This window comes from Equus caballus, chromosome X (assembly GCF_041296265.1).
Source record: "Equus caballus isolate H_3958 breed thoroughbred chromosome X, TB-T2T, whole genome shotgun sequence".
Classification (NCBI taxonomy): Eukaryota; Metazoa; Chordata; class Mammalia; order Perissodactyla; family Equidae; genus Equus; species Equus caballus.
The window spans coordinates 124,379,169-124,436,006 of record NC_091715.1 but is presented as its reverse complement, the minus strand read 5'-3'; the positions used below and the strand labels follow the sequence as shown (position 1 = coordinate 124,436,006).

General features: G+C 41.7%; 1 protein-coding gene and 1 pseudogene across 1 annotated transcript; both read right to left on the bottom strand.

Annotated features, from left to right (window-relative positions):
- Positions 1-221: 221 nt before the first annotated feature.
- UTP14A (UTP14A small subunit processome component) lies at positions 222-18,251 on the bottom strand. Its single transcript, XM_001491734.6, has 15 exons — positions 18,107-18,251; positions 16,964-17,039; positions 16,157-16,227; positions 15,365-15,429; positions 13,430-13,572; positions 12,971-13,126; positions 8,452-8,571; positions 8,263-8,357; positions 7,536-7,659; positions 7,376-7,453; positions 6,526-6,919; positions 3,948-4,354; positions 2,994-3,187; positions 2,768-2,867; positions 222-653 (listed from the first exon to the last, which is right to left on the bottom strand). The coding sequence occupies exons 1-15, from the start codon at positions 18,130-18,132 to the stop codon at positions 381-383; spliced, it is 2,322 nt and encodes a 773-aa protein (XP_001491784.2). The 5' UTR covers positions 18,133-18,251; the 3' UTR covers positions 222-380.
- Positions 18,252-35,954: 17,703 nt separating this feature from the next.
- On the bottom strand, positions 35,955-36,823 carry LOC100630043 (coiled-coil domain-containing protein 169 pseudogene; annotated as a pseudogene).
- Between the last annotated feature and the right edge of the window lie 20,015 nt (positions 36,824-56,838).

Genomic DNA, 56,838 nt, shown 5'->3' with positions numbered 1-56,838 from the left:
ATTGGTTTATGGTGGATCGTGTTTGATGTGATGTATTTATGATCACAGGCTAGGGTAACTTCTCTTTACTTCACTTTCGGACTAACTACATAATCCTTGGTAAGAACACGAGGTTCCCCTGACAAGTGTGGCTGGAGAAATGCAATGGGGAGCGTCCAAAGGTGTCTTGTCTGACTTGAAGAAAATGATTCAACTGGGAGACAACACAGAATACACTCCAGTTAAATAGATAAAAATGCCTTTATTTTTAAAATGTGGCTTAACTACACTCACAGTGTGCTAAGCCCGTTTTGGAGTTGATCTTGTAGCTCGGAGTAAAACCGGGCAAATCGAGAAGTCGGTTCCTAGTTCTGGGCAGTAAGATGTCACTCTCCAGCAACTCAATCTACAGAGTTTTTCTTCAGCTGTTTTTTGTGACGGATGGAGAGCCGTTTTGGATTCCTCTGTACTACAGAGAGATCTGACCTTGAGGAAGAGCGGTAGCCCACATCCTCTGCTTTTATAGGCTTAATGATATGGCCTGGCTTGGTGACGACCTTGGGTGTAGTCAGCTTTTGGAAGGCCCTCTGGGTGTTCCATGTGGATCCTATAGGGGTCTGGATGGTCCTTTCAAACTGCTGATGGTGGGTGAATGGATACGGAAGCACTCGGACCTGGAAGGGAAGGTAGAAATGGTAACTGTCAGGCAGTGTGAGTACACAGGCCACAGTTCTACACGATGGCTGCCGTGAGTGAAGCTGCCAGGCGGTCAAGGCATCCCAATGCCCCCAGCTAACCTCTGGAGTCCCAATCTGCTTGAGGTCATTTGGTCCTAATTTGTATTAGGACCCTCCCTTCCCCCAGGCTTACCCAACAATCTAGGGATTGAAAAACCACCCCAAGACTGCCCCTGGAGCTGTAGGAATACTACCGGGCTGCTGTCCCCACCTGGGTCTTCACATCCAACACGGTGACTGCAAAGCATCGGGGCATTTGTGTATCCCTGTGGATCTTATGGCCCTCCTACCCTCTTCAGGCTCCCAACCCCTTCCTTTCCTCTCCTTGATACATGCGATTAATATTTTCAGGAACCCGAAGGTTTACTCCTGAATCCCGAACTCAACCAGGCTGTTACCGCTCAGTTAGCTTCATCTTCTTTCGGTATCACAGAATGTCAGAGCTGGAAGGTCCTAGATAATGGCAAAAGTCATCTCCCTTGGCCCCAAATTTGGCTTAGACAGGGGAAGCGATTTACCCAGGTGAATTATGGGCAGTGAGGGAGAACAGGACTCAGGTCGCCTTTCCCGACCTAGTACTCTTCTCTACTCTACCACAGCGCTGCCTTCTGACATTGAAATAATCTTAAACACTTCCCCAAAGGCCAAAGAGGGAAAAATGTAAGCAGACGAGGGGGAAGTTCCGGTCAGCAGTCTTTGGAGATATTCAATGGAACACTCGAGAAGCTGCACCCTGCCGGGTGGTCCCAGTGGTGGTGAAGGACACAGATTCTCTTTGGGTGAAGGGAATGTCTTACTGGGGCTGATAGCTAGATCTGTGCTTGTCACCCCAGGAAAGAGAAAAAGAGAAACTCCTGGACGAAGAATTCTGTCTCGGGAGGCTTGCATTTTTTTTTCTTTTGCCTTCAGCTATTGCGTGCTGAGACCTGCAGTCCATGGCTTATTAAAAAGACGAGGAAAATCAAGGGAGACCCTTGGAAAACTAGTTGTGGGTTTGCAGTGACTATTAAAAACAAACAGATCAGAGTCCTGGAAGGGAGGGTGGCCTTCACTGAGGCCCGCACTCCACCCCTCACCTAGAACCCTGGCCTGGTGAAGCGCCCCTCTGTCCTCTCCCTTAACCCCCGCCTGCCTGCTCATTGCCTGTTTGCTGCTTCACGTCCTCAACTGGGGTGACAGGGGTTGCAATTCCATTTCTGCAGCAATTGGTTCACAAAATAAGATCAACAGAGTATTACTGAAATGTGATTTCCTCACCTCTCTTTTGTACCTGTTAAAATATTCTCCCCTTTTTGTTCAGAGGGAAAAATAATTCATTTCAATGTTCTCCTGGCTGGGGACAGAGCTCAGGGTCACAGACTTTCAGAATTGAAGGGAACATAAAGGTCACTGAGTCGTCTCATTCCTGAGTCCCCTCTTCGCATGCTCATACCCCCAGTGCAACCCATTCTCTCCCTGGACCGGCAGAAAGTTTCTCCTTAAATTGAGCTGTTTTTCCTCCATTTTCTACTTTATGTGACTCTGCTCCGTATGACAGCCTTCAGTATATTCGAAGACTGTGATCATGCTCAAATTTGCTTCTCTCTTGGGTAAATGTCCCTAGCTCATTATCAGATGACACAATTTAAAATCCTTTCACTGCCCTGAACAAGTATCCATTTGTCCATTTTTCTTAAGATGCAGCTCAAAGCTTATAGCCTCTGAACATTACCTTGACTATAAATACAGGCCTGGAGACTAGTAATTCTTAGTTTAGCAACAGCCATTTGCATCCGAGTTATCTGGGGTACTAGTTGAAAATGCAGATTTGGGGGCCTCACCACGGCTGCACAGATTGTCCTGTGAGCCTCAGCGTTCCTCCTGGTCAGTAATTAAAACAGCAGAGTCGATTCGGAATTATTCATCCCAGAGCCGGTCAGTGAAACAAGAACAGATTTGATTCTGTGATCAAGATCACGCATCCTTCTTGACCCCAGAGCACTCGAACCCTCCTCCCAAGCAAGAGAGCCAGGCAGCAAAGAGAGGCAGCCAGAGGGCGCTCTCTCCCTCACCTGATGAGCTGCTGCATGGATGTTTCGCTTCTCATTGATAATCACATTTGGCAAATTCTTGTCTTTTCTTGGAGGACCCTCAGGGATTTTAATAAGAAACCTGGAAAGCAGAACAGCAGGAGGTCTGACTAAGAGCATTAAGGACTGAGTGAAAAGGGCAGGGAGGACGCCTGAGAGCAAGGTGGAGAACCTGGTGCCCTCCTGACAGGCCTTCTCCCGTTCTTACCGGCGTCTCTTCTTGGCACTGGGCATGAGGCCCACACCGCCCCACTCGCCCCAGCCAGGCAGAGTCAGGTCCACGTCCTTTGGCTTACTCGCCTCCACAGCCTCCCTCTTCTCTTTCAAGAAGTCTCTGATGACATCATCCCCGGCAAAAGCTTCCTTTATCATTTGCCTTTGATCTTTCTCCTCTTCATCTTCCTGGGAAGAAACAAGAGCAGAGCTACAGCCTCCCTTGTGAGCTGTGGTTCCAGGCAGGTCCGCTTGAATTTTGGGTTGTGGCATTTTAGCGCCCCCTAGGGGCAAGCACTGAACAATGATGGTCTTGCAATACCAACCGATTGGCGGCCAATCATGCTCCAATTTGCTTTTCTCTAGGGTAACTATCCCTAGCTCATTATCATAGGACACAATTTTAAACTTTCAGTAAGGAAGCTGCAGGGTGGAGGAAGGAATGGCCTCTGTTAGGAGGAGGTGCTCCAAGCAGTCTGGCCAGAATGTGGGCATCCCCCAGCTTACACCCCTGGAAAGACAGGCACCGGGGCTCCTTGCTTGAGTAGTTTCAGTTACTTAATTGGGGGGTCCCGGACCATTTGGGATCCCACTGGGTAGAGAAAAATCCTGGCAACAGCTCAATGATTCCCCTTCGAGTTGTCCTGCCTGGGATCTGGTCAGAGCTTGGGATGACTCGTCTTTCCTCTGAGGGCAGTTTTAGAGTCACCCCAGGGAAGGTTTGGCAGCTCAAGGTTTAGGATGTGGGAGTCTCAGTGGCACTCACATATTTGCATCTAGTAAACTGTCACCAGGACCGGCCTGGCCCCATACTATTCCGGACCTCACGACTACCGAAATATGCCCCCCGCACAGCACGACGTCCCTGATTCTACTCCTTGTGCAAGAAGGACACTTTCTGCCCCAGCTCTGATCCCCCACAATGGCCCACGACCCTGGCTCTGCTCACCCATTCCTCTACTGTCGTGGGAACGGCCAAAGACTTCACAGAAGGCGATTTTGTGCTTAGGAGGTTCTGTAGATCAATCATTTGCTCCTTTTTGGGCTTCTCCTTGGGGGCACCAGGCTGATTGTTTGGCTTCCTCTCCAACCACTGCCCATTTACTGCAGGTCTGGGACGCTCCTTATCTTGAAAGCATCCTTCTCTGCCCAGCTCCTCTAGCTCGTCCAGAGTCCGTGCTCTCTCTGGCCTCTGCAGCAGCATGGGCTCCTCTTCTTCGTCAGCAGCTTCCTCTCTCTGAACTGGCAGAACTGTTCTCGCTGAACTCACTTTTTGCTTCGTGGACCGATGGTTTTCCTTGTTGAGTTTCTGGGAAAGTGCCCTCAATTCGGACAGCACCTCCTGGCTGCTAGAATCTGGGGGAAGAAATGACAGCTGTCAGAAAAGGAGGTTGGCGGGCTGGCTCTGTGGCCTAGAGGTTAAGTTCGGCACATTCTACTTCAGTGGCCTGGGTTCGGTTCCCAGGCACGGACCCACACCACTCATCAGCAGCCATGCTGTGGCAATGACCCACATACAAAAAGGAAGATTAGCACAGATGTTACCTCAGGGCAAATCTTCCTCAGCAGAAAATAAAATAAAGTAATGCTGGTTCAAGACAGAACCCTAGAGAATAAAAAATATTTTTAAAAAAAGGAGGTTGGAAGTTGCCCTGTCAACAAACATTTATGGAGCACTCTCAACAACCAGAAAGCATTTTTTGAGCACCCACTGGGTGCTAAGCACCATGAAAGACATTCCAATGAGGACAAGTGGGTAAAAGAAGATTCCATTCGCTGGGTCTCCTGGAGAGTTCACTAATCATTACCTGTCAAGTAGCAGGCAATGGAGTTTAGTAGTTAAAAGCAGCATGTTGGGAAGCAGATGTCCTGGGTCCTATTCCCAGCTTTTCCAATGACTCACTGTAAAACCAGAACTGTGGCTTGAGTTCCCCATACAGTATACCCTGCTTGGGGAGATGGCCCCAAGTTCCAAGTTTTTAAAAAGCTGTTTTAACAGGTGGCCTCTGAATGCAACTTCATTGTCATTTATTATTTGTAATTTCTAAAAATTGTGATTTACTATTTGTAAAAACCTTAGCCAGTATTGTTTAATCTTAAAGCAGCATTTCCTAACCTGCTGGGGCTCATCAAGTAGCTCACCCGTTCCAGTCACCAGCAGCACCTGAGCAACTACCACTAGTCTCTGAGAGCCCCGAGGGAAACCCGGCATTAACACACTTCTAGACTGTCCTTTGCGTCACCTCTAGTTGCCTCCATTCCCCAGTTCATCCTGCTCTCTAGCTTTGGCTTGGAGCCACTGGAAGAAGCTGCTTAGATCTGGCTTTTGGATACGTGTGTTTATTACTCAAGGGCAAGTTTCCTTGTTCATTTTGTTTGGGGTCCATGACTTCCCACTATTTCAGGACACTATTTCCCTAAAGATTTGAGAACATTCTATTTATTATCCAAGGAAATCCAAATTCACCTTTCATCCCACAACCAACTGCTCTGCATGGTTAGCGAGGTGCCCAGCTTTTGAGGGGACTCAGGAGGACACAGCTGGTGCCCCGTGGTCGTACAGAGACGACCCCACAATCTCGGCCTGCAGTGCTACTTTCCAAACTCCTCCCGGAAGTGACTGCCTGTAACTATCAATCCCAGAACGCTCCAGCTGAAAGCCCGAAGTCAGGGTCCTACAACACATTCTAACTGACAGCTCTTTTAATTTTTTTTTTGCCATGGAAAAACAGATTCTTGCTGTCATCTACATGCATTATTCCTACAGGAAATAAAATCAGACCTGAGAATGTACCCAGCCGGCCAGGTGACTTGTGAATGTAGACAGTTTCCTGAGCAGGCTGTCTAATGCCCTGCGTTGTCCCCAGATCGGGAGTTCTCTGACCACTCTCAAGGGCACTAAACGTTAATATAAAATGTCATCAAGATAACAAGTAGACAATATAACACTCAAATCGAGTCTGAGCACGAGGTAACAATTCTAATTTCCCATGTGCCTTGTGGAGTCATTCATTCCTGTCAAGAAAGTCTCACCCCGTATTGACACGTATCAACCAGCATTACGAGGTGCTAAAAATGCCACTCCTACTTTAGAAACAGAAACTGCAGCAGCAAGTTGAAGATGTTTCATAATGCCTCAAAATCCACCTGGGCCTGTGGTGTGAACGATTTTCAGATTTGCTGTCCCACCTCGTGCCCTTCTCTCTGCTTTGTGGGGACCAGCAATGTTAACTCCTGCCCTCACTTCCAGGATCGTGTAGTTCTGTCTTTCTGAAGACTGGAAGCCCTCAAGAGCAGAAAACACATTGGAACATACATCGTAGAGCCATGCAGATGACCGCTTATGAAATGCCTTTGAAGAAAAATGGTTATTATGAATTTATTTTCTCTCCAGGGCCCCAGGGGCCTCTTGTGAAAGTCCCCAGAGCCTAATCACTCTGCGGCGTGTGTGGGTGGACAGTCTTCCTCTCACAGGCGTCTGTAACACTAGCCCCAGGCAGTTCTGCCTTCCGGCCACCGCAACTCACCTTTTGTTTCTCGTCTGCCCACCGGCTTGGCATCCTGGTTGAGCCCAGGCTTTTTTCTAAGTGATCGCCTTTCCTCCAATTCTTTCAACAACATTTCTTCCTCTGCCACTGGATTTTCTTCTCCCTCACTTTCAGAAGCCTCGTGGGCCACAGGCTCTGGAGGTTGTTCAGGGTCCTTCTGGATGTCGAGCTCTTCCGCTTCACCGGGGCCGTTCCTGAGCATCCAGGGGTTCGGCCCGTCTGCATTCATCCGCACCTCATTCACCGCATCGGGGACAAGCATTTCATCCTCGTCCTCTGCGCCTTCCTCCTCTTCCTCACTCTCGGAGGCCGCCTGGAGTTTCTGCGTCAGTTCTTTGTTCCTGGCCAATTGTTCCTGCAGAGCCTGGCGAGCCTGGAGGAGTCACAGCAGGAGTGCCTTGTCATTAGTGACCGCAATAACACCTTTCCTGGTCCATTTCTGCCTCCTCTCAATTTGACTTCAGTATTTCTTACTGGTGCCTACCATTTAAACTGCACATATACCACTGTGTTAAGAGCTATGAAGTAAAACGGGAGACAAATTCTTTGTCCTCAAGGAATCAACAAGGGACACAAGCTAAAAAGTAGCTCCTCTCCCCTTTAACTGGACTTGCCTTCAATGCTGTTTCCCTTTCATCTCTCCTTTTCCACTTTGTTCCTGGTCATTTTCCTCTCTGCCTTAGAGATTTTCTGATGCCTTTTTAGATTCCTGGTTTTCCATTCATCCTCATGGCTCTTCCCCAACTCTGCTTCTGCTAGCATCCTTATGGACTGCTTTTCCTTTCTTTCCTCCAATTCCATCTCTTCTCTCACCCTGACGATCTCTTACCTCCAGGTCATATTTGGCCATAATTGCCTTTGATTTTGCCCATTTCCCACTGTTTTGGTGCTTAAGGCTCATTCGCTCCTGGAAAGAAAGGGCAGAGTGAGATCCTTCTCGCTTTCCGGGGAAGGCTGGTTCAAGGGGTAGGGGAAAGAGGCAGCCTCACCATCATTCTGGCCTTTTCAATTTTTTCCAGCTCTTCCAATGCTGCAGAAGGACTGACCTTCTGCAGCTTCTCAAACTCTTTTAGGGCTTTCTTGGCCTTTCCTTTCTTCAGAACCTTGTGATACCTAAAGGGTGAGAGGGGTATAAGCGAAGAGAGTGAGCTGGAACACTGATGCAAACATAAACGTGCCCCCGCTCCCCAAGGGGCTTCCCTATGCAGGGGCTGGAACGGACATCACAGAGCTAGCTGACTGCAGGGAGCCAGTGTGGGACCTGAGAGAACTGGCAGGACTCAGTCCCTGCAGCCCCCAGGGGCAGACCTCTGCAGAGCAGAGTGCCCTCTGCATCTATAGCTCAAGGGAACAGGAGAACAAGTTCCAAAGTGGCAAAAAGGCAGCAAGGAAGCCCTACTGGCCCCAGCAGTGGGAGAATTCACAGCTCATCCTGCAGAACCATTCTGTGACACCCTGGGAGGGAAACAAAGAATTGAACAGTCTTCTTTTTAGCAAAATCAACACTGGAAGCCAAAGCTAGAGGAGAGGGCACTACTGAAGCGGGCAAAGCTCTGTGAGGTTGGTGTGAGGGGGAAAAAAGGCTAGCCACTCCTATCTGGGACCTCTTCTACATGGCCCCAGCTGCCACGCCAGAGGTTCTTTCCTAAGGACCTGTGCTGAACCACATCGCTTTCTTCCATGGAACCCAAGGCCGGGCCACAGGGGCCTCCTTACTTTTTGCTCTTGATTTTCTTCTCTCTTCGAGCCCTGGCCTCATAGTAGGACTGCAGGGCCCGGGCCCTCTGCAGCTCTGCTCGGCGCATCTTAGCCTACAATGAGTGACATTCAGTGACTCCTGGGCTTGAGGGCAAGTGCTGGGAGAAACAGCATGCCCGGCTGTATCAGAGGGCCTATCACACTTACCTCTTCCAGGCTCATGGCTCTGAGAGAGGCCTTTTCCACGGGAGTCAGTAAAGGGTCTGTCACTGGCTGCTTGTTCTTATGGAGGAGGTTAAAAATTTCTTGCTCCATGGGAGTTCTTGCCTTAAGGAGATAACAGAACATTCTAAGTCTTAAGCCATGCTCCCACAGTCTCCCTCTTTACAATCCTATGTCCCTCTACTTTATGACACTATAATTGGAATCACTAACTGGATAGGATTGGCTGTTACAATAAGAGAAGGTGTTCTAGTCTTGCTGTCCAGCTGTGTAGATAGTCTGCTTTTATTTTGATTTAAGACAACTTCAGCAAGGGAACTCTGAGCCTACTCTCTAATATTACTGAGGGGATCACTCTGTTCAGATTAACAATATATATGTAAAACAGAATACCATTCTCTTAGGAATCGAAGCAGGATGCCCCTAAGGTAGATGCTGGCAGGACAGAGGGACAGCAGCACCAAATTGTCAGTTTTGATAGTTGCAAAACAAAATGGTCCCTGTATTGTTATGTACACTTGAAGTACAGAACTATTACTGTGCAAATAGGAATCTCAGATTCCTATAAGCCTCCTTCTAATAATGTTTCTAGAGGAAAGGGGAGGTGAGGTCTTAAGCACAAAAGACGCTGCCTTTCAGAATATGACCTTCATGTAATTGGCCTGCTTCCTGACAGTACAAATTTAACTCTAGTCATTTTCTAACTTTGGCTCCAATTCCTCAGTTTCCAGTTAACTGGGCATGCTAGGTAGCGTCTATGCGTATGAAACGAAGGGACTGTGAACCAGTGGCTTCATGTGTCAACAAAAGATCCCATTTGCTGCTTGACTGGTATTGTGAGGATGGCTAAAATAAGCAGGCCGATCATGCCATGGTCCACTTTGGCAAGGCACAAAGATAGCCCTAGGCAACAGAGCCAGTTTCCAATGTTATACGTGGTTTTCTTCAATAGCCATATAGATCATGGTCAGTATGAAACTTACAAATACCTGGACAAATGCATAAACACACATCATCACACGTTACATGGTGCTGTTGATTTAACCATAAGCCTATTCTACTGAATAGTAAAGGTGCGTGTTCTTCCATTTTTAGTATTTGCAGTAGTGGTCAATCACAGGCTACCAAGTTATTTATATTACAATGTTGTAATCCCCCTCCAATTCAATTCAATTTACAAACATTTATTGATTGCAGCTCCACTCCAGGTACTTGTGCAGGGTGCTAGGAATGCACAATTGATTAAGATCATTCCTGTCCTCCTAGAGCTCATAGCCTTTCAGAGGAAAGAGACACATGCACCCCTAACATAGTGGGTTAAATGTCAGTCCATAGGAGTCATCACAAAAGAAGGACCAGTTAATTCTCATTAGGAGGTGGGTTAGGCTTGGGGAAGGAAGAGACTTTCTCAATTAGGCTTTGAGGCATTAAGTACAATTCTGTAAAGAGGGGGAAAAAGCCAAAGAGAGATGAATATAAGCAAAAGACAGATATGCAGAAAGGAGAGGTAGGTAAAGGAACGAAGTGTTGGCCAGTGTAGCTAAAATGCTAGGTGCGTCTGTCTTATTCTCCAAGTGGAGAGCCTTTGGAAGGATGTGAAGCAGGAGAGTGACAATCAGTGTTTTGGAAAGAAAACCCTAGTGATTGTTTAAGAGGCTATTTGTAAAGCGCCAAATGAAAGGTGCAAATGACAATGAGAAGAGGAACTAGGGATCTGAGAGCTATTACCGAGACAGTGTTTACAGGACGAGCCCACTGTCTGGGCTGGGGAGGGGAGCAGCTAAGGGGAGGAGGAGGAATCAGATGGCTGAGGCTTCCAACCTAAGCAACTGGGATAGGGTGTTATGCTGTTGCCTGAGTTACAGAATGAAGGCAGTGGTACAGGGTTTGGGAGCCTGGGGCAGGAAAATGCCAGGCGTACTTTGTAGTGTGTGAAGTTTGAGGTATTCATGGAGACCCAGGTGAGGCTGGCTAGTCACGCGGACTATGGGACTGGAGCTCAGAAGAAGGGGTTGAGAGTGACCGATAGCGTATTTACAGAGCAAGAATAAAAAGGACTAAGAAAAGTCAGATGAAAAAACAAACCCAGGGGTATGACACAGAAGCCAAGCGAGAAGAGTTTTGCACAATGTCATGTGTTAGTAGTGTCACATGGGCTGAAGACTCAGAGGCCTCGGGATCTGGCGATTCGGTGCCCTCTGACCAATGCCCTTTGAGAAGTTTCGGCAGGGTAGCAGAGGAGGAAGGTAAAAGAACAGAGACAACAGTGGAGACCAGCTCTTTCCAAAGCATGTTCCTCATCCGCTAATCAGATTTACTTCAATTTTTAGAAGTTCAAAATTCAATTTATTGGATTTTTAATAAAATCACCTTTAATAAAATCACCCTGGGTTAGAGTAAATCAAAGGGGTTTCTTTACTATCTTTTCATAGCCTTTAAAAGACTAGCATACATTGTGAATTGTCCATCTCCAGTAGGGACATGCAGCATTTTCTAGCAAGGGAACCCTGCCACCCGCCTTGTGAAGGCATATTGAGAAACTACGGTTTTGAGGAGAACACTTTGGGAAGTGCTAGTGTAGGCTGCTAGGTGGTGGGAAAAATTACATCCTTTCCAGCACTCTGCAGTTTACAAACGCTTTCTCACGCATTATCCCATTTAAGGCTTCTTGGCTAGAGTCAAATGGAATTTTGGGAAGCTGGACCAAAACTACAGTGCAGACTTTCTGGATTCTTAATCACCAGAAATACTGGTAGATTACTAGTCCTCGGTACTTTGCAATCTAAGGTGTACGAAGAGAACTGCGAGTTGCTGGCCAGGAAGCAGCCCCTGGCCTAGGCAGTTCCTTATTTCTTTGTGCCATGCTGGCATAATTTCTCAAAAATGAATCTTAGAACGAATGGTACAGTCGATTCAATGTACAGCGTCTGGGCCCCCTTTTGTCTTGGATAGGGAGTTCCTGGAGAGCAGAGGACGTGCCATTCTTACTGCAACCTCCTCCTCCATCATCTCATCTTCAATAACCAACTTGGCACTTTCCTGCGATCTCCAAGCTTACGCTGTCATTTGGGAAAGGCAAGGTGCACAACAGTGTGTAGCAGTGCACTACTACTTTTTTGATTTAAAAAACACGGTAAACATGAATATATTCATAAAACTCAAAAGTTAACAACAACAAAAAACGTATAAAAGTGGTAAGTTACTTTGGGTGAGTACCGGGGTAAAAATGAGCAAATGGAGAACAGGGGTGGGGTCAGACTTTCCACTATGTATCTTCTATACTTTTCATTTGTGAATCCTGCAAAGTGTATTACCTCTTAAAATTTTTTTCCTAAAGTCTCCCTTCCATCCTGCAGCCACACTTTAAACCTGATCTCTTTTTCATGAGGAAAAGGAAGCATCCTAGAAAGAGAATGGCAATGACTTCAACAACAGCATCAGAAACAGAGCTTATCCCCGCAATAAGCAACTACTCGCTCAATTTCTAGCTACGGTGACGGGTCATGTTAGCTTTGATTAGCTTGAATTACCTCAAGTTCCCGGAACATAGGACACTATTATTCCTGGATTTTTAGAAGGCAGAGGAAAAGCAGAAAGAGGGCATCTATCCCTGGTTTGCGCATTGCTGTTTTTGCCTATTTTTCTACTTAAGACAGAACATCCCATTATAGACCAAGGGTGTATTGGAAACGAAAGGCTAGCTGTTCTGAAGCAGCTGTTCACAGACTAAAGTTTCTGAGACTTTAGGGACCAAGAAAGGATTACCAACTGTTAATTTTGCCAAGGGCATAACTACCATTCCACCCCAACGGCATCATTTATTACCACCGTCATTTCCCAAAAGAAAAGCTATTTCAGCACCATTAAAGTGGAAAGAATAACCTCACAATACAAAAGGGCTGGCAACCTTACACCCACCATACTCACAATTATCCTTTTGCTTCAGGTGGATGAAAGGTTTGCCAGGGCTCAGTGTTTGGGAAAGCCAGCTCTAAAACATCTTTTTCATTTTCTGTAGCTCAGAGAGATAATGAATTACTTGCTAAAATTCCAGTCATTCTCAGCAATACGTTATATTCGAATGAGGTATTCCTACAAGGAAGCTTGGGGTTCTGCTGCTCGTATACCAGCAATGCTGCCGAGTTCCTGATTTTCCCCAGATCAGAATGTGGCTTTGAAAGCTTTTTAAAAACTGGGGTGTAAAAAAGAAGATATCCATTATGTTCCCTCTCTACTGGCAATTGGATGTTTAACACAAAAACATGGAAATAACCATGTACTGTATGCTACAAACTGATGACAGGCGACTACAGAGCTACTCTGGCCATTGCATGACTGACATGAACCTTGCTCCCCGCCTCTCTGCCTGCCTTGACTGCTAAACTAAAATGACCACAGCTGGGATTCTGGCTTAACCTGTCCAACCAAACTGACCATAGGCTCTGCAACCTCCATGCTGTGCAATCTCACCTTCCAAGGTGCGGTTCCCTTGTGCTGCACTCACCTTCCAGCCACTGAGCACATGTTCGATGGGAGCAAAGGCTGACTGCTCCTTCTTCAGGGGGAAAACCAGCTGCTCCGCCTGCCGGTTCTTCAGGACAATGGGATCCCACTTGGAGAGGGCTTGTGAGGTTTTATTGAATGCCACTTCTCTGTGGATCTGAAGAAGGCAAAGTACACAAAAAGAAAGAGCCACGAAATTAAGCCTCAAACTCAAAGGACTAGCAGGAAATTAGGAGGCAATGTTTCTTAGCCCAAGAAAGAACCAGGATGCTAGAGATTAGCTCTTGCTTACTTCTCAGGACTGCACCTTCCCTGAGATTAGTTTTAATCTTTTCCATGGTGAGGCGATCACAACTTCCCCTCCTCCCATTTTCCAGGTTTTCCCCCTTCTCTGCTTACCCTATTTTTCCTTGTCGGTTCCATTTCTTCCCCTTAATGGACCACTTTCTCCATAACTCACCCGCTCAACCTCTTCTTTGTTAAGGGGTAACTCCACAGTCTTCTTTGATTTGACCCTATTCAGCTGCTTTTTCACTGTGGCCAACGAGGATGAAGTTTTACCAGGCTCAAGCAGATCGGAAAGGACTAGCTTTTCTCGTGATCCTGTAGAAAGACCAAACTTTCTGGTCAGACTGAGAAGTGAGGCAAAATCTCCATATCACCTAGGGAGAGGCCTCAGGAGAAAATGCTGGTAGACAGGCAAATGTGCAGCAAAGCAGGAATAATTCTTACTTCAATCGCTAGCCATAATGACACCATCACTTGCCTACATTCCCAAACGTGTTGGAAGGTAGAAGAGAAAAGAAAATTAGTTGTTTCAAAAACTCAGGGGCTGGCCTGGTGGCTAAGTGGTTAAGTTTGTGCACTCTGCTCCGGCCGCCCGGGGTTCGCCGGTTCAGATCCCGGGCATGGACATGGCACACTGCTCATCGAGCCATGCTATGGCAGCATCCCACATAGAGGAACTAGAATGATTTACAACTAGGTACTAGGGCTTTGGGGAGAAAAAAAAAGAGGAAGATTGGCAAGAGATGTTAGCTCAGGACCAATCTTCCTCACCAAAAAGCACATCTTAAAAAAAAAAAAAAAAGTCATTTGCTTTTCTCTTGGTCTGCTTCCACTCTTGCCGCACCGCAATTCAGTCTTCACACAGCAGTCAGAGTAATATTTTGAAAATGTAAATCACAGCATGTCAGGATCCTGCTTAAAGTCTTTCAATGACTCCCCATTGGGATTATACTGATCTAAAGGACACAGCCCCATGGGATCTGGTCCCCCTCTGCCTCTCCAATCTCATGTTATTCCCATCTCCACAACGCTCCAGTCACACTGGCCTTCCTCCTATTCTTTGAACATGCTAAGCGTGTCTCTTCCTTAGAGCCTTTGCACTAGCTGCCCCCTTGCCTGGACAGTTGACTTTTCTCGTCATTCCTATCTCAGCTTAAATTTTGCCTCTCCAGAGACCTTTCACCACCAGCAACCTAAAGCAGCCACTTTCTCACTTTAGTAGAAGCACAGTAGGTCTCTGCTGAATGACTAAGCTTGGAAGAATACACTGTTACTTGTTCTGGGCACAGTAGGTCTCTGCTGAATGACTAAGCTTGGAAGAATACACTGTTACTTGTTCTGGGCTGGTACGTCAGTGGTTACCGCAAGTGTGACTCACTCATTCAAGCTGCCTAGTTGTAAATATGGTGAAAAAGATTCGGCATCTAGACTTGCTAGCAGGTGAAAATCCTGACTCTGCCGTTGACTACATCACATATTCTCAATAGGGGTGACAGCACTCCCCACAGGGGGTGAAAGCTGGGTCTTGGTGGGGGGTGACAAAAACCTTAGATCTTAAGTTTTTTGTCCCTCCAAAGCTCAAACCTACCCAATAAAATCTCTTTCCTTAGCATTTAATTTCGGGGGAGTCGGGTGGGCAGGAGAGGCAGTGAGGAAAAAAGTATCTAAAAAGGCTCCTCAGGGGAGCAATAAAAAAAAAGTTTGAGAAGCACTGTACTGGGTGAAGGCCCTTGAGTAACCTGACTTCTCTGAGCTCCAGCAGGAGAGATCAGCTGCTCGTCTCAACTCAAAATACTGAGAACTGAAATAAAAATGAAATCAGGAACGTGTCTCAGTGAGAGGCAGCCATCTTCATTCATGTCCCTCTACTGCAGGAGCAGCTCATCAAGCTCAGGAGGAGCCCTGGACCATGGCCTCCTAGGCTTTCTTCTAGAAATGGAAGAAACTCAACGGTGCCTGACTCCCCTTCTTCACCCACTCACAGGGCAAGGATTTGTGGTATGATTCCTTTACCCATCAAAACCGGTTCCTGGCGGGGTCAAGTGACCATTAAGCTTTCGGAACACCACAAGCTCCATGCATTGATAGCTTCCTTTGTTCAACTTACCTTCAGAACTGACATTGAACTCTGACACCTTCAGACTAGCCTCAGATCTCTCAGCCAATTTCCGCCTGAAATTAGGCAAAACAGAATATAGTAGGAATGGATGCATTTTGCTGGGGAACAAACACTTCTCTCTTCAAACAAGGCTTTGGTGTCATGTATCTCTCTTCTAGGGTCAGGGTTGTCAAAGCAACCAGGAAATCTGTCCCTAACCCGGACTTTGTAGTCTAACCATCTCTTAATGTAGACTCAGTCCCTCAAACCACAAGGCAATACAAGTTAGGCATAGTGGGAAAGGCACTAGACTTGGATTCAAACACACCTGGATTTGAATCCTGGATCTGCCCCTTATGAGCTGAGTGACTTTGGGGCAAGTCAACTAACTTCTCTAATGGGGATAAGTAATGCCTACTCAATGCTTCCAAAGACTGTAAGTGTGGATTAAGTCAGAATTCAAATGCACGAACCCCTAACACAATAAGAGCTAACACTTACATAATGCTTACTATATGCCAGGCATTGGATTAAGATCTTTACATTTATTAACTCATTTAAATGTCACAACAACCCTACAAGGTAGGTACTATTATAAATCTTCTTTTCTAGTTGAAGAAACTGAGGTGCAGAGAGAATAAAAAAAAATTTGCCTACACAGTCTGTCTCCAAAGTATGTGCTCTTAATAACGATGCTGACAGTTGTGTCTTCGTTGTCATAGGCACTCAATAAACGTTAGTTGCAGATAAGTCTCATGGAATCAGCTAGTTACAACATGTCCAAACTGATGAGAATGTTACCTATTCTTTCCATCAAGGGAACTGATTGCTTCCAGAAGCTTCTGATGCTTTCTTTCTCCATCACTGTCTCCCTAGACACAGAAAAGGAAAAACCAGCAGAATGATGAGGGGAGGGAAAAGGCAGTGTGGAAATTGATGCCCATGTAAAACCTCTCGTTCTTTTGGTCAGTGGAGAACTGGGGAACCAGATGAGGTCTGGTGTGCAGGCATTCTGGCTCCAACTAAAAGAACTGCTTCCAAAACCAAACTCCCTCATTATAAGGAACACAGAGCCTTAGTAACTGGGAGCTAATGTTATGCCTTTGTCTTAGCTTGTTTGGGGAAGTCTCTTGCTATGAGAATAATGTTGCTGTGTAGAATATATAGTATGATCTGACACAGAAACTCTGACATTAAAAAAAACAGTTCAAGTTTTGTCAAGAGAATGAAGAGTTGGAATTCCTATAGCATCTGCTGGAGATCCAGCTTAATTATGTAAATTGTATTTCAGTCAGATACTTAAATAACTCTCTACAGAAATCCAAACCTGGGAAATAGGGAAATCATATAACGAGGACCATATGTTTTGATCTTATATAATCAATTATATTTAGTTAACTTAAGGAGAGTGACTGTATCTTATAGTCTTCAAATTCCCATAGCACTTAATACAGTATCTTATACCTGAAACACCAAACTGTAATTTAGTTGCAAGACCTGAACAAATATAAACAAGTTGCTACCCCTTCCCTTTGCAGGAATGTGCCTCTACTCTGATTTTGAGGCAGAAGGGAAAGTGGAGAAGGCAGGTTAGCAGTTGTCACCCACCTCATCTTCACTGGTGCTCAAGGGGTATTCTTTCGGCAAATCCTCTAGTTCTTCCTGTTGCCTTAAAGCCAGAAGGCTGTTAAAGGAGACAAAAGAGAAATAGTATTACTTGAACTAACTTTCCTTCTTTTAAAACAATCTCTAGAACATAACTTCAGTTCCTAGCACAGCATGGCTCTAGACCCTGGAAGAAGGAAAAACTGAGCAGTGTGGGCATCTTTGGAAATTTGTCAAGACATTGAATTTAGACTGAAGAAGGCAGGCATCACCTCCAAGAGGTGAGCAGTGGATGCTGATATCCACACAGAACTGCATGGAAAAGACCTAACACTCTTCAGGGATTGGCACTGCATTTCCCACACCTCTTGTGGCTGTAAAAATGCCAGACCCTAGGTAAGGTGGCAGAAGAAGCTGTTGCTGGCCCTTGAGGCAAGTTAGTTTCACCATTAATATTTCTAAGCATCCTCCATATGGAAGACACCGTTATAGGTGCAGCTTACTCCAAGGTGGCATCTTGATCACTTGTTCCCTGAAATGGGGAAACAGGAAATTGGATGAAAGCAGTGGAGTAAGCCATTTTCCCTGGAGCTTACCCGGCAAAGTAAGTGCTTAACTAAGGAGCTTGGTACCTAGAAGTAAATTACAGCCTATTACTACCTAACAGTATATACCAATCTTTGCAAGGCAACCATTACTAAACGGATTATATTCAGTTCCCCTATGGGAGGGACAGGAAACATCAGAGGAGAGAAAACGTGCTGGATGACTCCAATCAGCAAAGGTTTCCAAGATAAAGAGAGTTTACAACGCAGGCACTGCCTGCGCAGAGGGTTGAAACGCGCCGCGAGAGCGGCAGAAAAAGGAGTCACGTGACGAGGAAAGTGCAACATATTAACTTAGCTGGAGAGGAGAAGCCGCATCAGGACCAACAGGGATGAGGCTAAAGAGCTGGGGAGCCGAGGGAGCCATTTAAAGTCAAATAAAAGGGCTCTAAAGGATGGATCGCAGAAATAGTAAGGAATGGCGAGCTCGCGGGAGGGGAACAACTGTCGTCTGTCATAAAGGCGGCTTCTCCTTCTCAGAAGCCGGGAAGCCCGGCTCCCAACGAGACGCGGACACTCTCCTCGTGTCTGGACCCCTTACCTCTCCTCAGCCCGGAGTGCGCTCATCGCCGCAGCCGGTCCCTCACATGGGCCTGGAGCGGAAGCCAAAAGGACAGCAGTTTCCGTGCCGGCCGCAAAGCGATTTCTGCTTCCGCCAATCCCGTGCGACACGCACGTCACTTCCGCTCCCCCCCCCCCCCCCGGGGCCAGCGGGCGAGCGGAGGCGCGGCGGGTGGGGCCTGGGGAAACCCGGGGCCTGGAGATGAAAGGCTGCCCGCGGGCGGAGCTCTGCTTTCCCCGCCCCTCCCCGTCTCCCGGGGCGGCGCTGTAGGTCCTTCCGGCCTCTCCTTTCCACGCGGCCCAGAGTGGGTGAGCTGAGGGCGAGGGTGCTGGCTGTCGGGGACGGGCCGAGCCTGCGTTGTCCCTGCCTGATGCGAAAGGCGAGGCTCAGCGGCCGCCCGTGTTCGACGGCGTCCTGGAGCCCGCCGGCGGCCAGCTCGAGGCTTCGCTGAACGCCCGTGGGGTGGCCAGCATCGTGCGAGGCCCTGGGGATTCGACAGTGAACGAAGCCGGTTTCCTCCCCTCGGGAGGAAAAATTCCCCTTTATCCTGTGCTCCCTGGTCATTGCAGCTCTAGGTTCCTCCTTCCCTTTGGAACAGAGTTTCATCCAAGAACGGGCTGTGTCAGTGGCTGCAACGTCCTCCCTTCCCATCACTTTTAAGAAATTTGTTTTAGTTTAAAAAATGTAGGAAAGTAATACACGAAAACATTCTTGGCATTTATTCTTTAAAGCCGCTCCCATTTTGCTGTGGCCTCACCATTCCACTGAGACTGCTCTGAACAAGATCATCGGTGACGCCCGAGGTTGCTAAATAAAATGGACACTTGTCAGTCTTTGTCTTCCCCGAACTTTGTGTGGTATCTGATCCTGTTGGATTGTTTTCTTATTCCTATTCAGGAAATCTTTTTGACCATTTACTGTGTGCCAGGCTTCTAGGCACTGGGGATACCCTGGTGAACAAAACAGACCTGTTCCATGGCTTCATAGAGCTTACTTTCTAGTGGGATTAAATATAATTTTGTGTTGTTGGAATTCCATCCTGGGCTGCCATAACACCACCTTCTCCTGGTATCTTAGCTTTATGACTATCTTCCTCTGTCTTCACTGCTGGATACTTTTTCTGTACTTACTTCTTAAATGATGATGATGCCCAGGTTCTTTTCTCAGACCTGTTTGTATATTCCACATGCTCTTCCTAAGCCTTTAACACTTGTATGAGAACTCCAAAATCTACATCTCCAGCCTAGATCACTTTTCTTGAGCTCCAGACTAGCTCCAGACTCTCTGGTTGCCTCCTGGCAATCCTTTTTGTCCCACAGACACATGAAACATGAAGTGACCAATAATTTCTTTCTTTTCCGCCAGAGTTCTGTATTTCCCATCTCTTTAATTGGTGTCAACTACCCACTTAGTCAAGTCAAAAGTCTTAGATTCCTCTCTCCCTTATGCTTCACAGTTGTTCGCTCACATTGTCAGTTTTACTTCTGAATGTGTCTGATGTATATCCCCACCTTTCCATCATTATTGCCGTTGTATCAGACTTAGAATTTCAAGCCTGTGGTACTGCTTAATGTGTTATAGAAAAGGGGAGCATTAAAGCATCTTGACACAGAGCATGCATTTTGAACTGAACTCTCTGGGTTTGAATCTTATCTCTGCTGCTTGCTAGCTTTGTAATTCTTGAGTGGGTCACCTGACCTCTCTGTGCCTTTGTTTCCTCATCTTTATAACTGGTATGATAATAATACATTGGGTAGTTGTGAGGATTAAATTAATATACATAAAGCACTAGAATAAATGCAAAGCCCTTCGAATAATACCTGTCACACATTAAATGCTCAATAAAGGTTAGCTATAATATTTTTTACTGGCTTTTCAGTCTTTAGTCTCTTATCCAACCATGTAAGTCTGGTGGTGTCAGGCCCCTACTAAAAAGATGCAGATAGACCCTCATCAACTTTAGTCCCTGTCTACCTCTCTAACCTCTTGGAATTGCTTGCTACTACCCCCGAGGCACTCCAAATTATATTTTTATGAACAGATGATGTTCTATTAATCCTATATAAAGTATGAATAAAAGCATTTTAAGAAAGCATTGACATTTTTTATTGATCTATACTTAATCTAAGGAAAGACAGTGTGTTTGCTATGCAAATACAGCTTTGGGACATGTCCCCTAGGTACTCCCCCATCCCAGCTCTAACCAGATTGTTGCTCCATTTCTCTCATATGTAGAGTTATGAAACAGTCAATGCAGTGTTTCGGCTGAGACCTAAAGGAGAAGGAGCCAGCACTGCAGAAAACTGGGGAAGAGTGTTCTGGGCCAAGGAAAGAATGTATACACAGGTCCTCTGGGCTGGGAAGAGCTTGCTATATTTTAGCAAGTGAAAGGCCAGTGTAGCTGAATAGCAGTGATCAAGAAGGTCCTGCACACTCTGCTTTGGTGGCCTGGGTTTGCGGGTTTGGATCCTGGGCGCCGACCTACACCACTTATCAAGCCATGTTGTGGCGGTGACCCACGTACAAAATAGAAGATTGGCACAGATTTTAGCTCAGGGCAAATCTTCCTCAAGTGAAAAAAAAAACGAAGGTAAATATAACAGAGAAGGATGGAGAGATTGTAGGGCCTTGTGGGCCATGGTAGAATTTGGATTTTACTCTACATAAAATGGGCCACAAATGAAGGGGTTATGTAGGAGAGTGACATAATCTAAATTTCAATAAAATCACTTTGGCTATTGTGTAGAGAATGAATTGGAGTAGGGCACAAGTGGAAGCAGAGACCAGTTGGGAAGCTATTGTGTAGTACAGCAAGAGATGGCAATGGCTTGGAATAGGTAGTGACTGTGGAGATAGTCATTGATGGGCCCACCAGAGGAATGTAGGAGGTAAGAGAAAGAGAATGATTAAGCCTGTGTTACTTGCTTGAACAAGCGCAGTAGACTATTTATTAAGATGCAGAAGACTAGCGATGGAGGGAACAGATTTGGGGAGTGAGACCAAAAGTTCAGTTTAGTTCTTTTGAGGTTTGAAAACAAGATACCTAAGTGGAGATATCAGGAATGTAGTTGGGTACAGGAGTTGTGAAAGATAATTAGGTAAGAAGCTTTGATCCCGATTAGAGCTATTAGTGATTATCAGTAAATAAAAAGATGTTTTCCCCCCACAAGTATGTTTATATTTCAACTGATTTACATTTCACAAAAAGGACCCAGGCTCAGCCAAAACTTGTCACATGGCCACAACTGTGAATTTGCCATAAATCTATGAAGTTGTATGTCCTGTAGTGTCTAACCAAGTCCTCCAACATAGTAAGGGCTTAATAAGTATTTTTTAATTAATAAGTAAATAAAGTCATATTAGCTCCATGCTATTCATTCTCATAAAAGATGCATAATAATTATTTGTACATAATGTTGGAATTTACAGAGTGCTTGCTATAGTCTGAATGTTTGTGTCCCCCTCAAATTCATATGTTGAAGTTCTTTTTGCCCCTGAGCTAACATCTGTGCCAATCTTTCTCTATTTTTTGTATGTGGGACGCTGCCACAGCATGGCTTGATGAGCAGTGTACAGGTCCATGCCCGAGATCCAAACCTGTGAACTTTGGGCCAACGAAGCAGAGCATGTGAACTTAACTAGTACGCCACTGGGCCGGTCCTATATGTTGAAATTCTAATCCCCAAGGTGATGGTATTAGGAGGTGGGGCCTTTGGGTGCTGAGGTGGAGCTCCTCACGAATGGGATTAGTGTCCTTGTAAAAAGACCGGAGAGAGCTCCCTTGCCCCTTCCACCATGTGAGGACACAATAAGAGGGTGTCAGCTATGAACCTGGAAGAGGGCTGTCACCCAACCACACGGGCACTTTGATCTTGGACTACCAGTCTCCAGGACTGCAAGAAATAAATTTCTGTTGTTTATAAGCCATCCTGTCTGTAGTATTTTGTTATAGCAGCCTGAACTGAGTAAGACAGTGCTTTTACAGCCATTATGCCATTTTATTCTTTTTTTTATTAAGCTTTTTGTTTTGAGATAATTGTAGAGTCACATATAATTGTAAGAAATAATACAGAGAGTTCCTGTGTATCTTTTACCCAGTTAACCCCAACAGTAACATCTTGTAAAACTCTAACACAATGTTACAACCAGGATATTGATGTTGATACAGTCGGTACAGAAAAATCCCATCAGCACAAGGATCAGTCATGTTGCCCTTTTGTAGCACAAACACTTCCCTCCCACCACTGCCTCCTACTTGACTCCTGGCAACCACTAATCTGTTCTCCATTTCTATAATGTTATCATTTCAAGAATGTTATATAAATAGAATGATACAGGATGCAACATCTTGGGGTTGGATGTTTTTCACTGGAGGTTCATTCAGATTATCAATAGTTCGTTCCTGGGGTCAGCCCTATGGCCGAGTGGTTAAGTTTGTGCACTCTGCTTCTGCCGCCCAGGGTTTCGCTGGTTTGGATCCTGGGTGCAGACATGGCACTGCTGGTCAAGCCATGCTGAGGCGGCATCCCACATGCCACAACTAGAAGGACCCACAACTAAAAATACACAACCACGTACCAGGGGGCTTTGGGAGAAAAAGGAAAAACAAAATCTTTAAAAAAGTTTGTTCCTTCTTTTTGTTTGTTTTTTAAGTGTACAATTCAATGGTTTTTAGTATAGTCACACAGTTGTGCAACCACTACCATAATAAATTTTAGAAAATTTTCACCACCCCAAAAACAAACCTTGTACCCTTTAGCCACCACCCCTGTGGTATGATAGGAAGTGTTTTTGGTCTTTGTCCCTGGGTTCTGGCACAAAGCTCCCAACACCATTGGAATTTTCTGAGTGACAGGAGATTCTTTTGCCATTCATGAGGCGCCCCTTTCAACCACACCTGAGTTTGTGTTAATGAGGTGACTTTTGGAAAGCCCCTAAGTAACCTAAGGGTGGGGGCTGGCAACCCCCAGCAACCATCCATGATTAATGGGTTGGAACTTTCAGCCCCTCCCCCCTCCCCCCACCTCAACCTCCGGGGAGGTGAGAGAAGCTGGAGATTGAGTTCAGTCACTAATAGCGAATGATTTAATCAATCATGTCAACATAATAAAGCCTCCATAAAAACACAAAAGGGCAGGTTTCAGAGATTTTCCAGGTTGGTAGACACATGGAGATGCAGGGAGGGTGGCGTGCCCAGAGAACAAGGAAGCTCTACGCCCCTTCCCACATATCTTGCCTTTTGCATCTCCTCCACCTGGCTGTTCCTGAGTTACCTCCTTTTAAAATAGACTAGTAATCTAGTAAGTAAACTGGTTTCCTGAGTTCTGTGAGCCACTCTAGCAAATTAATTGAACCTGAGGAAGGGTCATAGGAACCCTTGACTTATAGTCAGTCGGTGAGAAGCACAGGTAACAATCTGGACTTGCGATTGGCATCTGAAGTGGGATGGGAAGAGTTTGGGGGACTGGGCCCTTAACCTGTGGGATCTGATGCTGTCTCCAGGTACATAGTGTCAGAATTGAGTTTAATTTGTGGGACACCCTCTCAGTGTCACTGAGAATTGGAGAATTGCTTGGTGGTGTGGAAAAAAAACACATATGGACCCCTCAATCCCTCCTAGCTGTAGCGACCGCTAATCTACTTTTTGTCTATTGTGGACATTTCATATGAATAGAACCATACAGTATGTGGTATTTTGTGACTGGCTTCTTTCACTTAGCATAATTTTTTAAGGTTCATCCATGTTATAGCGTGCGTCAGTACTTTGTTTTTATTTTAGCATAATATTCCATTCTATAGATACACCATATTTTACTTATCTATTCATCAGTTGATGGATATTTGGATTGTTTCCACTTTTTGATGGTATTATTTTTGGTATTACATACATGATGAACATACTTGTACAGGTTTTTATGTGGATTTATATTTTCATTTCTCTTGGGTATATACCTAAGAATGGAATTGCTGGGTCATATGGTAATGAACTGCCAACCTGTTTTCCAACGAGGCTGCACCGTTTTACATTCAAACTAGCGATGGATGAGGCTTCCAGTTTCTCCACAGCCAGGTCAAAACTTTGTTATCGTCCATCTTTATAATTTTGCATTTGGTTTCTTCTTTGAAAGCCAGTTTTACTTCTTCCTTTCTAATCTGGATGCTTTTCATTTATTTTCCTTTCCTGATTGCATTGGCTTAGAATCTCCAGTACAGTGTTTAATACAAGTGGCAGGAGTGGATGTCCTTGACTTGTTTCCAGTCTTACGAGGAGAGCTTTCACTCTTTCACCATTGATGCTACGATGATGTTATGAAGTGAACTATAGGCTTTTCTCATGCCCGTTATCGGTTTAAGAAATTTACTTTCGGGGCCGGCCCCGTGGCCGAGTGGTTAAGTTCGCGCTCCGCTGCGGTGGCCCAGTTTTTCGCCGGTTCGTATCCTGGGCGTGGACATGGCACCGCTCATCAAGCCGTGCTGAGGCAGCATCCCACATGCCACAACTAGAAGGACCCACAACTAAAAATACACAATTATGTACCGCGGGGCTTTGGGGAGAAAAAGGAAAAAATGAAATCTTTAAAAAAGAAATTTACCTTCTATTCTGACTTTTTTGAGAATTTTTTTAATTGTGGTAAAATATACAAGACAGAAAAGTTACCATTTTAACCCTTTTTGAGTGCACAGCTCAGTGGCATTTAGTACATTCACATTATTGTGCAATCATCACCACCATCCATCTCCAGAACTTTTTCACTTTCCAAACTGAAACTCTGTATCCATTAAACACTAACTTTACTTCGCTCCCCCCAGCCCATGAAAACTACTGTTCTAGTTTCTGTCTCTTTGACTGACTACTCATATAAGTGGAATTATATATTTGTCCTTTTGTGACTGGCTTATTTCACTTAGCGTATGTCTTCAAGGTTCATCCATATTGTAGCATGTGCCCAAATTTCCTTCGTTCACAAGACTGAATGATATTCCACTGTATATATAGACCACATTTTGTTATCCATTCATCTGCCAATGGCCACTTGGGTTGCCTGCTACCTACTTTAGTCTGTTCGGGCTGCTATAACAAAACACCACAGACTGGGTAGCTTAGAAAAAACAGAAATTTATTTCTCACATTTCCGGAGGCTAGAAGTCCAAAATCAATGCCCCAGTATGGTCAGGTGCAGGCTGTCTTCCTGGTTCAGAGTTGAGGCCTTTTCTCTGGGTCCTCACATGGTGGAAGGGGCTAGGGAGTTCTGTGGGATGTCTTTTATAAAAGCACTGATCCTATTCATGAGGGCTGCACCCTCATGAATGAATCATCTCCCAAAGATCCGACATATTAATAGATTTTTTTCCTCCATTCAGTAGCTTGTCTTTTCGTTTTATTGATCGTTCCCTTTGCTGTGCGAAAGCTTAAAATTAAGCCACGAGGATATAATGTACAGCATAGGGAGTGTAGTCAATAATATTGTAAATAATTTTGTATGGTGACAGATGGTAACTAGACTTATCATGGTGATAATTTCATTATGTACATAAATGTCAAATCATTATGTTGTACACCTGAAACTAATGTAATATTGTATGTCAACTATACATCAATAAAAATAAATAAATAAATAGAAAACAAGCCCCCAGATACAGGGGGAGAAAATAAAAGGCAATTAAAGAATTATGTATACACATATATTTTAATATAAATATATAATAGATGAATTGTATATACATGCATGTAATATAAAAATAGGATTTTTAAAAGTCCCAGAATTTGACCCAATTGGAAATCCAAAATTTATATACTAAATTTATATACTCAAGTATTTATATAGCAAAATGGTAAACAGACTGCTAATTGGCTTTTGCCCCTCTACAACCTTGGTTCTAAACTAACTTTAACATTTGCTGAAACAAACCAAATGACCAGAACTTTATGGACTTAATCAAGATGGGGCTCAAATTATAGTAATACCTAGGGATCCCACTAAATTTAAACACTGGGTCCCCTGTACTCTCAAGAAAGTAAATATAAAGTGAAGAAAAAATGGAGATGCCTCACTCTAACTGTCGCCTTGCCTAAATTTCCAAAATCATAATTCCCATAGCCCTAAAATATTCCATGTTGGACATAGGTGCTCTGACACAATAAATAATATATTAAAATTAAAGTAAGTCTTTGACACTTACAAATTGGCTTTATAAAATGGGACCCCATGGACCCCCAGTTACAATAGTTAACCTGGCCTAATATAAGTTCAAACAGGGAGATCAAGGGTTAAAACTTATTACATAAGACCTAATTAATAAAGGGGCATAAGATTATCCCCACTGCTTCTCCATTTGACAGCCCAATTTTGCCATTCTTAAATCTAAAAAAAGAAAAAAGGCAATTGTGGGGGTACTCCTCATGATAGATTACCACTACCTTTATGCTGTGGTCCCATCCATCAAGGCCCCCATACCAGATATCCAATCTTATTAAAATTACTGATTCTGTTCAGTCAACAGCTGGTAAATACTTTGCTCGTACAGATTTGGCTATTTCAATAGCCCCTCAGATGCAGTTTGCCTTTACCTCTGAAGGGACACAATACACCTTCTCCAGGCTATCCATGGGGCATCTCAACAGCTTTGCCGTCACACACAGTGTTTACAAAGACCTTAACTACATCCACCTTCCTCCAGGAGCACAGGTATGACATTACATTGATAACATCCTCCTCCAAGGAGATTTGTTTGACACACTCATTAAGGACTTACAACTCCAACATCTTTTAGTTCTTCTTGGGTTCTAATGACAACATCTTCCGTTTTCACAAATTTTACTTCCAAATTAAAATCAACAGGCACTCCTGTTAGTGCCCCCGCCAAACTCCTTCACTAAAGAAACTTTGGCAACCTCTTCTCATACCTCTTGGAGTCTCTGGACCACTTCTGATGGCCATAAGTTGCCCACGGGCTTTTGGCACAAGAAATTGTCCCTCTCAGCCTCATGCAATACACTATTAAAGCAAAACATGACTGGCTGCCTACCGGGCTTTCCTAAAAATAGAGGCTATCATAGACACTGAGCCCATAACCCTCCAAACTCAGGTGCCCACTATGCTTTGAGTCATGGAAACAGCACCCCACAAGCTCAGTACAGTTACTAAGACCGCCTTAAAACAGGATGGAACCAAACCTGGGCCCTCTGACATATTCCACCTGCAGGAGCAGGTGGCATCCCATGTCCTCAGTTCCTTGCCAGATGCCAGGGTGCTGGAGGAAGTCACCCTTCTCCTTCACCCTTGGCTACCTGGGAAACCCCCTGGGATTAACTGATGAACAACAATGGGGATTGTTAGACTATGCAAATGGCACTGCTAATGATCATACATGGTAGAGCTCAGTGAAACGTTGCTGCTTTCCAGCTTTCCATCGCTTAGCCAGGATATCTCTAACAAAGGACAGAACCAAAAAACAACACACTTGGCCAAACTTCGGGCAGTCATCTTATAGGAATTTGTCCACTTCATCAAAGTTATCTAATTTGTTGTTATAAACTTGTTCATAATATTCTCTTATAAACCTTTTAATTTTTCTAGGGTCAGTTGTGATGTCCCCTCTTCCATTCCTGACTTTAGTAGTTTAACTCCTTTGTCTTTTTTCATTGTCAGTCTACCTAAAGATGTATCAACTTTGCTGACCTTTTCAAAGAACTAACTTTTGATTTCATTAATTTTTCTCTATTCTTTTTCTGTTTTCTATTTCATTGATTTCTGCTGTAATTTTTATTATTTGCATCTTATGCTTGCCTTGGGTTTAGTTTGCCCTACTTTCTCTAGATTCTTAAGGTAAAAACTTAGATTATCTATTTGAAATCTTTTTTCTCACATAGTCGTTTCAAGCTATAATTTTTCCCTTTAAGCACTGCTTTAGCTGCATGCCATACATTTTAACATATTGTGTTTCAGTTTTCATTCAGTTCAAATTTCCTTCTAATTCCCTTTGTGATTTATTCTTTTACCTATGGGTTATTAGAAATATATTGTGTAATTTGAAAATATTTCTTGACTTCCTACATTTCCTTCTGTTGTTGATTTTTAATTTAATTCCATTATGGTCAGATTTATACATTGTAAAATTTAAATTGTTTTTTAAAAATTTTCAATCCTTTAAAATTTATTGTGGCTTCTTTTATGGCCTAGCATAGGCCACAAACATAGACAACATAGAATGTTCCATGTGCACTTGAGAAGATTGTGTATTCTGCCATTGTTGGGTGGAATCCTATACATATCATTTAGGTCAAATTGTATGATAGTGTTGTTCAGGTCTTCTTTATTCTTGCTGGTTTTTTTCTCTAGCTGTTCTATTAATTATTGAAAGAAGAAATTGGAGACTATTCTCTCTTCAGTTCCGTCAGTTTTTGTATCACTTATTTTGGGGCTCCTTTGTGAGGCGTATATTTATAATTGTTATGTCTTCCTGATGAATTAAACCTTTGTCACTATAAAATGTTTTTTTCTCTAGCAATATTTTTTGTGTCTGTTTTATCTGATATTAGTTGCAGTAAGCAGAATTCTAAAGATGGCTCCACAAGATTTCTGTTCCCTTCTTATTCTATCAAATACTAACCTGAAGCTATGAAGTGATTAATTTTCCAGGTGTAATTAAAGTCTCAAGTCAGTTAACCTTACTGTGTAAAGATTATTTCACATACTAAGTGGGCCCGACCCAGTCAGGTGAGCCCTTTAAATACAGAGAGTTTTCTCTGGCTGGCACTGGAAGAGGTCATCATTCAGAGATTCAAAGCATAAAAAGGATTTGATGCTCTGTTGTTTCCTTGAAGACAGTGGAAACCATGTATCAAGGAAACGGGGACCTCAGTTTTACAGCTGCAATGGACTGAATTTCTGCCAACAACGTGAACTTGGAGGCAGAGTCTTTGAACTTGGAAGCAGAGTCTTTCTTTCTTTGGAGACAGATTCTTTCCTGGAGCTTTCAGATAAGAGGCCGGGGTGGCTGACACCTTGATTTTGGCTTTTTGAGACCTTAGGCGGAGAACCTGTCTGGTCTTATGACCTGCAGAACTGTGGGCTAATAAATGAGTATTGTTTTAAGCTGCTGAATTTGTGGCAATGTGTTACACAGCAATAGAAAACTAACGCATTGGTGCAGTCGCTCCAGCTCTCTTATGGTTACTGTTTGCATAGTATATCATTCTCCATCCTTTCAGCCTATTCATGTCCTGAATCTATAGTGTATCTGTCCTAGATGCATACAGTTAGATCCTGGTTTTTAATCTAGTCTGATAACCTCTTATTTTTTATTGTAGTGCTTATTTCATTTACGTTTAATATAATTATTGATTATAAAGTAAATATAATTATTTATAACTACCATTTTGCTATTTTCTATGTCTCATGTATTTTTTCTCCTCTATTTCTCTTTTTCTGCCTACTTTTGCATTAAATAGATACTTTCTAGGGTGCCATTTTAATTCTCTGTATTTACTCTATTTGTTGAATAATTTTTTAGTGGTTGCTCTGGGCATTACAATATACAACCTAACTTAAAACAGTATACTTCACATTAATGCTAACTTATTTCCAATAGTATACAGAAACTGCAATGGAATTGCTGGCTTTGTTTTTTCTAGGAATGTCTTCTTTTGTGGGGCCTTCATTTTTTAAGGGTTCTTTTGCAAGGTGTGGAATTATTTTTTAATAACAGCATTATTGAGATAAAAATCATACAACATACGATTAACCCATTGTACAGTTCAATGGTTTTTACTATATTCACAGATTTGTGCAACCATCACAATCAATTTTAGAACATTTTCCTCACCCTAAAAAGAAACCCTGTACCCTTTGCAGTCACTCCCCATCATCGACCCTCCCCCTGGCTCCACCAGACCCTGGCAAATACTAGTCTACTTTCTGTCTCTATGGATTTGCCTATTTTTGACATTTTATATAAATGCAATTATACAATATGTGGTATTCTGTGACTGGCTTCTATCACTCAGAATATTATTTTCAAGGTTCATTCACATCACAGCATATATCAGCACTTCATCTCTTTTTTTTGGTGAGTAATATTCCATTGTTTGGCTATACTACATTTTGTTTATCCACTCATCAGTTGATGGACATTTGAGTTGTTTCCACTTTTTGACTATTATGAATATTGGCGCTTTAAGTATCCATGTACAAGTTTTTATGTGGACATAGGTTTCCATTTCTCTTGGCTATGTACATGGGAGTGGAATTGCTGGATCATATGATAACTCTATGTTTAACCTTTTGAGGAACTGACAGACTGTTTTCCAAAGTGGCTGCATCATTTTCCATTCCCACCAGCAGTCCATGAGGTTTCCAGTTTCTTCATATCCTCACCAACACTCGTTATTTGTCTTTTTGGTTATAGCAACATTTGTTTTTATAAATAGTATTTCTGATATTTTGTAATACATTTTAAATTTTGAACTATATTAAATATTGTTTTACTGATAAACAATATTTATAAATATTTAAAAATATTCTTTTTGCTTTATGAATTCTGGACTTAAAAAATACTTACATTAATACAAATTTCAGTATTAAACCAAAAAAGGCGCCATTCTATCAATTTTGCTCTATTGCAATAAATTGCATATTGCAATAAATAATTGCATTTTCTTATAAAACCTCACATGACAAATTATATTCAGAGCTTAGAACTCGGTAAACCTTTTTCTCCACTTGTATATGCCTTCTACAAAAAAAGTGAGAGCTTGCTAACTCATTCCTTCTTTGTACTGGCTGCTAAAAAGCTTAAAGTTAGAGTTTTTCTTAGTCATGAGTTCTTCCAAAACTAACTCTTATTTTTATCTTTTATAAAGATGAGTGTTGTTTTTATACCTCTATATTTAGTAAAGCTAACTCCTTTTTAAAGGGAAATAAGGTATAAAGAAGTAAATAAATAAATATTGAGTAAGTGCCCTTGACTTGCACAGCAGTCCCAAGGCAATAGTTAGGGTAAATATTCCCAATTCTACAAATGATGAAAGTGAGGCAATGAAAAGTGATTTACTCAATCAGAAGCTTAGAAGTGGCAAAACTGATATCAGAACACAGATCTTAGAGAGTCTCGCTTTTCAGTTTTGTTAAATAATTATTTTACTGAGGTCATAATGGTTTATAGCATTGTGAAATTTCAGTTGTATATTAGTATTTACCAGTTTCTATATAGACTGCATTGGGCTCACCACCGATAGTCTAATTTTTATCCATCACCATACATATGTGCCCCTTGACTCTTTTGCCCACCCCTCAACCCCCTTCCTCTGTGGTAACCACTAATCTGCTCTCTTTGTCCATGTGTTTATTTATCTTCCACATATGAGTAAAATCATGTGGTGTTTGTCTTTGTCTGGCTTATTTCACTTACCATCACACCCTCAAGGTCCATCCATGTTGTTGCAAATGGGACGATTTTGTCTTTTTTATGGCTGAGTAGTATTCCATTGTATATATATATCACGTTTTCTTTATCATCAGTCAGTGGGCACTTGGGTTGCTTTCACGTCTTGGCTATTGTGAATAGTGCTTCAATGAACATAGGGGTACATGTCTCTTTGGATTGTTGATTTCAAGTTCTTTGGATAAATACACAGTAGTGGGATAGCTGGATTGTATAGTATTTCTATTTTTAATTTTTTAAGAAATCTCCATACTGTTTCCCATAGTGGCTGCACCAGTTTGCATTCCCACCAGCAGTATATGGGGATTCCCTTTTCTCCACAACCTCTCCAACATTTGTTATTTTTTTGTCTTGTTAATTTTGGCCATTCTGACAGGTGTAAGGTGATATCTCATTGTAGTTTTGATTGGCATTTCCCTAATAATTAGTGATGTTAAACATCTTTTCATGTGTCTGTTGGCCATCTATATATCTTCTTTGGAAAAATGTCTGTTCACATCCTCTGCCCAATTTTTGATCGGGTTGTTTGTTTTTTTGTTATGGAGTTGTGTTTTATGTATATTTTGGAAATTAACCCCTTGTCAGATATATGATTTGCAGATATTTTCTCCCAGTTGGTAGGCTGTCTTTTCATTTTGTTCATGGGTTCCTTTGCTTTGCAGAAGCTTTTTAGTATGATGAAGTCCCATTTGTTAATTTTTTTGTTTTCCTTACCTTAGTAGACATGGTATTCGAAAAGATGTTGCTAAGACTGATCTCAAAGAGTATACTACCTATATTTTTTTCTAGGAGTTTTATGGTTTCAGGTCTTATGGTTTTCAGGTCTTTCTTGGTTTCAAGTCTTTAATCCATTTTGCATTAATTTGTGTATGGTGCAAGAAAATGGTCTCATTTCCTTCTTTTGCATGTGGCTGTCCAGTTTTCCCAACACTATTTACTGAAGAGATATTCCTTTCTCCATTGTATGTTCTTGGCTCTTTTGTTGAAAATTAGCTGTGGGGCCGGCTTTGTGGCCGAGTGGTTAAGTTCGCGTGCTCTGCTGCGGCAGCCCAGGGTTCCGATCCTGGGCGCTGACATGGCACCGCTCGTCAGACCACGTTGAGGTGGCATCCCACATCCCACAATTAGAAGGACCTGCAACTAAGATATCCAACTATGTACGGGGGAGGGGGGTTTGGGGAGATAAAGCAGAAAAAAAAAGGATTGGCAACAGTTGTTAGCCCAGGTGCCAATCTTTAAAAAAAAAAAAAAGAAAATTAGCTGTCCATGGATGTGTGGTTTTATTTTTGGGCTCTTGATTCTGTTCCATTGATCTGTGTTTCTGTTTTTGTGCCAGTACCATGCTGTTTTGATTACTATAGCTTTGTAGTATATTTTGAAATTAGGGAGTGTGATGCCTCCAGCTTTGTTCTTTTTTCTCAGGATTGCTTTGGCTATTTGGGGTCTTTTGTTGTTCCACATAAATTTTAGGATTCTTTGTTCTATTTACGTGAAGAATGTCACTGAGATTCTGATTGGGATTGCGTTCAATCTGCAGATTGCTTTAGGTAATATGGACGTTTTAACTATGTTTGCTCTTCCAATCCATGAGCATTGACTATCTTTCCATTTTTTTATATCTTCTTCAATTTCTTTCTTTTTTTTTTTTTAAAGATTGGCACCTGGGCTAACAACTGTTGCCAATCTTCCTTTTTTTATTAAGGATTGGCACCTGGGCTAACAACTGTTACCAATCTTTTTTTTTCCTGCTTTATCTCCCCAAACCACCCCCCCAACCGTACACAGTTGTATATCTTAGTTGCAGGTCCTTCTAGTTGTGGGATGTGGGACGCCGGCTCAGTGTGGCCTGACGAGCGGTGCCATGTCCGTGCCCAGGATCCAAACCCTGGGCTGCCACAGCGGAGTGAGCGAACTTAACCACTCGGCCACGGAGCCGGCCCCTCAATTTCTTTCACTAATGTCTTATTGTATAGGTCTCTCACCTCTTTGGTTAAATTTATTCCCAGATATGTTATTCTTTTTGTTGTGATTGTAAATGGGATTGTATTCTTGAGTTCTCTTTCTGTTAGTTCATTATTAGAGTATAGAAATGCAACTGATTTTTGTAAGTTGATTTTGTTCCCTGCAACTTTGCTATTGATTATTTCTAATAGTTTTCTGATGGATTCTTATTTTCTGTATACAAAATCAATTCATCTGCAAACAGCGAGAGTTTCACTTCATTGCCTATTTGGATTCATTTTATTTCTTTTTCTTGCCTAATTGCTGCCTCTTCTTATGGTGGCATTGGCCCCTGTGCTTGGTGGGTGAGGCCTCCCCACCGGGTCCAGGTCTGACTGTGGGCTCTCCCATCAGAAGGGAAAGTGATCATGTGGGGGCTCAGGTTTCCACTGCTTTTTCCCAGTGTTGTGCCGAGCTGCACTCCCACCCTTGGGGCCATGGCAGTACTATGGGTGTTCAGGGCACTGGGGAATTGTTCACCCAGGTGTGTAGATCTGCGGCTGCCTCTTATGGTTGCACCGGCTGCTGTGCTTGGTGGGTGGAGCTTCCTCACGTGTCTGAGTTCCCACAGTCATGCTGAGGCTTGCTCCCAGTTTCAGGGCTGCAGTGGTACTATGGGTGCTCTCACCAGTCAGGAGAGCATTCATGCACCTGCACAGGGCTGCTGGGGGGCAGAAGAGTGCTCACCAATCTCTACCACTTCCCAAGGGGCAGTCCGTCCACCCTCAGATGTATAGCTGTGTGGGTCTCTCAGGAGTCCTGTTGTCCTGTGTAGGTATCTTGCATTGATCAATGAATGTCCATTTAGTTGTAGTTCAAAGGGGGAGACATAAAGGGAACAGCTCACTCTGCCATATTGCTGACGTCACTCCTCCCATTTCAGTTTTTATACTACCCCACTAATATTCCACCACTCAGTTTAAGACAAATGTTTTCTGACATCTGGAAAATATTCCAAAGTAGCTCCTACAGAACTAATACTTAAACATGATAGAGTCCCCATGATAAGATGTTCAACTAATATACCATCACAATGATTGAGATAATTTTAGATGTTCCTCAATCCAGTCCCTGTAACGGCTTACCTCAGTATGATAGAAACGAACTTGTTTATTCTTCAGTGAATATCTGTGATGATTATACTTATTACTAATATTCAAATGATCAATGTGCTGCTAATGCTAAGAAAGATGGCATACAACATAAAAATCTAGTATTTGTTTAATGATATGGGTCATGGTAGCTAATATCTGTAGTTAGCTTGGTTAAGAACAGGGGAAAATATTTCCAAACAGCTCCAATGTAGAGTAATTTATAGGAAGTTACTTTATATTTCACTTCATTACATTTTAAAGTCATATAAAAATTATGTGGCTATATAAAATTTATGCATTCTTCCTTAAATAAATAAAGTGAATATAGAGATAGTTATAGAAATGCATTTGGTATTCATTACTGGTGATACTGAAGAGAATTTAGGTTTTAATGCCAGATATAAGGTGAGAACACCATTAGCTAGAAACTATACTTACCATTGGGTGATTTCTGGAAATCTGAAGTCTGATAGTTTCATTTATTACGTTGGGCAAATAAATGATATATATGTTCCAGACCTATGTGACCATTACAAAAATAGTCTAAATGTGAATGGGAAAATTAAATAATTTTTTAAAATGCCTTAAAAGAACCCTTCTCTTATTCTCTTTCCATCTTCATTTCTAAACTTGAGTATGGTGGACACTTGCAAAGTTTGGTCCAAAAAACTAGGGCATCACTATAAATTACTAAACGTCACAAAATGACTTAAATCACCGTGTGCTAAGTGGCAGGACCTTGTAGTTGGATAAGTATTGGTTGTCTAGAATGGTAAGAAACCTTAGAAGTTGCATAGTTTGCCTCAGTCATTTCACAGGCATGGGAAATAAAGATGAGGTAAAGGGACTTTCCCAAGATCTCGTAAGTTCATGGCAGAGTGGAGACCAGGACCAAGCTGATTCCTGATTGAACGCTATTTCCACAATATTATAATATTTCAAGCCCAAGTTTAAAATGCATCTGATTTGCAACTTTGTTTAAAACCTTGGGTTTAAAAAAAATGAACATAATATGCCGAGAATAGCAAAAAGTTTTCATGAACTCACATTTTTAGCTAACAGCCAACTAGAAACCAAATATAATAACAATGTTACTATCAGATCAGAGCATGGGTATATTATTAAAAGCAAGTTTAATGATGACAAACTTCAGGTTTCATAGGATATTTTAAGAATCACAAACACTGCTATTAGATATTTTAGGGTCACTGCAATTACTTTCTAAAGTTATTTTTGAATCTAAACTAAATTACTAAGAAAATTACTTTCATGCAGACAAAGGAACAAACTTCTGGAAAAGGAACTAAAGAGTTTTAATAGCTCATTTTTATCTATTTCATTCCCTGACAAAAGTCTTGAACATTAACTTCACAAGTTGAATATTACAGATGAAAAAGGAGAAGAAATAGAAATCCACCCAGTTCTGGAATCACGGATTGAGTTTGGGAAGATAGTTTGATCTTGCGGTCTTTTTTGCTGGTTCTCTCTTGGCATTTACTATCTTCTGATTAGCTGGATTACGTTTTCCCGTTTGCACTAGATTGTCTTTCATTCTATGCAGTTGATCCATCTGTTGCCTTTTAGGAACTTGGCGTGAGCCAGAGACTTGAGACATTTTAGCTAGGTATATACGGCGTTCATTACTGACCTTGCGGTAAGCCTTTGCTTCTTGTTCCAGTCTAAGTGCATAGTCTTTCACTTGATTTTCAAGGATCCTTTTTTCTTTTTCTAGCTGTTTAAGTAGTATATTTAAGGATTCCACTGGCATTTGCTCATAGAGATGAATAGAAGATAGTCTATCTGAAGGATTTCCACGGACCATTTCCATTTTCTCTTTGAGAGTAGCAATTTGCTTTTCTAGTTGATGATTCAGTTCAAGTTGTGTTTTATAACGGATTTCCCACTTACTGGGTTTATTTCTAGTATTGAGTTCCACAATCATGTTTCCTATTTCAAGTATTGAGAGTTGTACTAAGTTTCTCATATGGATTTCTTCCATTAACTCCAGTTTAAGGCGTTCGGTGCTCATACCTTCAAAGTTGTCACCTCTTTCATCTCCCATGGTGGCAAGTCAGAGACCTCCCACGCCTTTCCTCTCAGCACAGTTTAGAGCAGACCTGAAGGGACACCCAGAAGCTGGGGAGGAGGAATTGTTGTCATGAACTGTTGCTATGGTGAACTGACTCCTAGAATTCTTGGTTGACAGTTTTTTTCCCTCAGCACTCTGAATGTGTGACAACATTGCTTTCTTGTCTCCATTGTTTCTGATGAGAAGTCAGTTGTTAATCCTACTGTGGTTTCTTTGTATATAACATGTAATTTTCCTCTTGCTTTTCAAGTTTTTCTCTTTGGCTTTCAACAGTTTGACTATGATCTCTTCAGCTGTGAATATCTGAGTTTATTCTACTTGGAATTCATTGAGCTCGAATGTGTACATTAATGTGTTTTTTTTAAATCATATTTGAGACTTTTTCACCTATTATTTCTTCAAATACTTGTTATGTCCCTTTTTTCTCCTCCCCTCTCCTAGAACTCCCATTATGCACATGTGGTGTGTTTGATGGGGTCTCACAGGCCTTTGAGGTTCTTTAGTTCTCTTCATTCTTTTTACATTCTGTTCTTTAGACTGGATAATCTCTATTGATCTACCTTAGAGTTTGCTGATTTTTTTTTCTATCAGCTCAAATCTGCTGTTGAGCTGCTTGGGTGAATTTTTCATTTCAGTTCTTGTACCTTTTAACTCCAGAATTTTCATTCTTTTTTTATAATTCATCTCTCTTTATTAACATTTTCTATGCAATTAGTCATTGTCATCATCCATTCCTTTAAGTCTTTAAACATGGTTTCTTTTAGTTCTTTGGACATTTTTGTAGTAGCTTATTTGAAGTCTTTATGTACTAAATCTATCGCCTAGGCCCTCCCAGAGACAATTTATATAAGCTGCTTTTTTTTTTTTTTCTGTGTATGGGCTGCACCTTGTTTCTTTTTTTAATTTTAATTTTTTTGGGGTTTTGTTTGGTGATGTGCTTGGATTAATTATGTAGACTGTATTTCCCCTGCAGTGTGTGACAACCGGAATCTCTGCTCCATTAAAAAAAAAATGATTGTTCTTATTTTTAAGCCTAGCTACCTAGAGTTCACCCTTCGGTCATGATAGCTTAGTGGTCAGCTAATTACTGGTCAGAGATTTTGCTTAAACACTTTGAGCCAGTAAAGTTTCCTAAGGAATCTGTGCATGTGTTGGTACACTCATTCTAAATTCAGGCAGTTTTACAAATCTTCTCTGATTTTCACTTTCTACTTGTACAGGGCCTCAAGGTCAGCCATGAATGAGTACATAACTGGGGCCATCTCTGATCTCCCTTGAGCATGTGTAAAGCCCTGTGTATGCGCACAGCCTTGCAGATCCCCCCAAATGTATGGGAGGTTATCAAGGCTCCTTATGGTCATCTCACTTTCCAGATCTTCTTTATAAATTTTTGATTGGTCTGTTGCTTGCTCTAACCAGTATCACAGCTTTAGTATCATAGCTGTGATGCTGGCCTTCCTTGATTATTTTCCCCTGAGATCACTATTGGGCAGGGCTTTTCTGTGGAGCGTCAGATTGGGTCAGCCCCTTTAGCTACCTGAGACTGCCAGTCCTCCAGTCCCCAAGGCTTCTGCACTTTGGAACTGGGGGTATGGGAGAAGCCTCAAATTAAAATATCACAGATCTTGCTGTTCTTGCTGTAGTTCAGCAGCTTTTCTCATATAAACACTCTTCAATGTCTTGTATGCTTTTGGTTAATTTCCAGGGGTCTGAAATTGTTGGTTTTGACAATTTCATCCAGTTTTATCATTCTTTTTTGAGGAGAGGCTTTGGCAAGGTCCTCACTGGGCCATTCTGGAAGTCATTATTTGAACCACTTTTGCAGATGTAATTCATATACCATATGTTCCATTCATATAAATTGTACCATTACCACAATCTAATTTTAGGACATGCCTAGTAATTTTTCACTGCATACCAGACCTTGTGAATTTTACCTTGTTGAGTGCTGCATATTTTTGTATTCTTATAAATATTTTTTTTTTAAAGATTTTATTTTCTCCTTTTTCTCCCCAAAGTCCCCAGTACATAGTTGTATATTCTTCGTTGTGGGTTCTTCTAGTTGTGGTATGTGGGAAGCTGCCTCAGCGTGGTTTGATGAGCAGTGCCATGTCCGCGCCCAGGATTCGAACCAACGAAACACTGGGCCGCCTGCAGCGGAGCGCGCGAACTTAACCACTCGGCCACGGGGCCAGCCCCCTAAATATTTTTGAATTATGTTTTCAGATGCATTGAAAGTTACTCAGAAACAGTTTGATCCTTTTGGGTCTTGCATTTAGGATTTGTTATGTGGGACTGGAGTAGTGCTTAGTTTAGCACTAATTATTCCCCACTATTGAGGTGTGACCTTTCTGTGTACTCTACCCAATGGCTCATGAATCTTGAACTTTTCAATCTGGTCAGTTGACAACAGACAACTTTCCTGGTCTTGTGAGAGTGCCGGGCACTGTTACCTCTAATCCTTTTAGAGTGTTCTTTCCCCAGACTTGGGTAGTTTCCTCACACACATGTGCTGGTCAGTACTCAGATGGATCCTTGAGGAGGACCCTCTGAAAATCTCTCAAGTTCTCTTTCTATGCTGCTTTCTTCCCTCTGGTACTCTGTTCTGAGAACTTTAGTCACCATATTGTTCCTGAACTCTCAGCTCCATCTCAACTTTGGGAGTCTGCTGGCATCAAACTAGGTTCATCCTTCATGTGCCACAGCCTTGAAACTGTCTCCAGGCAGTAAGATGGAGTAATTGTAGGGCTATCCTCATTTGTTCCCCACCTCTCAGGGATCATTGTATTTTGTTATCTGATGTCCAGTGTTTTGACAACCATTTCATATATATATATTGTCTAGGTTTTTTGATTGTTTCAGGTTGGGAGGGTAGATCCAGTAACTGTTAATCCATCTGGTCTAGAAGCAGAAACAATCATTTGGGGGATTTTCTAGATATCTTATTATTATTGGTTTCTAATTTAATTTCTTTGTTGTTGGAGAATATACTTTGTAAGATTTTAAGTCTTTTAAATTTGTTGACATATTTTATGGCCTAACATATCATCTACCTTGGTTAATGCTTCATGTGTTCTAGAAAAGAGTATGCATTCTGCAGATGTTGGGTATACTATTCTATAAATATAAATCAATTCGATCAAGTTAGTTGATAGTGTTGTCAAAATCCTCCATAGCCTTACAGATTTTTTTGTGTACTTGTATCAATACTGAGGGAGGGATATTAGAATCTCTGCCTGTGATTGTGGATTTGTCTCTCTTTTTAATTCTGTCAATTTTTGCTCGTGTATTTTAAAGCTTTCTTATTAAGTTCATTTATATTTTGGATTGTTATGTCTTCTTAATGAATTGACTCTTTTATCATTACGAAATGACCTTCTTTATCTTGATCTCTGGTAATACTTGTCTAGAAGTGCATTATACCTGTGCCTTATATTAATGGAGCCATACAATCTTCGTTACCCTTAATGTTTGCATGGGATATCTTTTTTCATCCTTTTACTTTCAATCTATCTGTCTTTATATTTAAAGCATATTTCTTGTAAGCATCATATAGTTGAGCCTTACCATTTTTTAGATACAGTCTGACAGTCTTTGCTTTTTAATTGGTATTTATAGTTAATGTAAGGATTGATATAGTTGATTTTAAGTCTATCATCTTGTTCTTTGTTTTCTATTTGTCCCCTGTTTTTGTTTCTTTTTTCCTCCTTTCTTATCTTCTTTTGGATTAATTATATTTTAGTATTCTATTCTACCTGGCTTTAGCTATATCTAGTATAATAATATAATATAATATAATATAATTAATATAAATAGTTGGCTTTAGCTATAACTCTTTGTATAATTTTTTAGCGGTTCCTATAGAGATTACAATAGGTATCCTTAATTTATCACAGTTTACCTGAATTAAAATTATACAACTTCACATATTATATAAGAACATTATGCATAATTTTATTTTCACTCTTTCTTGTCTTTTGTGCTATTGTTATCACATATTTGACTTCTTTCTACATTACAAACCCCAAAATTCATGTTATTATTTTTGCTTTAAACTGTCAATTGGCTTTTAAAAAATGAAGGAAAGAAAAAAGTAGATTTTAAAAAATATTTGCATATTTTAATTTTTTTGTTTTTAAGATTGGCACCTGAGTTAACAACTGTTGTCAATCTTCTTTTTTTCTGCTTTTTTCTCCTCAAATCCCCCTAGTACATAGTTGTATATTTAGTTGTGAGTGCCTCTGGTTGTGGCGTGTGGGATGCCACCTCAGTGTGGCCTGATGAATGGTGCCATGTCCGAGTCCAGGATCCGAACCAGCGAAACCCTGGCCTGCCGAAGCTGAGTGCATGAACTTAACCACTCAGCCACGGGGCCAGCCCCCATATTTTCATTTTCAATAGTCTTCTTTTCTTCCTGAAGATCTGAATTTCCATCTGGTATTATTTCTTTTCCACTTGAGGAACTTCCTTTAGCATTTCTCCCAGTACAGGTATGCTTTTGATGAATTCTCTTACCTATCATTGATCTGAAAATGTATTTAACCTTTGTTTTCCTTCTATCAGACAAATCTTGCGCCTCTCCTCATATATCTCTGCCCACTTTTTAATTTTGTCGCTGAGGCATACAGCTGTGTATAGGTATAAACTGACACTAGTTAACTTCAGCTGGAGTGCTCATCTTTTTCTTTCTGTTCTAGGGCTCTTCTGGGGCTACCTTGTGGGATGCTTGCTAGAATTCACTCAGCTATTCTGATGCATATGTAATCTGGGAGTGCAAGGGTGTTAACTCCCCTTTGGACAACCCTCCCCATTGGGGGTGAGTCTGTGGATAAATTCTTCCCTCTTTGTTCCTTCAATGGACAATTCTGTCATAATCCACGTTTCCTCAGAGGACCTTCCGGTGAGATTGAGCCCCACTTGGACACAGTGGTGAACCTGATTGGTAACCTCATACCCTTGGGTTGGCTTTCCCTTCTTCCTTTTCCACTCATCCAAATCTCCCACTCCTATTCCTTGATACCACTTTTCAAAATAAACTATTTGCACTCAAAGTCTTGTTTCAAATGATGTTGTTTTGTGGGGAACCATGGCTAAGACACTTCTTTTCCAATATTTGTCTTACAGGTTCTAATTTTACTTACTGTTTTTGGAGCATCCCATAAGTCTTTGTACAACGTATTTTTTCATTATTATTTATTTCTCCTTTGATCCTTGGGTTATTTGGATGTGTATTACATAATTTTCAAATAGAGATTTTTTGTTGTTGTTGTTGTTGTCTTTCTGTTATTGATTCCTAGCTTAATTCTACTGTGGTCAGATAACATACTCGGTATGATTTCAGTCCTTTGAAATTTGTTAAGACTGGCTTTATTGCTCACATTATGGTCAATTTTGGTGACTGTTTCATTTACGCTTGAATAGAATATGTATTCTTCAGTTGTTGAATATGTGTTCTATATTTGTCAGATCAAGTTTGTTGATCATGTTGTTCAACTCTTGTAGATGCTTAATGATGTTTTCTACCAATATGCTTTTTCTACCAATTACTGGGGGAGATGTGTACAAATCTCCCAACTTGCTTGTGAATTTCTTTATTTCTTCTCTTAGTTCTGTCACTTTTACTTTATATACTTTCTGACTATGTTATTAGGTATATACAATTTCAAGATTGTTATCATTTCCTATTGAGTCAAATCATTTGTCATTATGAAAAGTCCCTGTTTATCTCTACGATGCTGATTCCCTTAAAGTCTATTGCATCTGATATTCATAATTATCCTGATTGATTTTGGTTACTGCTTGCATGGTATGTCATTTTGACATTTGTTTATTTTTAACTATTTTGTATCCTTACATTTAAAATGTGTCTTTTGCAAGCAGCATGTGGTTTTTTCATATAGTTGGACTGTTTCTTTAATCAAATTATATATAATGTAATTATTGACACATTTAAGTTTATATCTGCCCTCTTTCTGTTTCCTATTTGCCATATCTGTTCTTTGTTTCCTTTTTCCCCTTTCTTGTCTACTTTTGGATTTATGAAGTTTGTTTTAAGTAAACGTTTTCTTTTTGAGGAAGATTAGCCCTGAGCTAACATCTGCCACCAATCTTCCTCTTTTTGCTGATGAAGACTGGCCCTGAGCTAACATCCGTGCCCATCTTCCTCTACTTTATATGTGAGATGCCTGCCACAGCATGGCTTGACAAGTGGTGTGTAGGTCCACACCCTGGATCTGAACCAGTGAACCCCAGGCCACCAAAGCGGAACGTGCAAACTTAACCACTGCGCCACTGGGCCGGCTCTAAGGAAACTTTTTTTTTGGAACAATTTTGGATTTACAGAAAAGTTGCAAAGATAATACAGAAAGTTCCCATATACCCCTTACCCAGTTTCAATTTCCCCAATCTTGTCATTTTTTGAAATTAAGACACCAACATTGCCACATCACTATTAACTAAAGATTTTATTTGGATTTCACTAGTTTTCCCATTAATGTTCTTTTTCTGCTTCAGGATCCAATCCCACAATACCACATTGCATTTAGTTGTCTTGTCCCTTTAGTCTTCTCTGATTTGTGACAATCTCTCAGTCTTTGTTTTCATGACCTTGACAATTTTGAGCAGAATGTCAGGTATTTTGTAGAATGTCCTTCAATTTGGGTTTGTCTGATGTTTTTCTCATGATTAGATTGGGTTATTTGGTTTTGAGAAAGAGTACCATGGAGACAAAGTGCCTTTCTCGTCACGTCATATCAGAGGGTACATGCTATCATCATGACTTATTACTGGTACATTAACCTTCATTAAGGTGGTGTCTGCCAGGTTACTCCATTGTGAAGTTATTATCTTTTTCCCTTTCCATACTCTATTCTTTGGAGGTGAGTCAGTAAGTGTGAAGTGAAGTGTTTTTTATTACTCTATTTTCCATCTTTTAGTTTACTATTAACACAGCCTTTTATTACTCTTTTAATTGTTAACTTAAAAATTACAACACCCATTCTTGACTAAAACCTGCCTGCAATTAGTACTTTTACCGCTGCTTAATGTAAGGAACTTTCAACACCTTAACTCCATTTATTCCTTTGTAAATTGAGCTGTTGTCATGTTCTGTTAATGTCATGGATTTTAATTCATGTTTTTTTAAAACCCCTTAAGACATTTTAAAAAAATCTCATACCTACGGAAAAATTTTAAGTATAGTACAAAGAACTTTTTCCCCGATCCTTCTATGAGTAAGTCACTGACATGATGCCCTATCATTTCAAAATATTCCCATGTATATTTCTTAAAAAACAAAGGGCATTCATTCTCTTACAAAACTACAATATAACCATCAAATCAGAAAATAACATTGATATATCGCTATTACTCAATACTCAGATCCCATTCAAGTTTTGCCAGTTTTCCAATAACGTCCTTTATAGCCAAAGATTCTAATTCAGAATGAAGCATTACATTTGGTTGTCATGTCTATTTAGTGTCCTTCAATATGCAACAGTTCCTCTGTCTTTCCTTTACTTCTATGAGCTTGACACTTGAAGATTACAGCCAAGTTACTTTGTATAATGTCCCATAACTTGGTTTTATTGATGTTTCCTCATGATTATATTAATAGCTTATAAGTTTTTGGTAGGAATAGCATGGAAGTGATGCTTTGTTCTTTCATTGCATTAAGGTGGTGTCTTCCAAGCTTCTCCACTGTAATGTTATTCTTTTTCCCTTTGCAATTAGTAAGTATTTTGTAGAGAGGTACTTTAAAACTATGTCTATATCTATATCTGTATCTATATCTATATAACTCCCCAGTTCCTTATCAAACTTCTCATTCATTCATTCATTCATATCGGTAGGGACTCCTGACTTCCTACTTTATTCAGTGGGTTTTAATTGATTACTATTCTTATTTACTGTGATGCTCAAATTTAGCCAGTGGGAGCCCTTTTAGGCTGGCTTCTGTGTCCTTTTGACCATCCCCCATCATTCTTTGAGCACTTCTTTACTTTTAGGGACAAAAAGAAGTTTCAAGCTCCTCTTATGCTTTCCATGCCCCAGTCCTAGAATTAACCTTTTCTCCAAAAAGCCCTGGTTCCTTTTAGTGGAGAATGGTATTTAGAAACCAAGGTCTGGGTGCTAGGTGCACTCATTGTGGCTAGAGTTGTTATGGCCTAAATTTTTGTATCCCCACAAAATTCATATGTTGAAGCCCTAATCCCCAGTGTGATGGTATTTGGAGATGAGGCCTTTGGGAGATAATTAGGTGCAGATGAGATCATGAGGATGGGGCCCCTGTGGTGGGACTAGTGGCCTTACAAGAAGAGGAAGAGACCAGAGCTCTCTCCAGCACATGAAGATACAGTGGGAAGGTGGCTATCTGCAAACCAGGAAGAGGCTTCTCACCACAACCTGACCAGGCTGCCGCCCTGATCTCAAGTTCTCAGCCTTCGGAACTGTGGGAAATAAATGTCTGTTGTTTAAGCCACTCAGTCTATGACATTTTGTTATAGCAGCTGGAGCTAACTAAGACAAGGGTGTTGCCGCTCCCAGGCCCTCTCAGTGGATTAATGATGAGAAACCTGGCTCCAATTTTTCTTAATATAATCCTCTTATATGTAAACAATCTTGTATAGCTATAATTCTTCATCAGGTCATTTAATTTTGTGAATATATTAATTATAATTATTTTAAAGTCTATGTCTGAGAACTCTAACATCTGGGTCTTCTGTGGGTCTGTATCTATTGTCTATTTTTCTATTGATTTTCAGTCAGTGGTTGCCTTTTTGTATGTTTCGTTATTAGTGATTGAGTGTTGGACATAGAAAGAGTTGAAGAGAGAATGTGAGGTGCTGGCTGATTCTATCTTCCTCCAGAGGGCACTGAATTTTGACTCTGGCAAGCCCTCAAGGTAGGGATAGATCACCTTAATCAGATTAGAGATGGAGACTGGGCTTCAATCTTTCTGAGGGCTGTTCTGTTTCTCTTTGTCTCTTACTCCTAGGTTATGGCGTTTTGGGGGATTCAGCTGAAACTCTGCGGTATTTACAGGGCTCTTCCTCCTTCATGGGCACCCAACTCCGTTTTCCCCCAACCAGTTCCACGAGACTTCTGAAATCTTGGCTCAGCTTCTCAGACTCTCAGCCACTATTTTCTGCTCAGGTTCTTAGCTCCCCAATCCATAGCTTTCAAACTGGTAAATGCCAGTCAGATGTCTGGCCCATCTCTCTCTCTTCTCCAGAATCTTGGCCTCTCAATTCCTTGCTAGCTTGGTAGCCTTTCAATGTAACCCTCAATTTTTTTTATGTGTTGATCAGCTTTTATAGTTGTTCTCAATGGGATCGTTAGTCTGAAATAAGTTAGTTTGCCATTGACAGAAGCAGAAATTGATTTATACTTATAAAAGTTCACTCTGGCTGTTGCGTGGAGAGTTAAGAGGGAAAATAGGGAGGCCAAGTAGGAGGCTTGATAAGTTGATGGCTTGGACAAGTGTGAAAACAGAGATGTGGCAAAATGGACATAGGTTGCGAGGTAGGGGTGAGAAGAGGTAGAGGGAAATATAGGACGCTAAAGTCTTCATCTTACAAAGTGGGAAGTTAGGAGAAGCTCCCTGTGATTGGTCAAACAGGAAATGTAAGTTTATGCATACTATTTAAGGTGAGAAAGATAACCATTACAGGAAATAAAAATAATGTTAAAACTGTATTGGAAGGGATGATGGGAGGTGGGAGTGGCAGAAGTGAGCTTAATCCTCATCTCTCATAGAATTATTTAATAGATAATGTCAAAGAAGAGCTATAGAGGAGGGGACAAATTTGAAGAATTTTTAGGAGGTAAAATTGGCAGGGCTTTGTGATTGATTTAATTTAGTGATTAAGGGAGAGGGAGGAGGCAAAGGTGATTTGCAGATTTCTAGCTTGAGTGATTGGGTGGATGTGGTATTACAACTGAGGTAAAGAATATGGAGGGGGCCGGCCCTGTGGTTAAGTTCGAACGCTCCGTTTTGGCGGCCCAGGGTTTTGCTGGTTCGGATCCTGGGTGCGGACCTGGCACCGCTCATCAGGCCATGCTGAGGCGGTGTCCCATATAGCACAACCAGAGGCACTTGCACCCAGAACATACAACTATGTACTGGGGGGATTTGGGGAGGAAAAGCAGAAAAAAAAAGAAGATTGGCAACAGTTGTTAGCTCAGGTGCCAATCTTTAAAAAAAAAAAGAATATGGAGGAGTATCTGGTTCAAGACAGAGGATGATTAATTCAGTTTTAGTTGTATGTGGCACACTGTGGTCAAGGCGTATAGTAGGTACTCACACTCACGTGGGCAAAGGTTCTTGCCACAATAAAATAAAAAAGAGAAATTAATAGGGCTGGCCCAGTGGTGGAGTAGTTAATTTCATGTGCTCGGCTTCGTTGGCCTGGGTTTCACAGGTTTGGATCCTGGGCACGGACCTAGGTACTGCTCATCAAGTGATGCTGTGGCAGCATCCCACATACAACGTAGAGGAAGATAGGCACAGATGTTGGCTCAGGGCCAATCTTCCTCAGCAAAAAGAGGAGGATTGGCAGCAGATGTTAGCTCAGGGCCAATCTTCCTACCAAAAAGAGAGAGAGAGAGAGAGAGAGAGAGAGAGAGAAATTAATGAATAAAACCATAGCAAAGAAAAAGATCTAGCCACTTAGAAATTTAAAATGACTCATCTAAAAAATCTTGGGTTAAAGTGGAAATGAAACAAATTACAAATTGTTTATAAATAAATGACAATTATAGGAAAAAAGCAAACAACCCGTGCTGATGTTGTTATAAATATCTTTGCTTAGTAGACCTCTGCTGCAGACTGAATGTTTGTGTCCCCCACAGACTGGTATGTTGAAATCTAACCTCCAAAGTGATGTTATTAGGAGATGAGAACTTTCGGAGGTGATTAGGTCACAAAGATGGAGCCCTCATGAGTAGGATTAGTGCCTTTATAAAAGCGACCCCAGAGAGCTCACTCGCCCCTTCTGCCATGTGAGGACACAGTGAAAGGCATCAGCTGTCTAGGAAGCACTTTCTCACCAGACATTGAATATGCTGGCACCATGATCTTAGACTTCTCAACATCCAGAGCTGTGAGACATAAATGTTTGTTGTTTGTGAGCCCCCAGTTTATGGTATTTGTTATAGTAGCACAAACGGACTAAGATAAACTCATTGATAACTACAGTCAGGATTCTGGTACACAGAGTAGGCAGAAGAGATGAGACTTACTCCTGTGGTACCATTTAAGTGAGGCCTGGGTTTGTCTGGCAGAGCCATACATTTTAGTTTGTCTTGCATTCCTTTATAATCCTCATAACAGCTCCCTCCCCCAATACCTTGATATAAATTGGCTTCATACTTCATAGAATTTTGGAATGTTGATATGTTCAAACTATAGTATCCCAATGTTTCCATAGTAACTAATGCACACTCGGGGGAAAAGATGGAGAATAAATGAGAATAGCATTCTAAGAAAATAAGTGAGGGACGAAGAGGCTTTAGACATGTGATTACCTCTTATTTAGGAATATGAAGATATTCATCTCCTTAATAATGGGGTTATAAAAGTTGTTACAATGGAACTTGTCAGTTGCCATTTATATTCCAGTTTTCTCTATAATCATCACCATCAAAAGCATTTAGTGCTTCTTTGCCCAACAATACTGTGGAGAGTGAGTTAAAGGGAAATAGTTGCTACTCTCCCGTGGGGATGCAATCAGGATGGGACAGGTTAGGCCAAGGGTCCAGCCCGCCAGCCAGAGCTTTGCCCCAGTGGCTATTAGGAGGAGTGGGGATTCAAAGCGGCCTATTTGCTCTCGTGGAATTGGTTTGTGTTGATACAGGACTTTACCACCAACTCAACATTCCCCTGGTTAAAGACTGCCAGTACAGGGTGCTGTTGCTCCTCCTTTCCTATTCCACCGGCTGATTTTTCCATTCCTCCCTAACATCCTTACTCCTCCTTCTCCAGATGCATTCTATGCACCACATCTACCAATTCCAAAGCAGTCTGTTCACTTTGCCTCTTGGCCAGTTGTAAATGTTTGTATCTATGTAGGTCGATACATGCTCTCTGCATATATCCCCAATGACCTGCTAATTTGCTAAAATATGAAACAGTATGTTTTAGTATTACACCAGTTGTTATGGGCTGAATTGTGTCCCCCAAGCCTCAATTCCTACGTTGAAGCCCTAGCTCCCAGTGTGACTGTATTTGGAGACAGGGCCTAGAGGGAGGGAATAAACGCGAAGTGAGGTTATCAGGGTGGGACCTTAATCTGATAGGACTAGTGACCTTATAAGAAGAGGAAGAGAGCCCAGAGATCTCTCCCTCTCTCTGTATGCCACAGAGGAAAGGCCACGTGAGGACACAGCAAGGAAGTGGCCATGTGCAAGCCAGGAAGAGAGCTCCCACCAGGAACCAAATCAGCTGGCACCTTGGTCTGGGACTTCCAGCCTCCAGAACTGTGAGAAAATAAATTTCTATGTGGAATCCACCCAGTCTATGTATTTTGTTCCAGCAGCCTGAGTAGACAAATACATCGGTGTACATACACCACCAATTAAGCTGTTATCAGATAGGAACAGACTTTGTAAGGGTAAAGAGATGACTTTTTAATTTTAGAATAACAAAGATTAAATTTCTACAGATAAACATAATAACTGATGGCACATTATTCAACCCAGAACAGAAACACAGCCAGTGGAGGGACAGAGGTATACTGAATAGCTCCAGGTAGGTAGATAGCCTATTTCAGCTGATTTAGCTTAGCCTGATTCCTTTCCCCATTTAGAAGAGGGTTTAAGGAGCACATTCTTTCTTTTCTTTACCATACCCACATCATCTCTTGAAAATTAGCCTTCAGTTTACCTTCTGTGCAAATGAATTCAGAGATTAGAAGCAAGATGTGATGGGAGGTGCCAGCAGGGTGATGTTCATCAATAGGAATTAAAATCAATTTTCTGGTGTTGCCAGGGTAAAATACATCAGAATGATGACCATTTACCTTGGATGGCCAGAGGTCTGGTAGACATTCTCACATTCAGAAGGGCCTTAGAGGTCAGATAAAAAAGGAGTGTATCTTAATACTAGAGGCTCAGTTTGGACAAGGGACATTTCCATGTTGGTTTCGTTTTTAACATGTGACATTTGGTATTACAGTCACTGGGGTAATGGGGAAATTTTGAGGAAATGGAGTTCTCAATAAAGCATCCTTTCTTCCCATGGGACTTTATCATTATTACAGCCAAATTAAAAGAAGGCAGGGAACGAGTTATTCCTGAAGAGAATGGTCTTCTCTTGTCATCTATAGCACAGAGTGCTTAGAACTCCTGTTCAATTAATTATATATCATATTAAAATGTAATTAAAATTTTGCCATTGCATTTTTTTCAGACTTCCAATTATCCTTAAAATTGTTGCTTTAGTGAGGTATATGGACATTATAGTTTAGGTCAATTTTCTTCTGCTTATTTCTGCGCAATTTAAAGAAAATCACATCAACAAGGAATATATTATTGTAGACTAATTCTTTTTAGATTTTTTCTCAGTGTGGGACTCAGAGTCTAACAAATTACCACAATATATATTTAATACCTCAGTTTTGAATATAAGAAACATGATAATTTTACATCCATTTGTAATTAGGTAAGGATTTGGTTTGAGATCAAAATACTGTAGTTTCATACAGTAGACTGACATAAAAATTAATATTTTTGTATAGCTAATGTATGCACATGGAGCAAAATTCCAGTTATAAAAGGGTGTACACTAAAAATTAGATCTCTTTCCCATTCTTTTCTCCAAGTTCTCCTGAAGGCAACCACTGTTACCAGTCTCTTGTGTTTCCTTTTACAGATATTCCACGGTGCATTGACTCTGGAACAGGATCTTTGCCCTTCCCTAGCAGGCTCTCAGTATCTGGCAGCATGAAAATGTTGCTCTCTGAGGTAGAAATGATGTTCTGAGCAGTAGCACGGAAGAATGACCGCCCTCGCTCCTTCTCACATCCCTCCTTGGAAACCATATTCCCAGAGAAGATCATGAGACATTTGTCTAGACTGCTTCTAATTGGACATAGCACTAACACAGATGCATTTATCATGAATACACAGCAACCAAAACACCTCACAGATCCATATATTAAATATTTACTTAGTTGCGTAATGTGAAAAAGTAGATGGTTTTGGTAGGTTGTTGAGCAAGGAGGGGGTTGTGTTTCTATGCAAGATGAAATCAGTGAGAAATTGTTCACTCTTTTCCAAGGAGTTGGAGAAGATTTCATCAGAGAGGTGCTATGAAATGACAGAAGGGAGAAATCTTGGCCCGAAGGAGCAGCAAAGGCATTCCAGCATGAGTTACGGTCTGGGAGAAATCTTGGAATTGGCATTTGGGATAAAAGAAAGAAGGGAGTGTTGAGTGTTGATTTATGAAGAGCAGAGGGGTGAATTAGACTGGCAGGAAGAGGCAGTGTAGTGAGAGTGAAGTCATATGGGATGAATGGCCATTTGCATTTGTATATATCAAAGGTTTGTATAAGGATCTATGGACCGAAGTCAGTCAATCCCTCTGTATTTACTATGCCTTTCATGTTCCTAGCACTGCCATCAGAACTATCATTCAGCCCAGAATTTTTCTCCAACAGAGGCACCAAAGAATGGATTGTAGGATAGTAAGGTAAATTTCCTGCATTATGTTCTTCTCAGAGGTTAATTCTATTTACTAAACAGCCATAATTTTCCTTAATAACTTGTTATGGATCTATCATCCACACATTTATGTCAAACAGTTTCTCAGTCTCACCACTGTTGACATTCTGGGTCGAATAATTCTTTTGTGAAGTGCTGTCCTGTGCATTGTAAGATGTTTAGCAGCATCCCAGGCCTTGACCCACCTGATGCCAGTAGCAAGGTCCCAAAGTTGTGACAACCCAAAATGTCTAGACATTGCCAAATGTCCCCTGGGGGTCAAAATCGCCCCGATTGAGAACCACTACGTATTTTTTTTCTATTATTTCACAGATGGGAAGCCATTGGGCAAGCCGTGAGTGGCAAGATCTGAGTTAACTTTTAAAAGAATCTCTCTAGTTGCTGTGTTAATGGACTGAAAGGGGCAAGGGTGGAAGCAGGAAGACCAGTAAGGGGAGTACTGTAATAATCCATTTCCTCTGAATGATACATGTATACTGCCCTTCCTTGGTTTACCAGCTCTAGACATCATCTAGTGACTTCCTGCTCTAATAACAGATGGGGAATTAGCTCACTCACACTGCAGCATCACTCCCCTCTTCCTCTTAATACGTCACTCTTTTTAGTTCCTCTATTTAGTTCTCCTCCCCATAGACAATGATTCTAAAGTGTACCTTTTTTTGGTATGGCTTTTTGGTTATCTTTATGCCTTTATGTAAGACACATGAATCTCTATTTGTTCCATTGTCTACAGAGAGCATCTCTTGATTCTACACTTAGAATATTAGTGCCTCTACACATCCTTCCACCTCACCTGACTTTGTCTGCTTTCCAATTTCTGTACGCTATGATTTGACTTTGTTTGTTAACATTTACTTTATACTTTGTAATCATAGTTAAGTTTCCTGTGATTTGTCTCTAGGTTGGATTCCAAAAGTTGAAAATTAATAAACACAGTGTTTACATTATTATAATTATATAAATATTTTTCGGTGTCAAGCCAAGGGATGGGCCTCAATTATATTTTTTTGTTTATAGTTCTAATGTTACAACCTCTATCAATTGCTCTATATCATTCCATGTTCTAGTTGCCTTCATTATTGGAAAATGGCAGTTTTGAACAGCTGCGTATTTTCCTTGTGTTTTTGATTGCCTTTTTAAATTTTTACTGTGGGCAGACTAAATATATGCCTTCTTTACCATATTTCTGCTATCTTCCAGCTTCTTTCTCATTTTGTCTATTTTTCAGAAAAAATTCTATTCCTGAGGCCCACTTCCTGTGCTAACTAGAACCAATTCTTCATACTTGATTCATGGACTTCTTATACAGCTTTTGTTTTTCCTGGCATTTCTTTATTGCCTTTTTTGGTTTGTTTCTCGCATTCTTTGCCTTTATTGTATCCTCAATTTTCCTAGCTCTTAATCTCTTTTGCTGACTTCCCTTTTTCCTGGAATCCTCCTTCTATGTTCTCTACGGCATTTTTCTGGGCTGGTCAGATTCAATATCAGCCTTAGTTTTTGCATGTTCAGTCAACACCCTTTCCTCCAATTTCTATCTTCCAGACATTTGTGAAATACATTGTCATCTGATGTCCCTCTTCTCTTCTTTCTTGTGGGCTTATACTTTTTTAGTCCCTTTACTATAATTCTAATGGTGTCTTAGGAGGGAGAGGAGATAAATGCGTGTGGTCATCCTGCAATACTGAACAAGAGGTATAGATTCTTATGATAATTTTTAAAATCTTTATTTTTTAAGTCCTAAAATGAATAATGCTACTTGTAACTAATTCAGACAATAAAGAAGTGTATAAAGTTAAAAATTTTGTTCATCACCCTCAACCCCAGAGGTAACCACTGTTTGCTAAATATCCTTCCAGTCTTTTAAAATATGTATTTATAAAATCATACACATACACAAAATTAGTTTTCTTATTTCATAAAAGCTGAATTTTATAAACGTTTAGACACTATTTTTTTAAGATTGGTACCTGAGCTAACAACTGTTGCCAATCTTTTTTTCTTCTCCCTAAAGCCCCCCAGTACACAGTTGTACACTCTAGTTGTGAGTGCCTCTGGTTGTGCTATGTGGGATGCCGCCTCAGCATGGCCTGATGGGCAGTGCCATGTCCACGCCCTGGATCTGAACCCGCGAAACCCTGGGCTGCCGAAGCGCGCCTGAACTTAACCACTAGGTCATGGGGCCGGCCCCTAGACACTTGTTTTTTTGTTTTTGTTTTTTGTTTTTTGGAGGAAAATTAGCCCTGAGCTAACTACTGCCAATCCTCCTCTTTTCGCTCAGGAAGACTGGCCCTGAGCTAACATCCGTGCCCATCTTCCTCTACTTTATATGTGGGACGCCTACCACAGCATGGTGTTTGCCAAGCGGTGCCATGTCCGCACCAGGGATCCGAACCGACCCCAGGCCGCCGAGAAGTGGAACGTGTGAACTTAACTGCTGCGCCACCGGGCCGGCCCCAAGACACTTGTTTTTTAAACTTAATATATATCGGGCATACTTACATGTTAGTACATAGATACTTAATTTTTTAATGTAAAATTTTTATTGAAATATTCACACAGGCAGAAAGGCGATGGCCTGCTCTTTTCTGTATATATGCTGTATCTCATTATTTTTAATAGCTGCATGGTACTCCACTATATGGCTGTGCAATAATTAAAGGGCTTTTTGTTTGCTAACTTTTTCAATGATAAGCAATGCTATAGTGAACATCTTTGAACATAGATCTTTGAGCATTTGTGCTAGTATTTCTAGATAGAAGTAGGATTGTTGGATCGATAGTTATGTAATGTAAACACATTAAGAGATACTACCAAATAGCCCTACTAAAAGACTTTGCCAATCTACTCTTCTACCAACAGTATTTGAGAGGGTACAATCTTTTTTTTTTTTTTTTTAAAGATTTTATTTTTTCCTTTTTTCTCCCCAAAGCCCGCTGGTACATAGTTGTATATTCTTCGTTGTGGGTCCTTCTAGTTGTCGCATGTGGGACGCCGCCTCAGCGTGGCCTGACGAGCAGTGCCATGTCCACGCCCAGGATTCGAACCAACGAAACACTGGGCCGCCTGCAGCGGAGCGCGCGAACCCAACCGCTCGGCCACGGGGCCAGCCCTGAGGGTGCAATCTTTTGAGGCAAGCTCTCTCTAAAGGGTTGGGGACCCTGCTGTGCATAGTTGAGAACGGGACTCTGCACTGATTTTTATTCATCTTTCATGACTTCACATGAGCTGGTCTTTTCTCCCTTAGAATATTTTAAGTTCCGTATAGCTTGGGATTATGTCATATACTTCTTTGGTATTTCCCATAGTGCCTAGTACAGGCTGGACAAACCATGGGCGCTCAATACATACTTAATGATTGACTGATCAACTAGTTTATACTTTTGGACTACACAATCCCTTGAGTCATCTCCTGGAATGAGAGGGCTGGGCAGAGTCAGAGACGAGGGCTGTGCTGGGTCAGTGTCAGATGCTCTCACTTGGACATCAATTTTAGACCATACTCTAGGAACCTAATCTATGTAAAGCACCTGGCACGATCCCCGGCTCGGAGGAGGTCCTCCATAAACGGTCTCCATTGATGTTATTATGACTCCTGTTTAGTGAGAGGGTAGTCTTGGGGCTAGAGCTGAGGGCTTGAGCACAGCACCTAAAACCATTCTGGGCGGAGTCAGAAATCCACAGTCTAGAGATGAAACAAAATCGAGAACCAGCGGGAGCAGACCGGCATCAGAAGCAGAAACAGAGGCTTGGGTTGAGCAGTGCACTTGCATTGTGATGTCATCTTTCTCTCCACCCCAGGCAGTTTTTACTGGGCTTTCTGTATTTATTGGGCAGTGGCACCAGAAAGGTGCTTCTCAGTCTCTGACAGGAGCCAACAATCCAGGACAGTGCTGTGAACACAGGAGGTATGTAAGGAAAAAGATTCCATTGGTCTCTCACCTCTTGAAACAAATAATGTGGTGGCAACGTTGAGGATTCACTTGAGATGACGGTGCCAGAGAACAGCCATTTGACTAGAGCAAGATTACTGGCCAAGCTTTTCCCGACCAGGGACTGGGGGGCCCCAGGGACTGGGAAACCAAGCAGGCAGCCAGATAAGGATTAACTTCAGTGACAAATTTAGAAGCTATGAAAACATAGTGACACATGAATGACATGGGTTCAACAAAGTGAAGGATGAATCTGCTTACCTCTCTGCCCCCAGTCGGCAGTGTAGATAAGGGAGGGAGGCGGGAGAGAGCAGTTGTATATAGACATCATCATAACATACAGCATTGATTGCATTTCTCCTTTATGCCACACATTTAGCACACATTCTCTCTAATGCCCATTATAACTCTATGAAGTAGGCATTAGCTCCATATACAGATGAAGAAACAGGCTCAGAAAGGATAAATCACTTGCAGAATTTTACATAAACTGCTAAGTAGCAAAGCCAGGATTTGAACCTACATCTGTCTGGCCACAAAGCTTTTGTGCTTTCTACTATACTTACCACCCTGCCTCTTCTATGTCAGTGATAAGCAGCCCAGGCCTCAGGGAAACAGCTGTTGTTTAAGAATACTAGTTGGTCATGTGTAGGCAGGGTGTCCCATGGTTCTTTCTTTTGCTCATCAAATTCATTCTACATATATATATTTATTTATAGCCAGAAAGTTGGGAGAAGAGTACAGGTCAGGTAGCTGGGGTGGGAAGGGACACGTGTGTGTGGGAGGAGGGCAAGGGGACATGAGAGGGTTGAGGCTAGAGAACGTAGAGAGAAAAGGGGCCATCGGGAGCTCGAATGCAGGATGGGGGCTGATTTGGGGGTTCTGCTCTTGCCTGCAGTACTGAATGGGTCTCTGGGTGGTTGCAGAAGAGATATCTGCAGCAACACTAGCCGGCAAGCTGTAACTCAGTGGTGGTACTCAGGATCTGAGGCCCTCCAGGCAGCACTTTACACCTACACACCTACAAGCACACACTCACACAGGAGCCATACACATGGAGATAAGTTAACAAGCACACCAGAATGTCTGCCACCACACAGTGAAAGCCTATACTTTGATTCCAGCGGTGTTTCTAGTGGTCACCGTGTGACTAACTCCCCTTCAAAGGAGCCAACACTGATTTGATACAGAAAGTCTGGCAGGTTTGTTGCAAAGAGAAGAGAAAAGAAAAGAAAAGAAAAAACAATCTTAGTTTACACTCACAATTTAGTTGTGTGTAGATATTAAGATTTTTAGGGTTATATAAAATGATGTAATTTCATAGACGGAAGTGCTATGGAATGTTTATCTGTATCAATTTTCCTTATTTTTCTTTTGGTGGTGAGCACACATAATAACAGACCGTGATAAAACAAGCCTGACCTATACAGCCAC

Coding starts and splice junctions, on each gene's coding strand:
- UTP14A (XM_001491734.6), bottom strand. CDS start 18,132: ATGAGCGCACTCCGGGCTGAGGAGAG. Junction 16,228..16,963: donor TGAGCACCAGTGAAGATGAG/GTGGGTGACAAC, acceptor TTCTGTGTCTAG/GGAGACAGTGATGGAGAAAG. Junction 7,454..7,535: donor TTGAAAAGGCCAGAATGATG/GTGAGGCTGCCT, acceptor CTTTCTTTCCAG/GAGCGAATGAGCCTTAAGCA.